This window comes from Cenococcum geophilum, assembly GCF_001692895.1.
Source record: "Cenococcum geophilum 1.58 unplaced genomic scaffold K441scaffold_1, whole genome shotgun sequence".
Taxonomy (NCBI): Eukaryota; Fungi; Ascomycota; class Dothideomycetes; order Gloniales; family Gloniaceae; genus Cenococcum; species Cenococcum geophilum.
In genome coordinates this window covers 2,401,083-2,473,171 of record NW_027137559.1, presented here as the reverse complement: position 1 = coordinate 2,473,171, position 72,089 = coordinate 2,401,083, and the positions used below count along the sequence as shown (strand labels likewise).

At 35.9% G+C, this 72,089-nt stretch overlaps 6 protein-coding genes across 6 annotated transcripts; 3 read left to right on the top strand and 3 right to left on the bottom strand.

The window, feature by feature from the left end:
- Positions 1-25,525: 25,525 nt before the first annotated feature.
- K441DRAFT_650263 (aldehyde dehydrogenase-like protein) lies at positions 25,526-27,565 on the bottom strand. Its single transcript, XM_067647007.1, has 4 exons — positions 27,238-27,565; positions 26,965-27,164; positions 26,742-26,910; positions 25,526-26,686 (listed from the first exon to the last, which is right to left on the bottom strand). The coding sequence occupies exons 1-4, from the start codon at positions 27,363-27,365 to the stop codon at positions 25,678-25,680; spliced, it is 1,506 nt and encodes a 501-aa protein (XP_067510289.1). The 5' UTR covers positions 27,366-27,565; the 3' UTR covers positions 25,526-25,677.
- Positions 27,566-27,714: 149 nt separating this feature from the next.
- K441DRAFT_650261 (uncharacterized protein) lies at positions 27,715-29,200 on the top strand. Its single transcript, XM_067647006.1, has one exon. It carries the CDS (start codon positions 27,968-27,970, stop codon positions 28,778-28,780), a length of 813 nt encoding a protein of 270 aa, XP_067510288.1. The 5' UTR covers positions 27,715-27,967; the 3' UTR covers positions 28,781-29,200.
- A 311-nt stretch (positions 29,201-29,511) lies between these two features.
- On the bottom strand, positions 29,512-30,514 carry K441DRAFT_650260 (uncharacterized protein; the record flags this gene model as incomplete). Its single annotated transcript, XM_067647005.1, has 2 exons — positions 30,333-30,514; positions 29,512-30,027 (listed from the first exon to the last, which is right to left on the bottom strand). Coding segments are annotated over exons 1-2 (624 nt in total), but the record flags the coding sequence as incomplete, so codon positions are not given.
- A 5,840-nt stretch (positions 30,515-36,354) lies between these two features.
- On the top strand, positions 36,355-38,363 carry K441DRAFT_701929 (amino-acid permease; the record flags this gene model as incomplete). Its single annotated transcript, XM_067653377.1, has 4 exons — positions 36,355-36,547; positions 36,640-36,727; positions 36,784-37,896; positions 37,951-38,363. The coding sequence occupies 4 exons, from the start codon at positions 36,355-36,357 to the stop codon at positions 38,111-38,113; spliced, it is 1,557 nt and encodes a 518-aa protein (XP_067510286.1). The 3' UTR covers positions 38,114-38,363.
- Positions 38,364-55,308: 16,945 nt separating this feature from the next.
- Positions 55,309-56,623, bottom strand: K441DRAFT_530836 (uncharacterized protein; the record flags this gene model as incomplete). Its single annotated transcript, XM_067642187.1, has 2 exons — positions 55,309-56,343; positions 56,399-56,623. The coding sequence occupies 2 exons, from the start codon at positions 56,621-56,623 to the stop codon at positions 55,309-55,311; spliced, it is 1,260 nt and encodes a 419-aa protein (XP_067510285.1).
- Positions 56,624-56,938: 315 nt separating this feature from the next.
- Positions 56,939-59,082, top strand: K441DRAFT_599705 (uncharacterized protein). The gene is made up of 8 exons (XM_067645158.1): positions 56,939-57,212; positions 57,285-57,317; positions 57,384-57,600; positions 57,661-57,788; positions 57,875-58,089; positions 58,152-58,401; positions 58,456-58,915; positions 58,985-59,082. Exons 1-8 carry the CDS (start codon positions 57,071-57,073, stop codon positions 59,046-59,048), a joined length of 1,509 nt encoding a protein of 502 aa, XP_067510284.1. The 5' UTR covers positions 56,939-57,070; the 3' UTR covers positions 59,049-59,082.
- The last annotated feature ends 13,007 nt before the right edge of the window (positions 59,083-72,089 follow it).

The window sequence follows — 72,089 nt, the reverse complement described above, 5'->3', positions numbered from 1 at the left end:
ATAATATAACCTCCTATAGTCTTTCTAGTATTTTAATAGGTTATAGCCCTCCATATAGCTTATGCCTTATTAGTTTATTTCTTTAGCAATCTAAACACTCCTTAGTGACCTTCCTAGCTATCCTCCAGATTCTGTTAATAATGTACTCCTCCTAGAGTTTTAATACTAAGCCCATAGCTCCGTTATATCCTTAAGTTAGTCCCTTATAGAAGTCCTCCATAAACTGCTCTGCTATACTTCTTAGGATATACTTTACTTTTTAGTTTTTATATATATCTAACTATAGGTCTTCTAGCTATGCTTCTAGAATTCTTTATACCTAAAAGCTTTCTAGTGTCTTATAGACTTTCCCTAACTTATTTTCTTAAGTTACTATAATTTTTAGATAATTATATCTAATTAGTCTATCTGTATCCTTTTATAGTAAAGCCCTTAATAGCTTATTATTATTTTATAGTTTAGCCCTTTAACTTAACGCATCAGCTTATATATTGTCTATACCCTTAGTATACTAAATCTTAAAATAGTATTCTGTAAGTATCTCTGCCTATCTAACCTATCTTTAGTTAAGTTCCTTTATTATTAGGAATCCTATTAGATTTTTATAATCCATCTTAACTATAAATAGTTTCTTTATACCTTACAAGAATGCTCTTTATTTCTTTAGTACTATAACTATACCTAACAACTCCTTATTATAGATGTTATAGTTCAGTTCTAGTAGTGTTATCTTTCGACTATAATATGCCACTAGATGCTATCTATCTAGATACTTTTATATAAAATATACTCCTAGTGCAAAGTCTAATGCATCTGTTTTTATAACCGTTTCTAGTCCTAGTTAATAGATCTTAAGAACTGGCTCCTGGGTAAACAACTCTTTAACTTTTTTAAAGAGTTCTCGCTGTTCCTCTCCCCATGCCTATAGTTCTTCTTTCTTCGTTAATCGTGTAAATAGTTTAATATCTTTTAACTATTGCGCTATAAACCTTCTGTAGTAGTTGTAAAACCCTAAAAATAATCTTAACTGCGTAACGTTCTCTAGTTCTTGCTAATTTACTATAGCCTTAATCTTCTTTAGGTCTATGCTAAGTTGGCCTAGTTTAATAATAAATCTAACAAAATTGGTCTTCCTGGTAAAGAACTCGTATTTCTTAATTGCTACTAGTATCTGTTCGTCCTATAGTCTCTTTAAGACCTATTTAACGTGTTCTCTATGCTCTTCCTTATTTATTAAGTAGATAATAATATTATTAAGGTATACTATAACAAATTTATCTAAATATTCTCCTAATATATTGTTAATACGCTTCTAAAACGTTGCTAGTGCGTTTATAAGCCTAAATTGCATAACTAATAGTTTATATAGTCCTTCCTTTAACCTAAAGGCTGCCTTCTATTTATCGCCTTTCTTAATCCTAATCTAATGGTACGCCCATCTTAGATCTATCTTCGTAAAGATTTGCGCATTGCCTATCCTATCTTAGATTTCGCTAATAAAGGGTAAAGGATACCTATCCTTCCTAGTAATACTGTTTAACTATCTATAGTTAATGCACAGCCTTAGTTTACCATTCTTCTTTAGTACGAACAGTACTGGATATCCTGCTAATGACTGCGATAGTTGGATATATCCCTTTTATAAGTTTTCTTAGACAAACTTTTTAAGTGCTCTACCTTCTTCTTTGGTAAGCTTATAGATTGGAAAGAACCTTAAACTTATTCCTAGTTCTAATTCTATTTTATAGTCCCATGCTATATACTTTAACAGCTTTTCACTCTCTAGTAACCATAACTTTTTGCCATATTTATGGTATCTCTTTAGTATATAACTTAATCCTTAATTAGTCTCTTTATATGTCGCTCCAACTTAGTACTATACCATCTTAGTTTGTTATTATATCTTACAGCGTTATATATTTCTAATATTAACCCAACCTATAACCTAATCAATCTTTAGATTATATTCCTATAACTAAGGCATTCCTAATACTGCCTTATTATTCCCCAATAGTAATATATCGAAAGACATCTTAACCTATCTTCCTTTAATAGTTAGCTGAATAGGTCCTATTTTAAGATTAATAATACCTCCTCCGTAGGCTATTGGATCTCCTAAAATCGTTACTAATAGGTAAGGATATTCCTTCTGTCTGTGTAGTAATCCTATTCTTTTAACTGCTGCTAGTAAGATGTGGTTCCTTATTGCTCCACTATCTATTAGCGCCTTAAACTGTTAATCCTACCATTTAATTCTTAGATTTAGGTATTGTCCTTAAATTCCTTTAAGGGTTTAAGGCTCTACTACTGGTTCCCTCTAGTTCTATGGGCCTCCACTTTTCCTAACTGCTGGCTACTAGATCCTATTTGTATTTAGTCCGACTTAGGCTAATACTTAGTTTGCTTTTTATCTTTAATATACTATAGATAGGTGTTCTCTGGATATTCCTACTATTATTATCTATCTAGGCATTCTTCTATAAGGAATCTTCCTAGTTAAAGTATTAAGTCCCCTTGTTCTTAAACTTCTACTAGGTGCTAACTATGTATATACTTAGCGTTTCGATACTTTGCCTTATCCGTCATCTAATATATCCTTATTAGATACTTTTAATTTTTGTCCTTTGGTGTTCTATATATGTTGCACATATTATCCACGCATGCTATCTATAATAGTGTATAATATGCTTAGTGTCTTAGGTTAACTCTTAGCTCATCTTCGTTCTTAAGTTTAAACCTTTCTTATATTAATCTGAGCGTTGCGACTTTGTTTATAGGTACTAAGATACGCCTTTTATTTCTCTAGTCCTCTAATTACTCCTTTAGATCTTTTAATATTATAATTAAGGCTCCCTTAATATGGGTTATAGCCTTTTCTATAATTAGGTAGTCTTGGACAACTTTTTCGTCCAGCTATATATAGAAATCTTCTCACTTATTATTGTGTCGTTGCCTATACTACTTTTAGTATAGTTGCTTAAGCGTATATAGTTCGTTTATAAGAAAATATCTTTTTATTACTGCGTTGTGACAGCCTTTAGTATATCATTCTTTAAACCTAGTAGGAATTCCTAGATCCTCTTCTTATTCCAGTTTGGTAAGCCACTTAGCTCTTAGTGTGCCTGTTTTAGGCCTATTAGTAACTCTTTATACTGGCGCTCTATCCCTTATACGTCCCAATATACTAGATCTCTTGTCTAGTTTCTGTTCTTACTATGAGGTAATTCTTGCCCTAAATTCCTCTATGGTTTCTTTTACGTCGCGTCTTATAAGTAGATCCTTAAAGTCTTCGTGCTTCTTGATCTTAATATCGGCTTTTCGATCTTTAGGCTAAACGCTGTGTTCCCCTAGTAAGTCTTCTAGGTCTATGTATCTGTCTCCTAGTCTAATTACTGTTTGCGCTGCAGATTCTCTAATCTATAAAGAAGCTCCTTGCCTCTTACTTATAGGTGTCTTAATTCGTACTCCGAATTCTTAATTCCTTAGATTCTTTAATCCTAAGCTTGCTTCTAACTTAAGCTTAGCTCCAGCCTTAGTCTAACTAGGCTTTATTAGTGTCCTTATCTTATCTTAAGAGTTCTAAATCTTACTCATCTTGTCTTAAAAATCTTGTACTGTTAGGAATTCTTATCCCGAGCTTATTCGTATATCTTTAAACTAAGCTGCTACTCTGCTCTATTGGTTTCTGTCTATTATAGGTCTTTAAGCGTGCCTTATCTTATCTTAAGAATCTTAAGCCTTTGGCCTTTTGCCTTTATTGAGTAGTAAGCTAGCACTAGCAGTTATCTGCTTGCTTAATCGTCTTTAGATATTACTCCTTCCGTCTTATAAAGCGATGGATACCGTATCTAATGGTGTTATAATACCCATTACTAAACCATGCTCTATAGCGGTCTTAGTCTCTACTTCTATTACGTTATTAAGGTTTAGATACCCCCAGTTAGTTCCTTTACTATCCTCGTTGCTGTTAATTAATAAGTACTCTAACTCCATTATTATTGTTACTAATTATTGTCTGTATATTACTATAATATCTTAATCTAGCTTATAAAGTCGATCTTATTCTTCGTCTAACTCTTAAGTCCCTTTAAGTCCTTTTAACTCTAGTTCTTGTGGCCAATAGCTTGCACCGTACTTGGCGTCTTTATAAATTTAGCATACGTTATTATAATAAAACGCGAAACTTCTAATTAAACACTCTTTTGTTCCTCGCAGTATACTGTCGTCCCTTTATATATATATATTATGTGCTGTTAGTCTAGTTCCCTTTATTATATAGTAACTCTAACCATCTTTATAATCCCTTACAAAGTAACCTTGTTTCCCGTAATTTATATAAGCTCTATTTCTAAACTATTAACTCTATTATAGAGTCCGCCTAAACGTCTTCTACTAATAAGATCCCTGGTTTAGCCTCTACTCCCTAGTCCTATAATCACTAGATCCTTAACCTCTAGGTTTTTATAGTTTCTTACTCTATCTCTTATGGGCTTCTTTGGTACTACTTAGGTCTATTAGCTCTGCGCTATACCATAGTTTCTAACTTGGCTTTGGTTGTTGCGTATTTTACGCCTTATACGACTATAGAACTCTATCCTAGCCTCTCTTAGCCTGTTCCCTTTAGAAGATCCTATTATTGATCTTAATTACTTAATTTATTAATTCCTTTAGGGTGTCCGTATCTTCCATTAGAATAATTACGTCTTAGACTTTAGCCTTAAGTCCTTATTTGTACTGTGCTATAAGCGCCTTATTGTTCTATTTAACCTATATCGCAAGTATTTAAAACTACGTCGTGTACTTAATTACTAAAGTTTGCTATATTAGGTTCTAAAGCTTCCTTTTTACTATAGTTGTTGCTTCCGGGTCCCTAAATATCTATATTAATCATTCCGCGAATCCTACCTAGCTAAAAAACACAAATCGTACCTCTTAATTAGTAGTAGTTATTCCGTTAGTCTATATCTCTATTAAGTAGGGTTTAAACCATTTAAGTGCCTAACCCGTTAGGAATAGTCCTGCGTAGGCTATCTAATCTATTATTGTAGCTAACTTGGCCCCTTCTTGCATAACTTTAAAATGCATTTGCGTTAGAAATCCTTTAAGCTTTAATCTCTCTCCTAAGAATCGTTTAATTAATGGTAACTTAACCTTTGCTGCTCCAATTCCATTAAGTCTATTTTTAAGTGTTATATTGTTTTCTATTAATCGATCCACTATTTCTTATAATTGTCCTACTGTTACAGGTTATTGCGAGTCAGTATCCGCTATACTAGTGTCACCCCCTAACCTTAAAGTAGTTGCCGCCATCGATAGCGTTGTGGTGGCTGCTTTTGGTGGCATATTGTTTAACTCCTATATTTGTTACCGTAACTAGGTAGTAATTATATAACGGAACCTTGTAGTAGGAACTACGATGGGCTTATTATTGGGCTAGGTATATAGGTAAAGCAAATTAAGTCAACAACGTAATAATAACTGGTGGAGTAGTTGCCTAATAGATTAACTCTAATTATATTCTAAGAATTACTATAAGGAAGGAACTATCTAGGTAGGGACTAAGGGTCCTTAAATACACAACCGTACTCCTATAAAATCCTTCTTATATGTAATGTACGTCTTATATATAAGGTACGTGAGTTCCCTTCGTTCCTCTCATTCCTCTCGTAGCACCTTATGTGACCTTAGCTACTATTCCTTATTATATGGTTCCACGGGTTCCATCCTGGACCGTGCTTATATTAACCAACTAGCTTCTTCCGACTCCTCTCTAAGTAGTCATAACATTGTACTTAAAGCGTCCGTAACAGTATCCCTACTTTATAAGCTTATCTACTATTACTAAGATTACGTTATAATTTTATCCAGTAATAGGATCTCTTAACTTTAGTAACTTAATAATAAAGTCCTATAATATAACCTCTTATAGTCTCTCTAGTATTTTAATAGGTTATAGCTCTCTATATAGCTTATACCTTATTAGTTTATTCCTTTAATAATCTAGATATTCTTTTATAACTTACCTAGCTAGTCCCTAAATTCTATTAATAATATATTCCTTTTAAAGTCTTAACACTAAGCCTATAGCTCCATTATATCCTTAAGTTAATCCCTTATAAAATAACTTAATAAACTCTTTTATAATAGATCTTGGTATATATATTACTTCTTAATTTTTATACTACTCTAAGTCTAGATCCTCTACCTATACATCTTAGATCTTTTATATTTAATTACTCTCTAATAATTTATAGATCTGTTCTTCTTATATTACTATAATTTTTAGATAATTATACCTAATTAATCTATTTATATCTTTTCGCAATAAAGCCCCTAATAGCTTTTTATTATTTTATAGTTTAGTCTTTCTACTTAAAGCGTCTACTCGTATATTTTCTATACCCTTAGTATACTAAATTTTAAAATAATATTCTGTAAGTATCTCTGCCTACCTAACTTATCTATAATTAAGTTCTTTTGTTATTAGGAACCCTATTAGGTTCTTATAATCCATCTTAACTATAAATAGTTTTTCTATACCTTATAAAAATAACCTTTATTTTTTTAGTACTATAACTATACCTAACAACTCCTTATTATAGATGTTATAGTTTAGTTCTAGTGGTATTATCTTTTAACTATAGTATACTACTAGGTGCTATCTATCTTAATATTTCTATAGGAAGTACACTCCTAGTGTATAGTCTAATGCATCCGTTTTAACCACTATTTCTAACTATAGTTAATAGATTTTAAGAACTGGCTCCTAGGTAAACAACTACTTAATTTTCTTAAACAGTTCCTTTTATTCTTCTCCCTATACCTATAGTTCTTCCTTCTTTATTAATCTTGTAAGTAGCTTAATATTCTTTAACTATTAAGCTATAAACCTTCTATAGTAATTACAGAACCCTAAAAATAACCTTAACTGCGTTATATTTTCTAGTTCTTACCAATTTACTATAGCCTTAATCTTCTTTAGATCTATACTAAGTTAGCCTAGTTTAATAATAAATCTAATAAAATCTATCTTCTTGGTAAAGAATTTATATTTCTTAATTACTACTAGTATTTATTCTTCTTATAGTCTCTTTAAGACCTATTTAACGTGTTCTCTATATTCTTCCTTACTTATTAAGTAGATAATAATATTATTAAGGTATACTATAACAAATTCATCTAAGTATTCTCTTAATATATTATTAATACGCTTCTAAAACGTTGCTAGTGCGTTTATAAGCCTAAATTGCATAACTAGTGGTTTATATAGTCCTTCCTTTAACCTAAAGGCTGCCTTTTATTTATCGCCTTCCTTAATTCTAATTTAGTAGTATGCCCATCTTAGATCTATCTTTATAAAGATTTACGCATTATTAATTCTATCTTAAATTTCGCTAATTAAGGGTAAAGAATACCTATCCTTTCTAGTGATGCTATTTAACTATTTATAGTTAATATATAGCCTAAGTTTTCTATTCTTCTTTAGTACGAATAGTACTAGATATTCTACTAATAACTGCAATAGTCTAATATATCCCTTTTAAAGATTTTTCTAGACAAACTCCTTAAGTGCCTATAACTTTTTTTCTATTAACTTGTAAGTTAGGTAGAACCTTAAACTTATTTCTAGTTCTAGCTCTATTTTATAGTCCTATACTATATAATTTAACAGCTTTTTACTTTCTAGTAACTATAGCTTTTTGCTATATTTATAGTATCTCTTTAGTATATAACTTAATCCTTAATTAGTCTCCTTATATATTACTCCAACCTAGTACTATACTAACTTAGTTTATTATCGCATCTTATATTATTATATATCTCTAATATTAACCTAACCTATAACCTAATTAATCTTTAGATTATATTCCTATAACTAAGGCATTCCTAATACTGCCTTATTATTCCCTAATAGTAATATATTAAAAGATATCTTAACTTATCTCCCTTTAATGGTTATCTAAATTGGTCCTATTTTAAGGTTAATAATACCTTCTCCATAGGCTATTAGATCTCCTAAAATTATTACTAATAGATAAGGGTACTCCTTTTGCCTATATAGTAGTCCTATTCTTTTAACTACTACTAGTAAAATATAGTTTCTTATTACTCTACTATTAACTAATGCTTTAAACTGCTAATCTTACTATTTAATTTTTAGGTTTAGGTATTATCCTTAAATTCCTTTAAGGGTCTAAGGCTCTACTACTAGCTCCCTCTAGTCCTATAGGCCTCTACTTTTCCTAACTATTAGCTGTTTAATCCTATTATACTTAGCTTACTCTTTAGCTAATACCTAGTTTACTTTTTATCTTTAATATACTATAAATAGGTATTCTTTAGATATTTCTACTATTATTATCTATCTAAGCATTTTTCTATAAGGAATCTTCCTAGTTAAAGTATTAAATCTTCTTTCTCTTAGACTTCTGCTAAATGCTATCTATATATATATTTAGCATTTCTATACTATTATTTATCTATTATCTAGTATATCCTTATAGGGTATTTCCGGTTCTTTTCTTTTGGATTCTTATATATTTTATATATATTGTCTATATATGCAATCTATAATAGCATATAGTATACTAGGTGCTTTAGGTTAACCCTTAGCTTATCTTTATCCTTAAGTTTAAACCTTTATCGCACTAATCTAAACGTTATAACTTTATTTATAGGTACTAAGACGCGCCTTTTATTTCTCTAGTCCTCTAATTATTCCTCTAGATTCTTTAATATTATAATTAAGACTTCCTTAATATAATTTATTACTTTTTCCGTAATTAGGTGGTCTTAGATAACTTTCTTATTTAACTATATATAGAAATCTTCCTACTCGTTATTATGTCGTTGCCTATACTACTTTAGTATAGCTGTTAAAGTATATACGGTCTATCCGTAAGGAAGTATCTCCTTATTACTATATTATAATAGCCTTTTATATATTGTTCTTTAAACCTAGTAGGAATCCCTAGATCCTCTTCATTTTCTAATTTAGTAAGCCACTTAGTTCTTAGTGTGCCTATTCTTAGCCTATTAGTAATTCTTTATACTAGTGCTCTGTCCTTTATACATCCTAATATGCTAAATCTCTTATCTAGTTTCTTTTCTTACTATAAGGTAATTCTTGCCCTAAATTTCTCTATAGTTTTTTTCTTTTCGCGTCTTATAAGTAGATCCTTAAAGTCTTTTTACTTTTTAATCTTGGTATTAAACTCTTAATTTTTAGTCTAAATATCTTGTTTAACTAGTAAGTCCTTTAGGTCTATATATCTATCTCCTAATCTAACTGCTGTTTATATTATAGATTCTCTAATCTATAGCGAAGCCGCTTACTTCTTACTTATGGGTGTCCTTATTTATACTCCAAACTCTTAACCCCTTAGATTCTTTAATCCTAAGCTTACTTCTAACTTAAGCTTAGCTCTAGCCTTAGTCCAACTAGGCTTTACTAGTGTTCTTATCTTATCTTAAGAGTTTTAAATCTTACTTATCTTATTTTAAGAATCTTATGCTATTAGGAACACTTATCCTAAGCTTATTTATATATTCTTAAACTAAGCTACTACCCTACTTTATTAGTTTGCGTCTATTATAGGTCCTTAAGTATACCTTATCTTTTCTTAAGAATTTTAGTTGTCCCCTACCTCACCCCAAGAATCCCAAGCCCCCAGCCTTTTACCTTTATTAAGTGGTAAGCTAGCACTAGTAGTTATCTACTTACTTAATTGTCTCTAAATATTACTCCTTTTATCTTATAAAGCGATAGATACTATATCTAACGGTATTATAATACCCATTACTAAACCTTACTCTATAGCGGTCTTAGTCTCTACTTCTATTACATTATTAAGGTTTAGATACCCCTAGTTAGTTTCTTTACTATCCTTATTACTATTAATTAATAAGTACTCTAACTTTATTATTATTATTGCTAATTATTATCTGTATATTACTATAATATTTTAATTTAGCTTATAGAGTCGATCTTATTCTTTATCTAACTCTTTAGTTCCTTTAAATCCTCTTAACTCTGGCTCTTATAGCCAATAGCTTGCACTATACTTAGTATCTTTATAAATTTAGTATATATTATTATAATAAAACGCAAAACTTTTAATTAAATATTTTTTTATTCCTTATAGTATACTATTATCCCTTTATATATATATGTTACATACTACTAGTCTAGTTCCCTTTACTATATAATAACTCTAACTACTTTTATAGTCTCTAGCGAAATAACCCTATTTTCTATAATTTATATAAGCTCTATCTTTAAACTATTACTTTTACTATAAAGTCCGCTTAAATATCTTCTGCTACTAAAATCCTTAGTTTAGCCTATACTCTTTAGTCCTATAATTACTTAATCCTTAACCTCTAGGTTTCTATAGTTTCTTACTCTATCTTTTATAGGTTTCTCTAGTACCACTTAGGTCTATTAGCTTTGCGCTATATTATAATTTCTAATTTAACTTTAGTTATTGCGTACTCTACGTCTTATATAACTATAGAACTCTATTTTAGCCTCTCTTAGCCTATTCCCTTTAGAAGATCCTATTATTAATCTTAATCACTTAATCTATTAATTCCCTTAGGGTGTCCGCATCTTCTATTAGAATAATTACGTTCTAAACTTTAGCCTTAAGTCCCTGTTTATACTGTGCTATAAGCGCCTTATTATTCTATTTAACCTATATAGCAAGTATTTAAAACTATATTATATACTTAATTACTAAAGTTTACTATATTAGGTCCTAAAGCTTTCTCTTTATTATAGTTATTACTTCCAGGTCCCTAAATATCTATATTAATTATTCCGCGAATCCTACCTAGCTAAAAAACATAAATTATACCTCTTAATTAGTAGTAGTTATTCTATTAGTCTATATTTCCGTTAAGTAGGGTTTAAACTATTTAAGTGCCTAACCTAATAGGAATAGTCCTATATAGGCTACCTAATCTATTATTATAGCTAACTTAGCCCCTTCCTATATAACTTTAAAATGTATTTATATTAGGAATCCTTTAAGCTTTAATCTTTTACCTAAGAATTGTTTAATTAAAAGTAACTTAACCTTTACTGCTCCGATCCCATTAAGTCTTTCTTTAAATATTTAGTTATTCTTATTTAACCTATTAATAATTTCCTATAACTATCCAACCGTAACTAGTTATAAGTTAGTATCTTATATACTTATATCTCCACTTAACCTTAAAGTAGTTACTGCCGTTAATAGCATTATGGTAGCTACTTTTAGTGGCATATTATTTAACTTCTTAAAACTGTAACTGTGGTAGTAATTATATAATAGAGCCTTATAGCAAGAACTACGATAGACTTATTAATAGGCTAGGTATATAGGTATTACCGGAAGTTAATAACGTAATAATAACTAGTGGAGTAGTTGCCTAATAGATTAACTCTAATTATATTCTAAGAATTACTATAAGGAAGGAACTATCTAGGTAGGGACTACAGGTCCTTAAATACACAACTATACTCCTATAAAATCCTCCTTATACGTGATATACGTATTATACATATTATACGTATTGTATACCGCATACACTGCGTATACTGCGTATAACATTATATAACTCGCTTACCATTCTTCGTTATATGGTTCCACGGGTTCCATCCTAAACCGTGCTTATATTAACTAACTAGCTTCTTCCAACTCTTCTCCAAGTAGTCGTAACATCGTACTTAAAGCGTTTATAATATCTAAGATTCTAAAGAAAGGATAAGGATAGCTTAAGGACCTATAACGGACGAAAACCGATAGAATAGAGCAATAGCTTAGTTTAAAGATATAAAAATAAGCTTGGGATAAGAGTTCCTAATGGCACAAGACTCTTAAAACGAGATAAGTGAGATTTAAGATTCTTAAGACGAGATAAGAACACCCTAAAAGCCTAGTTAGACTAAGGCTAGAGCGCAGCTTAAGAGAGAAGTAAGCTTAGGATTAAGGATCCTAGGGAACTAAGAATTTAAAAAACAAATAAAGGCACCCATAGGCAGGGAGTAAGAGACTCCGTTATGGATTAGAGAATCCGCAATATAAACAGTAGTTAGGCTAGGAGACAAATATATAGACCTAGAGGACTTACTAGGGGAACGTAGTATTTAGCCTAAAGATTAAAAAGTTAATACTAAGATTAAGAAGTAAGATAACTTTAAGGATCCGCTTATAAGACGCGAACGAAAAGAAACTATAGATAAATTTAAAGCAAGAATTACCGCATAGTAAGAATAGAAACTAGATAAGAGATTTAGTATATTAGGACGTATAAGGGATAGAGCGCTAGTATAAAAAATTACTAATAGGTCAAGAACAGGCACACTAAGGGCTAAGTGGCTTACTAAACTAGAATAAGAAGAGGATCTAGGGATTTTAACTAGATTTAAGGAACGATATATAAAAGGCTATCACAATATAGTAATAAGGAGATACTTTCTTACGGATAGACCGTATATACTTAAAAAACTGTATTAAAAGTGGTATAGGCAAAGACACAATAATAAGTGGGAAGATTTCTATATGTGGCTAGACGAAAAAGTTATCTAAAACCAACTAATTACGGAAAAAGTAATAACTTATATTATAGGAGCTTTAATTATAACATTAAAGGATCTAAAGGAGCAATTAGAGGACTAGAGAAGTAAAAGGTAAATTTTAATACCTGCGAATAAAGTTATAATACTCAGATTAACGCAATATAGGTTTAAACTTAAGGACAAAGACGAGCTAAGAGTTAACCTAAAATACTAGGTATATTATACACTATTATGGATAGTATATATAGATAATACGTGCAATATATATAGAGCACTAAAAGATAAAAACCGGAAGTATCTAGTAAGGATATATTAGGCACCGGATAAGGCAAAATACCAAAATGCTAAGTATATATATAGTTAGCACCTAGTAGAAGTTCAAGAATAAGGGGACTTAATACTTTAGCCAGGAAGATTCCTTACAGAAGAATGCCTAGATAGACGACAATGGTGGGAATATCCAGAAAACACCTGTCTATAGTATATTAAAGAAAAGAAGCAAACTAAGTATTAGCCTAAGTTAGACTAAGTATAAATAAAATCTAGTAGCTAATAGTTAGGAAAAGTGGAGGCCTACGGGACTAGAGGGAATTAGTGGTAAAACCTTAGACCCTTAAAGGAATTTAAGGACAACACCTAAATTTATAAGTTAAATGGTAAGATTAATAGTTTAAGGCACTAATAGATAGTAGGGCGATAAGGAACTATATCTCGCCAATAATAGTTAAAAGGATGGGGCTACTATATAGACAAAAGGAGCATCCTTATCTATTAGTTATAATTTTAGGAGATGCGATAGCCTATAGAGGAGGTATCATCAACCTTAAAATAGGACCTATTTAGTTAACTATTAAAGGGAGATAAATTAAGATGTCTTTTAATATCCTACTATTAGGAAAGGATAAGGCGATACTAGGGATACCTTAGTTACAGGAATACAATCTAAAGATTAATTGGGTTATAGGTTAGGTCGATATTAGAGATACTTAACGCTATAAGATGCAATAACAAACCAAGATAGTATAGTACTAAGTTGGAGCGATATATAAAGAGACCAATTAAGGATTAAGTTATATACTAAAGCAATACCACAAATATGGTAAAAAACTATGGTCACTAGAAAGTAAAAAACTATTAGATTATATAGCATAGGACTATAAGATAGAACTAAAACTAGAAATAAGTCTAAGGTTCTTTCCAATTTATAAGCTTATTAAAGAGGAAGGTAGAGCACTTAAAGAGTTTATCTAGGAAAACTTATAAAAGGGATATATTAGACTATCGCAGTTATTAGTAGAATATCCAGTACTATTCGTACTAAAGAAAAATAGAAAACTAAGACTATGCATTAACTATAGACAGTTAAACAATATCACCAGAAAGGATAGGTATCCTTTACCCTTAATTAGCAAAATCTAAGACAGGATNNGTAATATATAAATCTTTACAAAGATAGATCTAAGGTAGGTATATTATTAGCTTAGAATTAAGGAAGGCAACGAATAAAAGGCAGCCTTTAGGTTAAAGGAAGGACTATATAAGCTATTAGTTATACAATTCGGGCTTATAAACGCACTAGTAATGTTCCAGAAGCGTATTAACAATATATTAAGAGAATACTTGGATGAATTTGTTATAGTATACCTTAACAATATTATTATCTACTTAATAAGCGAGAAAGAATATAGAGAACACGTTAAATGGGTTTTAAAGAGACTATATAAAGAATAGATGCTAGTAATAATTAAGAAATACGAGTTCTTTACTAGGAAGATAGATTTTATTAGATTTATTATTAAACTAGGCTAACTTAGTATAGATCTAAAGAAGATTAAGGCTATAGTGAATTAGTAGGAACTAGAGAATGTAATATAGTTAAGGTTATTCTTAGGGTTTTGCAATTACTGCAGAAGGTTTATAGCTTAATAGTTAGAGAATATTAAGTTATTTATAAGGTTAACTAAGAAAGAGGACCCTTAGATATAGGGAAAGGAGTATAAGAGATTGTTTAAAGAGGTTAAGGAGTTGTTTACTTAGGACCTAATCCTTAAGATCTACTAACTAAAGTTAGAGATAGTGGTTGAAACAAATATATTAGACTTTGCACTAGGAGTATACTTCCTATAAAAATATAAGGATGGATAGTACCTAGTAGCATACTATAGTCGGAAGATAATACTACTAGAACTAAACTATAACATCTATAATAAGGAGTTATTAGGTATAGTTATAGCGCTATAGGAATAGAGAGCATTTTTATAAGGTATAGAGAAACTATTTATAATTAAAACAGATTATAAAAACCTAACGGGGTTCCTAATAATAAAAGAACTTAACTAAAGATAAGTTAGATAGGTAGAAATGCTTATAGAATACCATTTTAAGATTTAGTATACTAAGGGTATAGATAATACACAAGCAGACGCTCTAAGTAGGAAGGCTAAACTATAAAATGATAAAAAGCCATTAGGGGCTTTACTGCGAAAAGATATAGACGGATTAATTAGATATAATTATCCAAAGATTACAGCAATATAAGAAGAAAAGATTTATAAATTACTAGAGAGTAAATAAATATAAAAGATCTAAGAGGTATAGGCAGTATTACGGACGCTTTAAGTACGATATTACGACTACTTAGAGAGGAGTTGGAAGAAGCTAGTTGGTTAATATAAGCACAGTTTAGGATGGAACCCGTAGAACTATATAACAAGGAATAGTAAGCAGAGTCACGTAATATAATCTATATAATCTATATAATCTACAAGATCTATAATAGAGCGAATAGAGCAGATAGAGCAGACAGAGTAACGACTTTCTTAGAAGTACGGTTGTGTATTTAAGGACCCTTAGTCCCTACCTAGATAGTTCCTTCCTCGTAGTAATTCTTAGAATATAATTAGAGTTAATCTATTAGGCAATTACTCTACTAGTTATTATTATATTATTAACTTCTGGTAATACCTATATACCTAGCCTATTAACAAGTCTACCGTAGTTCTTACTATAAGGCTCCGTTATATAATCACTACTACGGTTATAGTTTTAAGAAGTCAAATAATATACCACCAAAAGCAGCTACTATAACGCCGTTAACGGCAGTAACTACTTTAAGGTTAAGTGGAGATATAAGTATATAAGATACTAACTTATAACTAGTTACGGTTAGGCAGTTATAGGAAATTATTAATAGGTTAAATAAGAACAACTAAATACTTAAAGAAAGACTTAATGGGATTAGAGCAGTAAAGGTTAAGTTACCTTTAATTAAATAATTCTTAGGAGAGAGATTAAAGCTTAAAGGATTCCTAACGTAAATATATTTTAAAGTTATATAAAAAGGGGCTAAGTTAGCTATAATAATAGATTAGATAGCCTACGCAGGACTATTTCTATTAGGTTAGGCACTTAAATAGTTTAAACCCTACTTAATAGAAATATAGACTAATAGAATAATAATAATTCATTGCTTGACGTCCGATTCGGATCCCTACTGGGCCCACGCGGACTACTCCTTATTTACATGTGGGGAGAAAACTCTATTTAAGAAAAATGAGAAAACCCCGTGATCCATCTCCCCGCCTTTTGGGACTCGCCTGCTTAGCGCCTGCAAGTCGCCTGTGGTGCTCTACTACCTTACTGTTTGACCTCCTTGGGAACCACTGCTGCCGTAACAAGCCTATGGACGCGCTAGTATTACAAACTTTTAGACTAATAGAATAACTACTACTAATTAAAAGGTACGATATATATTTTTTAGCTAGGTAGGATTTATAAAATAATTAATATAGATATTTAGGGACCTAGAAGTAATAGTTATAGTAAAGAAAAAGCTTTAGAACCTAATATAGTAAACTTTAGTAATTAAGTATATAATATAGTTTTAAATACTTACTATATAGGTTAAATAGAATAATAGGGCGCTTATAGTATAGTATAAATAGGGACTTAAGGTTAAAGTCTAGGACATAATTATTTTAATAGAAGATATAAACACCCTAAGGAAATTAATAGATTAAGTAATTAAGATTAATAATAGGATCTTCTAAAGGGAATAGGCTAAGAGGGGCTAAGATAGAGTTCTATAGTTATATAAGATATAAAGTATATAACAATTAAAGCTAAGTTAGAAACTATAGTATAGCGTAGAGTTAATAGACCTAAGTAGTACTAAAAAAACCTATAAGAGATAAAGTAAGAAACTATAGAAACCTAGAGGTTAAGGATTAAATAATTATAGGACTAAGGAGCATAGGCTAAACTAAGGATCTTAGTAGTAGAAGATATTTAAACAGACTCTATAATAAAAGCAATAGTTTAAAAAAAGAGCTTATATAAATTACGGAAAATAGGGTTATTTTACTAGAGACTATAGAGGTGGTTAGAGTTATTATATAGTAAAGGGAACTAGACTAATAGTATATAATATATATATATAGAGGGATAATAGTATACTGTAAGGAACAAAAGAATATTTAATTAAAAGTTTTGCGTTTTATTATAATAACGTATATTAAATTTATAAAGACGCTAAGTATAGTACAAGCTATTAGCTATAAGAGCTAGAGTTAAAAGGACTTAAAGAAATTAAAGAGTTAGATAAAGAATAGGATTAACTTTATAAGCTAAATTAAGATATTATAGTAACGTACGGATAATAATTAGTAATAATAATAATAGAGTTGGAGTACTTATTAATTAATAGCAATAAGAATAGTAAGGGAACTAACTAGGGGTATCTAAACCTTAATAATGTAATAAAAGTAGAGACTAAGACCGCTATAAAGTAAGGTTTAGTAACAGGTATTATAATACCATTAGATACGGCATCTATTGCTTTATAAAATAGAAGGAGTAATATCTAAAGACAATTAAGTAAGCAGACAACTGCTAGTACTAGCTTACCACTTAATAAAGGTAAAAGGCTAAAGGCTTAAGATTCTTAAGACGAGATAAAAGATAACTAAAATTCTTAAGATAAGATAAGGTAAGCTTAAAGACCTATAACGGACGCAAACTAATAGAGTAGAGTAATAGCTTAGTTTAAATATATATAAATAAGTACGGGATAAGTATTCCTAATGGTATAAAATTCTTAAGACGAGATAAGTAAGATTTAAGATTCTTAAGATAAGATAAGAATACTAGTAAAGCCTAGTTAAACTAAGGCTAGAGCTAAGCTTAAGTTAGAAGTAAGCTTAGAATTAAAGAATCTAAGGGATTAAGAATTTGGAGTGCGAATTAAGACACCTATAAGTAAGAGGTAAGGAGCTTCTTTATAGATTAAAGAATCTATAATATAAATAGCAGTTAGATTAGGAGATAGATATATAGACCTAAAGGACTTACTAGTTAAACAAGACGTTTAGACTAAAGATTAAAAAATTAATATAGCAATTAAGAAGTAAGAGAACTTTAAGGATCTAATTATAAAATATAAATAATAAGAAACTATAGAAGAGTTTAGAGCAAGAATTATTATATAGTAAGAAAAGAAACTAGATATAAGATTTAGTATATTAGGACGTATAAAGGATAGAGCACTAGTATAAAGAATTACTAATAGGCTAAGAATAGGCATACTAAGAACTAAGTAGCTTATTAAATTAGAAAACGAAGAGGATCTAGGGATTCTTACTAGGTTTAAAGAACAATATATAAAGGGCTGTTATAACGTAGTAATAAGAAGATACTTCCTTATAAATAGACTGTATACACTCTAGTAGCTATATTAAAAGTGGTATAAGTAACGACATAATAATAAATAGGAAGATTTCTATATATAGTTAGACAAAAAAGTTATTTAAGACTACCTAATTATGGAAAAAGCAATAAATTATATTAAGGGAGCCTTAATTATAATATTAAAGGATCTAAAGAAACGATTAAAGGACTAAAAAAGTAAAAAGCGCGTCTTAGTACCTATAAATAAAGTTATAACGTTTAGATTAGTACGATAGAGGTTTAAACTTAAAGATAAAGATAAGCTAAGAGTTAACCTAAAGCACCTAGCATACTATACGCTATTATAGATTGCATATATAGATAATATATATAAGATATATAAGAATCTAAAAGAAAAAAAATTAGAAATACCCTATAAGGATATACTAGATAATAGATAAATAATAGTATAGGAATACTAAGTATATACACGGCTGGCATCTAGCAAAAGTCTAAGAGAAAGGAAATTTAATACACTAACCAGGAAGATTCCTTATGGAAGAATGCTTAGATAGATAATAATAGTAGAAATATCTAGAGAATACCTATCTATAGTATATTAAAGACAAAAAGTGAACTAGGTATTAGCTAAAGAATAAGCTAAGTGTAATAGGATTAAGCGGCTAATAGTTAGAAAAAGTAGAGGCCTATAGGACTAGAGGGAGCCAATAGTAGAGCCTTAAACCCTTAAAGAAATTTAAGAATAACACCTAAACCTAAGAGTTAAATGGTAAGATTAGTAGTTTAAAGTATTAGTAGATAGTAGAGTAATAAAGAACTATGTCTTATTAGCAGTAGTTAAACGGATAGGGCTACTATATAGGTAAAAAGAGCACCCTTATCTATTAGTAACAATTTTAGGAGATCTAATAACCTATAAAGGAGGCATTATTAATCTTAAAACAGGACTAATTTAGATAACTATTAAAGGAAGATAAATTAAGATGTCTTTTAATATATTACTATTAGGGAATAATAAGGCAGTACTAGGAATGCCTTAGTTATAGAAATATAATCTAAAGATTAATTAAGTTATAGGTTAGGTTGATATTAGAGATATATAATAACGTAAAATACAATAATAAACTAAGTTAGTATAGTATTAGGTTAGAGCAATATATAAGGAGACTAATTAAGGATTAAGTTATATATTAAAGAGATACTATAAGTATAGTAAGAAGCTATAGTTACTAGAAAGTAAAAAGCTGTTAGAGTATATAGTATAGGACTATAAAATAGAACTAGAACTAGAAATAAGTTTAAGGTTCTACCTAACTTATAAGTTAATAGAAAAAAAGTTATAGGCACTTAAGGAGTTTATCTAGGAAAATCTTTAAAAGGGATATATTAGACTATTATAGTTATTAGCGGGATATCTAGTACTATTTATACTAAAGAAGAATAGAAAACTTAGGCTATATATTAACTATAGACAGTTAAACAGCATTACTAGGAAGGATAGGTATCCTTTACCCTTAATTAGCAAAATTTAAGATAGAATTAGTAATATGTAAATCTTTATAAAGATAGATCTAAGATAAGCGTACTATTAAATTAGAATTAAGGAAGGTAATAAATAAAAGGCAGCCTTTAGGTTAAAGGAAGGACTATATAAACCACTAATTATACAATTTAGGCTTATAAATGCACTAGTAATGTTTTAGAAGCGTATTAATAATATATTAAGAGAATACTTAGACGAATTTATTATAGTATACCTTAATAATATTATTATCTACTTAATAAGTAAGGAAGAATATAGAGAATATATTAAATAGGTTTTAAAGAGACTATAGGAAGAATAAATGCTAGTAGTAATTAAGAAATGCGAATTTTTCACTAGGAAGACAGATTTCGTTAAATTTTATTATTAAACTAGGCTAACTTAGCATAGATCTAAAGAAGATTAAGGCTATAGTAAATTAGCAAGAACTAGAAAATATAATATAATTAAGGTTATTTCTAGGGTTCTATAATTACTATAGAAGGTTTATAGCTTAATAGTTAAAGAATATTAAGCCACTTACAAGATTAATAAAGAAAGAAGAACTATAGGTATAAAGAGAGGAATAAAAGGAACTGTTTAAGAGGATTAAACAGTTATTCACCTAGGAGCCAGTTCTTAAAATCTATTAACTATAGTTAAAGACAATAGTTAAAACGGATGTATTAGACTATATACTAAAAGCGTACTTCCTATAAAAATATAAAGATAGATAATACCTAGTAGCATACTATAGTTAAAAGATAACACTACCAGAACTGAACTATAACATCTATAATAAGGAGTTATTAGGTATAGTTACAGTACTAAAAAAATAGAGATCGTTCTTATAAGGTATAGAAAAACTATTTATAGTTAAGACGGATTATAAGAACCTAATAAGGTTCCTAATAATAAAAGAACTTAATTATAGATAGGTTAGATAGGCGGAGATACTTATAGAATACTATTTTAAGATTTAGTATATTAAGGGTACAGAGAATACACAAGTAGATGCTCTAAGTAAAAAGGCTAAACTATAAAATAAGGAAAAGCTATTAGGGGCTTTATTACAAAAAAATATAGACAGATTAATTAGGTATAATTATCCAAAAATTATAGCAATATAAAAAAAACAGATTTATAAATTATTAAAGAGTAATTAAATATAAAAGATCCTAGATATATAAACGGAGGATCTAAACTTAGAGTAGTATAAAAATTAAGAAGTAATATATATACCGAGATCTATTATAAAGGAGTTTATTAAGTTATTTTATAAGGGACTAACTTAAGGATATAATAGAGCTATAGGCTTAGTATTAAGACTTTAAGAGGAGTATATTATTAATAGAATTTAGGGACTAGCCAGATAAGTTATAAAAGAATATCTAGATTACTAAAGGAATAAACTAATAAGGTATAAGCTATATAAAGAGCTATAACCTATTAAAATACTAGAGAGACTATAGGAGGTTATATTATGGGACTTTATTATTAAGTTACTAAAGTTAAAAGATCCTATTACCGGATAAGATTATAACGCAATCTTAGTAATAGTAGATAAGCTTATAAAGTGGGGATACTTTATAGCATATTTAGAAGAAGTATTAGCAAAAGATGTTACTAGAATCTATATTAAAGAAGTATTTATAAAATATAGAGCATTAAGCAAGATTATATTAAATAGAGATCTAAGATTTATAGCAGTATTCTAGGAAGTGTTCTTAGTAGAGTAAGGAGTTTAAGCAGTAACTTCTACCGTATATTATTTATAGATAGACGGTTAAACGGAAAGATTAAATTAGATACTAGAATAGTATTTAAGGTATTATATTAATTATATATAGAATAATTAGGTATCACTATTACCAGTTATATAGTTTATATATAATATAACACTATAAGAAGGAATAGGTATATTACTATTTAAGGCAAATTATGGATATAAGCTAAGGACCTTATTATCGCTATATTAAGTAAAGAAAATAAATAGTATAGTTAAGTAAAGAATAAAGAGTTTAATAAATCTTTATATAGACCTTACGGAAATAGCTAAGACGGTATAATAAAGAATGAAAAAGTACTATAATGCTAAGAGATCTAAGGGACTAGATCTTAAGGAGGGAGATAAAGTATAGCTACTATATAAAAATTTTAAGAGTTAATAACTAAGTAAGAAGTTAGACTATGTTAGACTAGGACCTTTTAAAATTAAATAGAGAATTTCACTAGTTATATTTAAGTTAAACCTACTAGCTAGAATAAAGATCTACCCTATATAGTATATTACAATACTAGAGCCAGTATATAGAAATATTAAGCTACCGGTTTATAAAGTAGATATATATAAAGGACAAGAGGAAGACAAATAGTAAGTTTTAAAGATCGTTAATTATAAGGACGTAGACGATGAAATATAGTATAAAGTAAAGTAGATAGGCTATAATAAGACTACTTAGGAACTACTAAAAAACCTAAAGAACGCTATAGGAAAGGTATAGGAGTATTAAAAGAGAAAAGGTTAGGTAATATTAATAAAGGGGAATCACTAAAGAATAAGTTACCTAAGGGGGACCTAGGAAGAGCGACTGCCAAACTACTTAGAGTTGTTTCCTTCTCTATTGGAAGAGAATCCATTTTTTTATTACTAAGTTCCTATAAACCTTGTTTTATAAGTTTCCACTCCTTAAAACGGACCTTCTCGCGAACTTTCTTAAAATAAATTAACTAAGTAAATATAGTAAGACGAGAATTAAGAGCCTGCTGTTAAGTATTAGCAGCCTCTTTCTTAGCATTACGTGAATAATAAAGTTCCGCTAAAGAGACGGACAGCTTATTATTAAGCTTTATAGCAGCAAATTAAATACGAGACCCTATAATATATTACTTAGGGAACTTAGAGACTATTAAGAGTTATAGGACATATATACTTAGCGTTAGAAACTAAGCGAATATTATAAAATAACTAAACGTTTGCTTTAGTACACTTTAAATAAAAGGAGGGTTGCTAGGACGAAGGACTCGCTAATATAATATAGACTAACCCCTCTTTCGCATAATAAGAACATGGAGATAGCATTACTTTACCAAGCAATAGTATAGAAGAGACTGTACGCGTACGACGAAGAGTTAAAGAAAAAGAAGGTGCTTTAGGCATTATAAGTAATAATATTAACCAAATTAATTAGACGGACATTATACCTCTAATAAACGACTTAGAGATGCTAGGTATCTTTAAGGATAAAAATAGAGAGGAGGGAGATAGTATTACGGACGCTTTAAGTACGATATTATGACTACTTAGAGAGGAGTTAGAAGAAGCTAGTTAGTTAATACAAGCACGGTCCAGAATGGAACCCGTAGAACTATATAATAAGAAATAGTAAGTAGAGTTACGTAATATAATCTGTGTAATCTATATAATCTATAAGATCTGTAATAGAGTAAATAGAGTAGATAGAGCAACGACTTTCTTAGGAGTACAGTTGTGTATTTAAGGACCCTTAGTCCCTACCTAGATAGTTCCTTCCTTGTAGTAATTCTTAGAATACAATTGGAGTTAATCTATTAGGTAACCACTCCACCAGTTATTATTACATTATTAACTTCCGGTAATACCTATATACCTAGCCTATTAATAAGTCCACCGTAGTTTTTACTATAAGGCTCCGTTATAGGCAGAGGATCTAAACGCGAAGTAATATAAAAACTAAGAAGTAATATACGTACTAAGAAATATTGTAAAAGAGTTTATTAAGTTATTCTATAAGGGACTAACTTAGGGATATAACGGAGCTATGGGCTTAGTATTAAGACTCTAAGAGGAGTATATTATTAATGGAATCTAAGGACTAGTAAGATAAGTTATAAAAGAATATCTAGATTGCTAAAGAAATAAATTAATAAGGTATAAGCTATATAGAGAGCTATAACCTATTAAAATACCAGAAAGACTATAGGAGGTTATATTATAGGACTTTATTATTAAGTTGCCAAAATTAAGAGACCCTATTACTGAACAAGATTACAACGCAATCTTAGTAATAGTAGACAAGCTTATAAAGTGGGGATACTTTATAGCATATACAGAAGAAATCTTAGTAGAGGATGTCGCTAGAATCTATATTAAAGAAGTGTTNGTAAAACATAGAGCACTAAGTAAGATTATATTAGATAGGGATCTAAGATTTATAGCAGTATTCTAAAAGGCCTCCGTAGAAGTGCTATAGCTGCCGTAAGCATTAACAGAGCTTAGGACACTAGTTTAACTATAAGGGAGGGCCTAGTAGTCCAGTTAGCTTTATTAAGTTCCTTAACCTCTTTATTTAATTACTCTAAGGCTTTCTTTTTACCTTTTATAAACTATATATCGCCAGAAAGGCAATTAGGTATTATTGCTTCTCTATTATAATTAAGTGCTATTATAGCTAATATACTATTACAGTAGCCCGGTACGGCTAAAGATATTTTAATAATTATATTACGTATAGTAACCATAGCTTAGTAAACATTAGGTAGAATATATAGAATACTAATAATCTTATAAAGCTTTAAGATTTTAAAGACCTGCTTACTTAGAATATAGGCAATTACTTATCTTTACTTTACGTAATTTGCCTTCTTTCTATCTAATAAAGATAATATCTTATTTCTTATCCTCTTTAAAAAAAATTTCCCCTAACTCCGGAACCTAATAGGCTGACCCTTAGCCTATATTAGATATATCTATTATAATAATAGGTACCTAAAGTAGTGATTAGATTATTAAAGATATAGAAGGGGTAGGTTATATGCTGCTTACTTTAATAAGTAAGTTTTCGCCGGTTTATAGAGGTCTTTAAAGGTCTTAGAGATTTATTTATATATTAATTAGTAAATATAGCTTATAAGTCTTTTATAGATATAGGGGCTTCTAAGTTATTCTATATACTAGGTAAGGCGGTATAGAGTATAGGTTTAACGTAATATAGTATTACTGTAAGGGTTATTTTAACCCTTACTCGAGTGCACGCCTGAGAGCTCTTAGGGACTGCCAAGGCTAGCCTTCGGCTAGCCCTTGGCACCTCCTTATAAGCTCCTCGGGCTTGCAGCCCTCCTGTCCTCCTCATCGGTTCGTCTCTGTACTCAGGCTATTGCCTATCCTCATTACCGTATCGTCCTCTTCCATCGACTCTCCTGTGACTCATGCTCGGCTCGCCTACTCCCTACCGTACACCTGGGCAATATGCTTTACAATTACGTTGTAAGTATAAGCAATAATAATATATAGCAAAGTAGATATTATTAAGCTACGTATATAAACTGTGTAATAAAATTAAGACGTTATATAAGGAAAGAAGGAAGCAAACGGGAAGAAAGGGTATATATTGTTAACTTAGTTGCTTAGTCAATATAAGTACGGGGTAGAATAGGATTTGGGTAGCGGCCCTGGCAGAGCTTGGCAGAATGCGGCAGTATGCTGTTAGATTGCCATAGATTGCGGCAAATTGCGGTCTCGTGGTCGGTCTCTAATTGCTGAGTCGGTGGAAACAGGTGGACGTGTATAAGGTGTTGCGGGGGTGTCCCGTGACATAAACTATTTACTATGTAACTTTAATAGAAGGTGTAGAGTATATATAAAAGCTCAAATCTGAATTATTAGAATTTATTATTAAGTAGTTGTTAAGATATTAAGGTATAAATTTTCTAATTTTTTGATGTGGCCCACTTGCCCGCATTGGGGGGGGGGCAGGGGGGGATATGAAAGATAATAAATAGAGACTTGTTTTGTGCTTAAAATATAGTAGTTAAATGAGGTAAGATTCGCGATCAAATTGATCCAAATGGGACCATAGGGCCCTCAACATTTTCGATATAAATATTAATTTATTAGACGAGGTACAAAAAAACTACACAGCAGCTATCACAGCCAGTTTCCAAGATTGCAGTGGACCGATTTTAGTGAACTGTACGCACTTAAGCCAGCCTCGCCCAGCTCTCTTCCAATACCGCTCATCTTCACGCCGCCGAAAGGAATTCGTATATCCGAGTCGTTGCTTGAGTTGATGAACACCATACCCGATTCGAGCCTCCTCGCAACGCGATGCGCCTTAACAACGTCTTTTGTAAAGAGCGCACTTGCAAGACCATACGTGGTGTCGTTGGCACGATCGATAGCCTCTTCTTCAGTCTTGAAAGACACTATAACGACGAATGGACCGAACACCTCTTCGCGGAAAATCTTCATATTGTCCTTCACATTAGTAAATATCGTGGGCGCAATGAAGAAGCCCTTTCCGCCAACATCTTTGTAGGCTTCTCCACCAGCAACAAGCGTTGCGCCTTCAGACTTGCCAGAGTCGATGTATGATAAAACGCGGTCATATTGCGCTTTTGTGACTTGTGGGCCCTGGAAGGTCGAGTCTTCGAACGGATTGCCGACTTTGCTTGTCTTGGCAACGTGTTCTTTAAAGGCAGAAACGAACTGGTCGTACACGCCTTCTTGGACCATCACTCTGGATGTTGCCGTGCAGATTTGGCCCATGTTCGACATGATACCGATGTGCGCCCACTTAACTGCCTGGTCGAGATCTGCGTCGTCGAAAACCAGTAGGGGGGACTTGCCACCAGTCTCGAGCGTGATATTCTTCATGTTTACGGACGCCATCTTCATAATCTCGCGGCCAGTTGCTGTGGAGCCTGTAAAAGCAATTTTGTCGATTCCCAGATGCTGAGCGATGGCTGCACCGGCTTTGCGACCTTCACCATTCAAGATGTTCACAACACCAGGAGGGAATCCAGCCTCCTTGATTAGATTCGCTAGATAAAGGATGGAAAGGGGTGTCTGCTCGGCTGCTTTAAGAACCACTGTGTTGCCGCAGCAAAGAGCCGGGCCGAGTTTCCAGGCTGCCATTGCGAGTGGGTAGTTCCATCTGGGTAGGGTTAGAAGGTGGATTTACCGTGGTGTAAAATGCTGGCTAGACCTACGGAATGATCTGGCCGCAAACACCAACGGGTTCCCGAATTGTATACGCAAGCTTTGCCGGGGAGGTATCAATGACCTGACCATGAATTTTATCCGCATAACCAGCATAGTATTTAATTGTACCAGCAGCCTCCGCCAAATCTTCATTGAGCGCAACGGAATAGGGTTTGCCTATAACGTGTTAGGTTTTACTTCCAAGAGCATATTCTCCCATTGCTAATATACCATTGTCCCATGTCTCAATCGTTGCCAAAGTCTCTTTGTGTTGTTCTATAAGCTGCGATAGCTTATACAATAAATCACCTCGCTCTGTTGACGAGATGTCCCGCCATGAGGGGTCTTTGAAAGCTTTGCGGGCTGCTGCGACTGCAATATCGACATCTTCAGGACCGGCAGAGTAGACGGATGTGATTTGAGTCTCGTCGCTATAATATAAGTTAGCTTTTGACTAGAATTACAGCGTTCATAAACAAAGGTCAAGCCATATGTATAACTTACGTTGGATTGATAGTTGTGATCTTCTCTCTAGATCTTGATTTCACCCACTCATTGTTGATGAATAGACCTGTTGGTTGGGTATACTTGACACCATTAGGCGCTGTGAGCTCGACGGACAGATCAGACATGATAGTACTGGAGAAACGTCTTCCTATAGCAACAATGGGCAAGGGTATAAACGATTTCGGGAGTGTGCAAGAAGCTTTCCAAGCGGGCTTTGACAAGAGCCTCTCGAGAAATCTAGACATCAAACTCTTCTCTGCTCTTTGCAGACAGCAGTAGATATTCGGCTGGCCTTGTCCTCCCAGCTTAGAAATTCCAATTGGATGTTGGAGCTCGATGGACGGACCCCGCCATGACGACCCGCCGGCCGATAACGGGATACAACTTCCTATCGCGGACGTGTATGCACGAAATCGCATGCATTTGCTTCATTGGAATTTTCCTCCGCCTTCAACATCACAGCTATTGCCGCAGCTATTACCACAGCTATTATACCCCCCATTATGAGTCCTATCTATACTCAATGACCTCCCGCTGAGAAGAGAAGCTGCAGCCGATTTATGGCTAAACAACCGACCACTAGCTTGGGCCTAGCTACTTCCACACTGGCGTCCTCACCCACGACCACAAACAATCCCAAATCGCTCCAGCAGCCCAGCACACCCGCCCTGTCCTCCGTAACCGCTCCTTGACCCCTCTGACATCCTCCACCACCACCAACCTAGCCATGGACATGACGATCGACCCCGACCCCTCCGCCCCCACCACCACGCCCCCCGATGCCGCCATCGACCAGTCCGCCGCGCTAACCTACTGGAACTCGATCCCATCCACCGTGAACGGGATGCTAGGCGGCTTCCCGCACATCTCGCGCATCGACCTGCAAGGCTCGGCCAACTTCCTATCCAAACTGCGCCGCCAGACGCGCTCACCCGCCGCCACGTCGCCGCTGCCCCGCGCGGCCGACTGTGGCGCGGGGATCGGGCGCATCACGCACGGCTTTCTGCGCAGCGTTGCGCGGACCGTCGATGTCGTGGAGCCGGTGGGGAAGTTCACGGAGCAGTTGGTTGTGGAAGGGACGGCGGTGGCGGGGAAGGGCGAGGTGGGCGAGGTGCGGAATTTGGGGTTGCAGGACTGGACGCCGGAGGAGGGCGCGTATAATTTGATCTGGAATCAGTGGTGTTTAGGACATCTTACGGATGTGCAGCTTGTGGCGTATCTGCAACGGTGTAAGGAAGGGCTGGCGGTGCCGCTGAATGCGGGGGATGGTGAAGATGCTGGTGGTAAGGAAAGTAAGGAGGAGAGTAAAGGGGAGAGTAAGGTGTTTGCGGGGGCCTGGATCGTGGTTAAAGAGAATATGAGCACGGATCCCAGCGGCTGGGATATTTTTGACGACGAGGATTCCAGCGTCACGCGCACGGATGCGAAGTTTAGGGTGCTATTCAAGGAGGCGGGGTTGAGAATTGTGGCGACAGAGGTGCAGAAGGGCTTTCCTAAGGACTTGTATCCTGTGAGGATGTATGCACTAAGATCAGAGTGAGAGAAGGTGTCCAAGACGAGTTAGAAGATGGCAGAGTAATGGGAATCAAGAGGTTATGATATCTCAAGAACCGGGATGCTGGGTTATGAAACCTTAGAAAGAGGTTTTACAACGATTAGCGGCGCTATCGAGCCTACCAAGCCTTTTTGGCGCTGCTGGACTACGTTAGAGTCAGGTGAGCCATTTGATAGCATTAAGGCATTTCTCAAATATATCTCAAAAGCAACCAGCAGAAGAGGAGCTGCAGAGAGGTTCGGTGGGTTTTCAACCCGATCAAGGTGTTCCGTCACGGATATCTAGTGGTAGTTTCCTGGAAAAAGTAAGTAGATAAAACGACATAGCACTGGCTGTCGAGAACTGCAGGAAAGATAGCAATCACGACAGGATAGAACCAGGATATAGACTAAAATCAATGAGTGATAGACTTTCATTGCAATAAATGTGATAAAATCGCATAGAAAGCTCCAGTCTTAACGACTTGACTATAGATGCTTGGGTGTATCAATCCAAGTGCCGTAAATCCAAGCCCACATTGAAACCTCACCAACCCCATTTCCCACAAGTTACAGGGGCCAGGTCATCGAACCTGCCCCACAACCCTCTGCCCAGCCGCCGCCCTCTGCTCCGCGGCTTCAGCTTCCCGCTGCGCAGCCATCGCCCGCATAGCTGCTTGCATATCCCGATTGTGCTGCTCGGGATCAATAACTTGCGGCACGTTCCCCGTACTCATGAAGCGCAGCACAGTCGCGAGGGGTAGTTTTGACTGCTCAGGACCAGCCGCAGCCTTCCCAGCCGCATCTGTCATAGCAGTGTCTTTCGCGCCGCTCTCTTCCTCTTCGTCCTCCTCTTCAGACCCGGATCCCGACTCCTCGCCCGCCGTGAGCACCTTCCGCGCGATATCGTTCTCCGCCGGCCCCGCCCAGTCCCACAGCTCGGAAATGTCTTCCTCGCGCATCCCCTTCTTCCCGTCCGCCGCGAAATCAGCGTCCCGCGGTTCAACCCCAAACTCGCTTGGCACGTCGCAGAATTTGGCGGCTTCGTTTAGCCCGTCGATGATCCAGTCCTCGACTTTCGGCTCGTGCTTTTTCCGCAACAGCGCGCCGAGCAGGGCTTCCTGCGTGCGGCCGGGGAAGTTGGGCAGCGGGTAGGCATGTGCGGAGCGTAAGAACTCAGAATGCGTTTCTGTTGTGTTGAGGAGCGAGGAGACAGTGCGGAGAAGAAGCGCAGAGGATTTTTGTAGAGATGGCCTGAATGGCGTGTTAGGTATGGGCGATTAGGATAGAGGGGGGACAGAGAGTGGTTTGTGGGAAATGCGATTGGTAGGGTGTAAATGAAGCGAATGAGAATGGATCTTGCTAGATAGGCAAAATCGTGAAAAGGGAAGAAAAGGGGCTGTATGAAATGATGAGGATAGCCTTGACATGCGTCTTAGATTTCGAGAAGCAACTTCAATGTTAAAATAGAAAAGACATTTTAACCCAAAGATTTATTTTTGTGAAGCAGCGACGTAGGTATGGGAGATTAAAAGAAATAACACAAAAGTATAACATACCAGTTTGGGAGCGGGTCAGTCTGAGCGAGCTGAGCTTGAATCTGGCCGAGGTGCGTGACAACTGCTTGAAGACGTTGACGAGTTTGTTCAAGGGCTTTAATATCTTCTAATGAAGGAGCAGACGCTGTGTTCTGCATCTTGGAAGGAGATTCAATCACGAGCATAGAGCGGCGGGGGTAGCTGAGCGTGGTTACCGATGGAGCGCCGGAAAAAGGTCGGCGGTACTACACTTTTACCTTATCTCATAAATCAGACCTCCGGGGAGAAATTGCGCTACGACGTGGAAGGACTAGCGCTACGCTTATGGACCTTACCCTAGTCCTGTGGACTCCTGGACCAATCAGATCACACTAAGAGGAATTTCTCCCCGAGGGTCTAAGAGCTTATGGGCGCCCTTTATATGAGAACTTAATGTTTCTTATTAGGCGATAACTCTTCCACCATAACGCGTATCTTAACCTTTTTATAACGTCTAGTTATTATAAAAATACTATAAGGTAGGAGCTCTTTAATTTCTCTATCTATTGCATTAGATAACGACGTCGTAGCTATATTATATAGTTGGTTGCGTCAGTCGCATTTTGTTAGTCGCATTTTCTTGTCGCAATCTTACCTCACTGCTATGCCTTACATACTTCTCTACGTCTAATTATCTCTAAAATAATACGAGCTAAAAGCTCTTTTTCTTCTCTATCGCCTCTATATTGTGGCAATATCGTAGCTCTATTCTACAAGAAGTTAGATATAGGTAGTCGGTCAGTTTTAGTCCAGTTTTGTTATAATTTTGCCTTACTGCCAAAACTTATGTACTTCTCTAGGTCTAATTATCTCTAAAATACTACGAGGTAAAAGCTCTTTGTCTTCTTTACCGTCTCTATATTATAGCAATATCGTAGCTCTATTTTACGAGAAGTTAGACATAGGTAGTTGGTCGGTTTTAGTTAAAATCTATAAAACATTTAAATTGAAAATCTAACTTACATTCTGCGACGATGTATCTCGTCCCCTAGTATTCTTAGTAGGGGGTTATAATTTATAAATATATAGATATAATTACCTAAAGAATCTATTGCATCAATAAAATATATAATAACTCTTATAGTAAGGACGTCGCTCGTAGAAATACATAAAATTTGATTTTTAAAACATTCAAATCTCACCAAAGCGACGCCCATAAGCTCTCAGACGCTCCGCAGAGGATTTTGTCAGGTGACAGGGGTGCGCAGGGGGCTGAAATTAGTGCGCTGTTCTAATTGGTCCAGAATAGGGTCTGTGCGTTATCCCATGTCACGGAACAAATCTTCTGCGGAGCGTCTGATTCATGAGATAACTTTTACCACTGCTGTTAGTTGGAAATCACGTGTTTCACCCCCTATTTACTACTACTCCAGAGCCTTCTCAGTGTACTTGGACTCAGCTCTCCCAGCTTCTCAGCTGGTTCTTCAATCGATTATTCTTGCAGCAGTCAACTGACAACCGTCTCGTGCTTGCTCGCAGACGCTGTACATCTATCCGCTCTCAGAGCAGAGTTTTCTTCTCTCAACCCTTCGTAGATTAATAAAACGCTTTCGCAACTACAGAACGTCTGCCTTGTGCTCGAGAAGCAGCTGCACTATTGCCTTGTACCCGTCCTCGGCCGTCTAGTACAGCACCATCAATCGTCTCGTTAGACTGCGACAACCCCGTCGGCACCTTTCTCCACCAGCAGCTCCGCCACCGCCCTGCCAGCGCCCACTGGTGGTACATGGCCTCCGCCTCCCCGAGCTTCTCTTGGCCATGGCAGAGGGTATGCCCAGTACCGCAAGCCGTCAAAACATGCCCGGACGTGGCCACCAATTATGGCGGGCGCTTTCCATTCATTGCATTAATGAGTCGACATGTCGAACGCTCTTATCCCTTGCACCGACTTAAAACTGTGGTCCGTGCGCACCAATCAATGAGGTGCGCACGAACCACAGTTCTAAGGACGGTGCAAGGGATATACACCCCAGGCCGTCTTCCACGTTGCTCCCATGCCCAGATCATGGATAGATCCCAGCTCCACCTTCACGTTCCCCCTGCCCTTTTCCGATTTGTCAGCGGAGTCATCCGCCGAGTTATTGACGTCGGCTTCCTCAGCCCTGCGTTCAATTCACCTGCCGGCAACTCATATACGGGCGCCTTCGAGACTTGTCGCGACCACGTGGGTGACTCAGTTGCATCCAATTCTGCCATCTTGAAAGCTGGCTCGACTGCACCAAATTCAAAGGTTGGTCCTGACCCAGAGCCTCGTTGGAGCTGCCAGTGCGGGGGAGCCTCTGGCACCACCTTATCCAACAGCAGTTGCGCCACCACTCCGTGCTGGTTTGAGACTGCCCCCTGCAGCGCCGTTCGTCCAATGCTATCCCTCGCCATGATATTGGCCCCATGCTGCAGCAGGTGCCGCACCACCGCCTCGTGCCCTTTTTCGGCTGCCAGCTGCAGCGCTGTCCGTCCAGTGTCACTCCGTGCTTCGAGGTCTGCCCCCATCTCGACCAGCAGCCGGACTACTGCCGATTGCCCGTTGAAGGCCGCGACATGCAGCGCTGTAAATCCAGAAGGCCCCCTTAGCTCAACGAAGGGATATCTCTCTAGCAGAATCTGGACCACTGACTCTTGTCCATTGTAGGCTGCTATATGAAGCGCAGTAGAGCCAGAAGGATCCTCCGCTTTGACGTCAACGCCTTTCTCTAATAGCAGCCGGACCACTCCCGTGTGACCGGTGCGGGCCGCACTGTGCAGCGGAGTTCGTCCCTCACTAGACTTTGCCCTAGGATCCGCCCCATTGTCCAGAAGCACCCGGACCACCGCTTCGTGACCGCAGTCGGTTGCCAGGTGCAGCGCTGTGCATCCAGAAGAACCCTCGTAGTTTATGTCCACTCCCAAATCTAGTAGCGCCTTTATCTTCTTCGCATCTCCTTTCTTTGCGGCACGGTGCAACTCGGTGTTGGACTTGAAAAGTTTGAAGAATATGGACCCCATTTGCGCACGTGGTACCTTCTTGGTCTTGCCAGATTGTGGTGGTGCCAAGTGTGACTTGGGTACCATCGTATCGGCCTCACCGTCACCGTCAAGTAGACTGTAGGTTTCACTCTGCCCCGAGCGGAAGCTAAAGCCGGATACATCGGTGGAGCTTTGAGTACAAATGGACTTCGAATCGGGGTCGAATTGTTCCCAGAGAGCTTGACTGTATCCACAGGGCTTACTAGGGGTCGGGGTATCTATTGGATCCCTTATGTCGATTAAGTCGCCGATAAAGGTGTCATTCTTGAGAAGTTGTCGAATTTCCGAACTAGAGTTTCTAAATATTATTAGCATGCTTCAGGCGTGCGAAGTACGAGACTCGAGGTTTCGATTACCTTTGTGCTGCCGCAATCAGCAAGTTGATATCCGTTAGCTGCCTCTGAATTTGCTGCAGAAGTACCTTTATCAGTACTTCGTCGCACAGATACGTCATGCTCCAGGTGCGAGGGCTCTCTCCCGTGGTTGTTTGATTTCCCATACATTTTCCTGCTTCTTCCTCCAGCCTAGAAACCGCGAAATTGCAGCCATTCTGTGCATTTTTTAAAGCTTCTTCAAGCTGAATCTGTGAGATGACACGCGATGAGAGGGTGTGAGGTTGGCTTAGCAGCGACTGGATGTCCATCAAAGTCGCGCTGATGGCTGAGCATTCGGCACTAATGGATGATGTCGTCGGGGCCGCATTATATTTTTCAGTGACATTCTTTATCGCTTTTGCAGTGTTTGCGTAGAAGAAGACGAGGGATGATGCCGCCGGGGCCATCGATCGCGGATCCATAGTTCGTCGTGAGGATCAAACAGAGTGGTGCAATCATGTTACGAAGTCTGGGTACGGAGGGATAGAAAGCTTGCGTGCGTCTGAGAAATTCAAGTCATGTGATTATTTGAGGCTTTGAAGCAAACACACCTGGAATTAACAGGTGTGGCTTATGGCTTAAGTGCAGTCGCTCAATTAGGGTAATTAGGGTTTCAACAGATCAGCTACCTCCTCCGTAAAAATAAAAAACAAAGCAAAGCGCCAGAGCTAGACTGAAATAAGAATCCGATATAACGAATCCCGACTTAATCGGGTCACACGTAGCAGCCAGTCACCACCACCAAAATTTCAAAAGACCTAGGTTGCCGCGTACTTGTTTCTAGTAAAATTGGAGGGCAAAGAATTTATATACTGTGCGCTGTATCCAAGGGTCTACAATATGGAGAGGAGAAAGCAAAAATGAGAGATTTTGAGGCCTGACGGCTGCAGAGGCCCATCGACACTCAGACATAAAAACCATTGAATCTAATAATCACGTAGGATCCGGGGCGTTTATGGGATTCACCGAGTGCCCCAGCCAGTAACGGCGGGCTGCTGCATGCTCTGCACTTTCTTCTGTGCTCCGAGTGCAGCACAACACAGCTTGTTCCAGCACCTTGAACGCCTGCCATCGTGCCAGCGCCCAGAGCGGTTCGCCGTCACATCTGGCGAAGTGTCTCCGAAAATGCCCCTCGCCTCTAGTTGTACTAGTACCTGGCCAGGGTCTTGATCTGATTACCCCCCTCATCCTGGTCACCACGTGCAATTTTGCGGGAGCGACCAGGGTGATTAAACCAAGATGGGGATAGCAGGTAGATTTTGTCCTTAGCCTCTTTCTTGCCTGGTACCCCTAAATCCACTCTCTGCCACTTAAACCAAGAGCTTTTACAGTCGAGCTCGAGTTCGCCCTCCACGACTGGGCTACGAAAGAGAGATGTTGCAATACATTTTGCAAGGGGGAGCGCGTGTTGAGGAGTAGCTGAACATGGGGGGGCAGTGCTTTGGTGGCTTTGACTCTGCTGAATCTCGCAGCTTCCTCGCGGCACCCAACGCATTGCTGTAGTTCCCACATCCAATGGATTCGGATGCCTCCGTGTTGCTGAGATACAAGTGGTTCGATGACAGCAACTATTGCGCAGAGGCATGGCGGTCTGCAGACACTCAGCAGCCTGCTGCTGGGCTGGCGGACAGCCACTCTTGAACTGGCTTCATTGATTTTGCTGTATTGGCCCTCAGGCTCTAATAGAGAAGGCGCCGTCTGCCGCGAGCCTCAGACGAGAGGCGGCTAGTCGTGTAGCAGGGCCGCACCAAATCCAATATATGAACTAATAATAAGGATAAAAGCAATATTTTGCTCGGGCTAGTGGGAAAAGTGAAAAGTCTGTGCACACACTCGCTATGTGGTCCATAAGGAACCATTGAACGACAATCCGATAACATTTCCGGCGTCTTGGGAGGCGCCCGACGGAGCTTGAGATGGATCTAGAATTCCAGCCCTCACTTCACCCGGAGTTTGCCGCCATAATCCTTTTGCGCTGCAACGCGAGGTCGGATAATTCATAATTTAATCCTTCGTGCCTCGAGGTTACGAAAATGCTCTCCGCAATTGATAGATAGCATACATGTAAATACGAAGTAGATCCTCACAAGCCTCTGGGGTGTTATGTTCGTAATCCTAGGCCCAGCGTCCACCTCCCGAACTAGTAGGGCTGAAACTCCCTTGCTTGTCGCCCGCAACAGTAAGAAATTGCTTCTTTGGCTTAAAGGGATTTCTTAGGCTTGCTAGGTTTAAACTCTGTCACGCCATCTTTGGATGTTGTGGCTTGAGCTAATTTCCTACAAGGGACAGGGCTGATGAAGCGACAGATCTCTTCCCCTGCCCTCTCCCCTTGAAGATTGGCCGTGCGGCTCTTCAGTATGTGATAGCTACTAATAAGTAGGCACTCTGATTTCTACTATCCCTAGATCCGCTATATACCATAACCTTCAGCAACCCCTTGTCCGTTATTGGGTTATTATCGCGTGCTCTTCACATTCATTACGGGGTACTCAGTACTAACAACAAGCCTTCAAATAGCCATTATTCCATGCGTTGAAAGGGAGAATTAGCATCTCATCAGCCGACCACGAGTTGCGAAAACCGAGTGTCAACAAGCCGAGTTCATATGATCCACAATAGCAACAACCATGCTACAGCCCATTGAAGACGAGTTGCCGGTCGACCATGACGAGAAGGTCCTCTTGTCTTTAGGTTACAAGCAAGAGTTCAAACGAGAATTCAGTCTTTGGACCTCCTTCTGTGTCAGCTTCGCCGTGTTGGGGTTGCTTCCGAGTTTCGCATCGACGTTATTCTATGGCATGGGTTACGCTGGAACTGCGGGTGTGTTACTCTTTTTTTCTTTTCTTTTTTCTTCAAATAATATCGTGGACGGGTGTTACAGAATATTGGGCTGATATCAATCTCCTTTCCAGGGATGGTCTGGGGATGGATAATTGCCATGGCCTTTATCCAATGTGTCGCCCTGAGCTTGGCTGAACTCTGTTCATCAATGCCAACAAGGTCAGAATTGCATTCACAGTCCATCGTATGGCATATTCTGACGTTCCTTTATGCAGCGGTGGTCTCTATTATGCGTCGGCTGTTCTTGCACCCCCAGGCTGGGGCCCTATTGCATCTTGGGCGACTGGCTGGTCCAGTTGGATTGGACAAGTCACAGGTGCACCATCGGTCAACTATTCAGTGGCGGCAATGATTCTTGCTGCTCGGTCGATAACCGACTCGGATTACGTACCAACGAACTACGAGTTGTTCCTCCTCACCACTTTCCTCATGATCATCCAAAGTTGCATTAGCAGCATGCCAACCAAGTGGATCGCTGTCTTCAATTCTTTGGGGTCTAGCTTCAACATGGTAGCAGTAATCATTGTCATCATTCTCATACCTGTAGCTACTGTAACGGATCCTAAGTTCACACCAACTTATCGAGTATGGAGCAACATCGACAATGGTACAGATTTCCCCAATGGTATCGCCATATTAATGAGTTTCATCAGCGTTATGTGGGCAATGTCAGGCTTTGATGCGCCTTTTCATCTGAGCGAGGAATGCGCCATTGCTGACGTCGCCTCTCCGCGCGCCATTGTTTTGACGTCTGCAATTGGTGGCATATTTGGTTGGGTCTTGCAGATTGTTGTTGCGTACACAGTCGTCGACATTGGGGCAGTCCTCAACTCTGACCTTGGCCAACCGTGGGCGACCTACTTGCTCCAGGTTCTGCCGATGAAGACTGCGCTTGCCACTCTCGCATTGACTATAATAGCTGGCTTCTCCATGGGTCAAGGTTGCATGGTTGCAGCTTCTCGAGTCACCTATGCCTACGCCCGTGACGGTTGCTTCCCCATGTCAAAATACTGGCGGAAAGTGAACAGCCACACCAAGACACCGGTCAATGCGGTATGGTTCAACTGTACCGTTGGCATCCTGCTTTGCCTCCTTATATTTGCTGGGGAGGTGGCTATCCTAGCCATCTTCTCTGTCGGCGCCATTGCTTGCTTTATTGCATTCACGATCCCCATCTCTTTGAGGGTCTTCTTTGTCGGCAATAGGTTTCGAAGGGGACCTTGGCATCTTGGAAAGTTTGGCAAGCCGATCGGAGCGGCCGCTGTTGCATTCGTCGTTCTAATGGTTCCGGTATTGTGTTTACCTAGCACGATAGGAAGTGACCTCAAGTAAGTCCTTCAAAGCCCTATCATAAGCAGAAAAGTTATTGACTGAATTATTAGCTCTTCCAATATGAACTGGACCTGTCTTGTGTACGGGGCTCCCATGCTATTTGCTTTACTCTGGTTTGCCATTGACGCCCGCAAGTGGTTCAAAGGACCAAGGGTTAATGCCAAGCATGCCATGATCGGCCAAGTTATTAAAGAACTCGGGGGGCAGGCTTGAATATAATGCGGGTTTGATTGATTAATCCATAGTCCGTTCAAGTTGTCAGATGGCGGCGCTTGCTGCGGATCCTAATTTCCTGTTGAGCTTCGGGAGGTCAGGGCGTTGCTAATAATAGCTTCAAAGGAAGTGAATTGATTGATTGAACAAAGTGATTGAATTCATCTGTTTCTAAAATACTAAAGAATCAAGGGGAGTATAATACAGATTAATCCACCAAAACTAGCCTAATTACACAGTTAGAACGTCCCGTATAGATGATACACCTAAGCCTTAGCGTGTTCGATCCTGTTGAACGTAGAATAAGGATAAGGACTCTGTCTATTAAAGAGGGCTCTAGAAGCTCTCTATATACATCAGATATGTGACAAATAGAATGACGACGACGTCATTCAGTAGGTCATAGTTAATGGAAACAGGTGGTGGGACGTTTGATGAGACATTCAATGAGACATAGTTCGTATAGACGATCTAGGTCGTTAGACAGTAGTACAATAGTGGTAAGGAACTCCAATTCAGGTCGACACACCCCCCCAGCTAATCGACCAGTCGGTGATCAGCTAAATATATCAATATACCCAAATAGGAAATATCCATGGTATTAAACTAATAAGTAAGGAGATAATGCAAATAAGCCAAACAGTCTGTAAAGCGCCAATCGATCTTATTAATATAGGAATTCTAGTTAAGCCAAAGCTTCTTTTAAGGTCTAGTAATCTGGTACTTCTTAATTAGCTTATCCTTAAATAGTTAAAGCTTTAGTACGTTCTCTCTGCGGCAAATCGCCACAATATCGTCAACATAGACGCGGTAGGTCTCACGCGTCTGTTCTTCAGGAACTGCTTCTAGACGCGCCGTTCTTCGTATCAACGGCTCGGAAGGTCCTGCTGGGGTCTCGTCTGGGGTAGGAGGCTCTGGGGTCTGTTCTGGGGTAAGATCTAGGGTAGAATCTAGGGTAAGAAGCTCTGGTAAGAAGTTGTCTTTTGAGGCTTGTGGGCTAATAACGTCATCGTCTTAACGGCTAAGCTCCTCTCAATCGGTCGCTTAATCTTAATTTCCATTAAAATCCACCTGTCGACTTCCACTAATATCCTCTCGAATTTTATCTATAATCTCGTTAAGTTCGTCTAACGTCTCGTTAAGCTCTTCCTAAAGTCCTTCCTGATTAGGAATATGGTTAAATAAGGCCTTGCTTAAGGTCTTCGGTCGTAGTTCGTTATACTTAAGCGTCGATTGATCGCAATGGCGCTCGCAATAGGCAAATATCTTATTGTCTTTATACAGTAGGTTCCTTCTATTGTCCCACCATACGTCCTTATTATTGAACTTCTTTAAGCAGGCCAAATTCGTATGGAAATCCGGTATGTACGCTGCCTTAGCTAGTAAAATCTCCCTGGGACCTAATGGCGTCTAGATCGTAACTACTGCCGTCCCTATACCCTTAATCGGGTCTATACCCGTTCTGGTATATACAAAGCCATTACCTAGTTAGAGCTCGCTAACGAACCTTAATCAATCGTTAATAACGTATATACTAGTTGCATTATTAAGAATCACGCTGTTACGCAGTGGGTAGTTAGTACCCGCATTTTGGGTATCTACTTACTATACAGCAAATATACTATCTAGTCCCTTTTTAACTTCCTTTTTAACTTCCTTTTCTAAAGCCTACTGCCTTAGCTTCTCTATTTTTAACTTAATCCAATTTAGGGTGCTAGCAATCCTTTCCTTAACCTTCTTAGCTGTGGCTTTATCTGGTTTCTAATCCTTTAGCTAAGCTAGTTTATTAATATAAGGACAATCTTAGAACTAATAAACCTCTCTATAGTAGCACGTTGGGGTATCTTTCTTCTGTGCCGTTAAGGTAGGGGTAGTAGAAGCTTCGCCCTTTGGAGCTCCGTTAATTAACTTACCCTTAAAGTTTACTGTATTAGCACTAAGCTGATCTCTACTATCCTAAGTAGTTTTTAGTCGTTAATAGTTACGGTATATTTCGACTAGTCGATCTATAGATATTATGTCGTCACTAGCCTAGTCGTATTTGTTAAATTCGACCCTCCACGTTAAAGCCTAATTTAGTAATACTAGCTCTACGGCCATTAAAAAGTCTCTAATCGCTTAATCGCCTTTTACGTCTAGCAGGTCAATCTTTTTATAATCGGTGTACGTCTTCTCTTAGTTCTGTAGCTAGACCTTAACGTTCTAGTTCTTTAGGCCCTTCTTAACCGTAGCGTACTACGTATATAGGTAGAGCTAACGTACACTATCCGTAGGGGTAACTCTCCCCTTAAAAGCCACCAGGGTATTATATACTAAGTTAATACCCAGTATATAGGTGTTAATATTTCTGGCCACTACACCGGTAATATAGCTTCGTAGATAGGTTAAAGCCGCCTTCTACTTCTTATATTCCTTCTCTACTAATCTATACCTTTCGCGGAGAATTTAAAGCTCGTCCTTCTCGTCCTTAAAAAGGGCCGCATATAACGTTGTTCCTGACTTCACATTTAAAGGCTTAGGAAAGACTGGTTTAAGCAGTTAAGGCAATTTATCCTACTTAGTAGAGGGGTCAACGTATTCCTATACGTCTTCTATTCTGGCTTAAAGCCTAATAAGGTTAATCCATTCGTCCTAATCAGCTTAGCTTAATAATATCACCGTCGTGGTAATAGCTTAGGTAAACGGTTAAGAAGTTATATTAAAGGTGCTTGCAAAGACGAATAAAGGATTTAATAATAAACAACGACTTAATAAGGGATATAATCAATCAAATTAGTAGGGGCAATACGGCAAGCAACCTGGGCTTATAACTATTAAATATAGAATAAGGATGAGGACTCTGTCTATTAAAGAGGGCTCTAAAAGCTCTCTATATATATTAGATATGTAACAAATAGAATGACGACGACGTTATTTAGTAGGTCATAGTTAATGGAAACAGGTAATGAGACGTTTGATAAGATATTCGATAAGACATAGTTTATATAGACGATCTAGGTCGTCAGACAGTAATACAATAGTAGTAAGGAACTCCGATTCAGGTCGACAGATCCTAAGGTAGCTTAAATCGTAGGTTATATAAGCCTACTATTAGTTACAGGCTTAAAGCACCCTAAGTTACAGCCAAGACTACTATATTCCCGTTTTGACTTACATTTCCTATTACCCCTATTCTTGATTATATATAGAGCAGTGATCTATTTAGACTAGAGTGGCGTAGATCTAAGGTCAAATCCACTCCATCTACTAAAAAGACAATTTGGCTCTAGGAGCGCTATGGAGCTCCAGTGTAGATATATACTATTTATAGTAAGTCTTAGCACGACTGTAGTGTTATATTTAGGGGGTAGGAGGCGTTTAAACTTACTAAAAAAGATCGTTAGATTTGCTTAGTTTCCTTATTACTCTCCTCTATAGTCTTATTGTCCTTAATAACTACCACTCTATTACTAAGCTTAGGCTCTTTCTTAGAGCCAATCTCTTCTTTCTTAATTATATTAAACTACTCCTTAAAGTTAAAGCCCTAAGTGTCCTTAGGTTTAGTAAGTAAGTAATATATTAGCTACAGAATCTAGGACGCCCGCTTACTCTCCTACTACTACCATTACTTTTACTACTATTTATCTATATCTATACTTACCATTATAGTATTATATTTAGCTCCCTCTAAAATAAAATAATATCTATTAGTTTAGCCGGCTCTATACTTTAATAAAGTTATCCTTATTCCTATATTATAGCACTAAGCTTAGACTCCTAGAACTCGGTTACCTCCTAAACTTAGTTACTCTACCAAATCGGCCACACTACTTTAGAAGCTATTTACACTTAACAAAATTTAATTAATTATTTGCCCTTATATGCTATTTAGTATATCGGCTTCGGGCTTTCTATCTAGCGTATTTTAAAGCTTTAATTTTGGCCCCTTTACCCTTATTTTGGCCTTTTCCCCCTCTACCTTTACTATAGCTTTGTTTATTATATCTATATATTTTAGTATTATATTTAGATCTACTATTATCCATTTATATAATTTTGGACTTTTAAGGTCTTTAAGTTATAATTATAAGTTATATATTTAGGCGCCTATATATATAGCCTTTAGAATAACTCTCTAAAGTTATTAACTTATTTTTTATAAAAGTAACCAAGTCTCTTAATTAATTATATACTTATTAAAAGGCCTTAAGCTATATAATATATATTATAAGGCTTCTTTAGGGTCATTATATTATTAAATTAATTACTATTAGCTTTTTTAAAGCTTAGCCCCTTTATTAAAGCCCTATTTTTTATCTAAAAATATTTAGAGCCTTTATGTTATGGAAGTGGGCACGAGCTGGAATATAATATACTAAACAGGGTAGTAATTGAAGAAGGCTACGTACGCGTAACTATGCGTGGTTGATATAAAGATATTTAGATGCAGAAACAGAATAGGTTAGGTATGGGTATAAATAGGGGTTGTAGGGGAACGTGCGTAGGTGTCTTGGGACGAACGTGAGCACGGGTTAAGAACGTCAAAACGCGCAGAGACGTGAGAACGTGTGAGTCCCGTGACACTTTATGTAGACTTTATAAATAAATACTAAAGATATACTGCCTAAAATTAGTTATTTTTATTATAAAGCCTTTTTTTAGGTCTTATAGTAATACTTAGTAAAATAGTACTTCTGAATTAGAGCTATATTATTAAGATATATATACTTTATAATTTACTTAAAATATTTTAACTTAATAGAGGAGATTTAAAATAGATTTAAGGGTTATTGTATTAAATGAAGTAGCAAAAAAGAATCTATATATTGTATATTTTATATTTTATTAAAAACTTAACTATATAATGGCTTATATAGCTATTAAAGGAATATAATTAAACTTTATTACTAAAAAAATTAGTTTTAAATATAATTTTTTATTATTAAATTGCCTAAATATAATATATTTAACTATTTAACTATTCTTTTAGGCTATATATATTTAATAAAATACTTTACCTTAGTATACTTATATTAATTAAGGGTATTTTCCTTTAAAATAAATTATCTAGCGAAGGGCAAATATTATCTTTATAATAAATACCTATTTATAATTATTAAACAACTTTATAGAAAACTTTTTTTAAAAGATATATCTTATTGTAATTAAATTTATATATATGCTTAATATAACTCTAAATTTGTCTGTATTTTAGGTATTTTTTACCTATATATTAACCTTTTTTTACACCCATTTATAAAGGCTATAAAACTTTTAAATTTACTCTAGTTATACTTTATTAATTTATATACCTTCTACTAATTAGGTATATATAATTTTTATATAAAGATTTTATTTAGAGTAGCTAATTACCTATATTTTACTAAGGGGCTTAGTATTACTACCTTAACCAAAGTGTCGGTATACTCGCTTTATCAACGTGCACGAATATCACTTATAGTGGTACGTATGCGGTGTTGAAGTTGGTAGTTGATTGTTGTCTAGAAGAAAGGGGTTACTCTAAGGTTAGATAGTTAGTCTCGCTTTATAGTCCTATAACTATATTACATAATTAATATTCCGACACTAGAGCAACTCTAAAAAGAAGGCTAATCTATACTCTAAAGTTAAGTCTTCTAGACTACTCGTAACGTATACGCAATAGCAACTTTCTGCTAAATTCTACCATATTACCAAATTCTGCCAAATTCTGCTATATTACTGAATTCTGCCAAATTCTACCATAATACCGAATTCTGCCAAATTCTGCTATGTTACCGAATTCTGCTAAATTCTACTAAACCTAACTTCTGCTAACTAATTAGGATTTTCTATCCCTGGGATGGAAAATCGCTATTAGCTCGCTTAGTACTAGCGCTAACGCTAAACTAAAGTTAAATCCGTTCGCTTAACCTACCCTATAGCCCGTAATTTAACTTAATTTATATTAATAAGCTATAATAGTGCCGTATAGGGCTTACCCTTTGTTATAGCGTCTGTAGGGTTAGTATCTCCATTGATCTACTTAACTTTAGTAATCTGTCTTCGTTTATAAGCTTAGCGAAGGCACATTATATTAATTATTAAGCGTTTCTCTTACGTAGTTCCTAGTCGGATAAGACAGTTATATAAAGACTTTAAATTAGTATAGAGAATAAGTGGTAAGTTGACCTGTAAGACCTTGTCTAGCGTAGATTTAATTATAGCGCCTATGTCGAAACCATGCGCTATGCTGTATAACTCTGAGGCTAATACACTCCTAGTGACTCTTTTGCACTTAATTGAGGACCAGTAGACAATATTTGCCTTATTTAAGGCGTCTGCTAGTATAAGTACGTAGCCAATTTGCGAAGATAAGTCCTTATTATTGGCGAAGGAAGCGTCCGTAAATACTAGGAGTTATAAGGTATTAACGTCTAGCTTAATAAACTTTAGGCCTCTATTTGCGTTCTCAATCTACCAGCTTAATTAAGTTGCTTCGTCGACTACGTATAGTAGGGGGGAGCCGTTAATATACATAATGTCGACAATGATATTATAATTAAAATTAACGTTGTCTTGTAAGGTGAAGCGAAATCTACCTAGAGATCTACTAAACTTCTAGCAATAGTGGCAGAGTCTAGTTAGCTCTTCAATAGCAGATCTATTAGTGTTATAGCCGTAGCTAGTCTTATTAAGAAGCTTTTATAGTTTATTAACTAATGGGTAACCAAATTAACGGTATAGGCGTCGTAGTTCTACGTCGGTTAAATAGTAAGGGTTCGTATTAAAAGACTTAACGAGATAGGACTGTAAGGAAAAGCTCCATAAAAGAAATGGGTGGCCAAATCGTCTAACCACTAGCACCTTTTTAGTGCGAGTAATAATGACGTTCTTTAGGTTATTGTATTTAATATAAAGTCTATCTATATCTGCCAAGCAAAGTAGAAAGGGAGTATCTGCTTTAATAATATGGAATTATATCTTACCTATAGGGCTGTTAATGACTATAGTTCCGATAGACGTAGAGGCTCCAATCCCAAATTAGATAGTTACTTAGCCCTTAGTTAACGTATTAAGACTTACGGACTTATCTACGGCCTATAGAGCTTAGAATTAACTATAGCCAGCTATAGACTTGCGCAAAGCACCTATATTAATTATAATTCCTATAAAAACCGTTAAGGTATACCGTGACGCTATAGCTATAGCCGTACTATAGGCAAATGGGTCGGTCTCCGTATGAGGCTCCGTAGTAGACTCCGTAGTGAGTATTAAAGCCATAAGTAGGTGCGTATAAGCCTTATTAGCTAGCTCTATGCTTATAGAGGTTGCTTTCTCTATAGTAAGCGTTCTAAAGGTAGTGATGTAGGTAGAACTATTGTTAGGTTCTCCGGCATCGCTTCTAGAGTCGTTAGCGTCGTATATATAGGCTTTAAAGTCTAAGTTATCCTCTTTATCTCTTTCGTAGGCGGCGACGTATTATTTAAAGTAGTTATTAAAGTTGCCCTTATTGCGGCCCTTAATATCAATAAAATGTCTCTTATAGTTGTCTCTAGACCGATTACGCTCCTCCTCTATATATTTCTATAAACGGCAGTTCTCCCTCTTACAGACGTAGTACTTAGCCTTTAGTCTGCTGTTAGTTTTATAGGGGCGATTGCTGCTATAGCGATTGGTATTTTGGTCTTAATTCTGGTTATTTCGGTAGTAACATTAATCCGTAAAAAAGGCTTAGTAAGACGATCTTATTAAGGCCTATAGGGGGTGTTCTTTTTCCCACGCAATAATAGAGGATTATAGCTTACTAATTAATTAAGAGAGGTCTTCTAAAGGGTTAGAGACAGTAATACGGCATACTAGTACTCCCTAGCAAGCGGTAACTAGCTTATTTATAAGAATACGGTTTATATAGAAGTCTAGATATAGTCTATAACGTTGCTTTAGCAGCTTATCTATAAGTAGTTAGAAGTTCTAATAGATTAACCTATTAGGGTTCTCGTCTATAACTCCTTAAAGGGTTATACTGTTCCACTCTATAAGGTTCTTGTAGTAGTATTCTAGCCCTTTAAAGAATTGTTGTATATAGTTACAGGCTTCTATAAAAGGTCTTAACTTAAGGTTACTATTATAGTAGTAGTCCTAAGCAAGCCCTTTTAGTATGCTAGGGAATACTACTATATAGCCTTCTAGTGGTAAGCTAGATCTCTTACAGATATTATAGAAGATAGTTAGCTTAAAGTTAAAGCTGTTATTAACTCTATCGTACTTTTGGTTGTCTATATAGATCTTTATAATTATAGCCACCTCCTTACTATATCTAGGTCCTTGCTCCACACTAGGTATAGCTAGTTTAGGTAGTATATATATATATAGCTGCTGCGGTTACTATAGCTGCTGCAGTTGCTGCTCTTTTAACTATAGCAGTTAGTTAATAAAAGCGTAGATTTAGTTATAATTAGAGGATTAAGGACCGGGAGGGGTAGCGGGGGTAGCGGGGGTAGCAATTAGAGTAGCTGGCGGTGCCGTAACTGGAGTAGCTAGTAGTACAGTAGCTGGAATAGCTAGTGGAGTTGGTAGAGTAGCTAGTGGTAGTAGTAGGGCTGGAGGTGTAGCAAGCTTATCTAAGGTTAAATTAAGTTAGTCTTGTAGAGTTATTATAATTATTAGCTTTACCTCTATAAGGGCCGTAATAAGCTCCTTATCTGTCCATTTATAAAACTCTTCTTTATTAGCAACGTCCGTTAGCACCTTACTAAGGGAGTATCTTTTATCTTACTTAATAATATATACTCCTCTCTTAACTAGGTATTAATGGATTCCCATTTTAGTATTAGATTATACTTGTTTAAAGGTCTCCGGTATAAAGTTCTTAAAGTCTTCCTAAAACACTATCTATAATGCAAAGTCTATAAGGTTAAATCGTGTGTATAGGTGCATCTTGGTCTCCATATACTCCGTTAGGTCGTTATCTATAGCCGTTTCCAAGTTAATTCCGTAGCTATATTTAGTAATTCTTTCCTTCCAGTCAGTTTCTATACTGTCGTGTCTTAGTATATAAGGGTAGGTGTAAGGGTAGTTGTTAGGTTTAAGGTAAGGGTGTAAAGGTATATATATGTCCTATTAACGAATCTACAGTTCTTGGATACTATAGACGATTCTTAGTAAAGATACAGTCCTCTAGGCGATCTGACGCGTTAACAGTTAAGTTAATACGTGGTTTTAAGCTTTAAGGGTCCTCTAGGCGATCTAACGCATTAGCAAGCTGATACGTAGTTTTAAGCTTTAAGGATAACGTAGCTCTCTCTAAGTAAAGATATGGTTCTCTAGGCGATCTAACGCGTTAACAGTTAAGCTAATACGTGGTTTCGAGCTTTAAGGGTAACGTAGTTTTCTCCTTTAACTAAAATAGGGCGATAGCTCTGCGATTTAACGCGTTAGCAGTTAAGCTAATGCGTGGTTTTAAGCTTTGCTATTACGTATTTCCTAATCTATACGTCTACTAATCAGTATCGGTATACTCGCTTTATTAACGTGCATAAATATTACTTGTAGTGGTACGTATGCGGTGTTGAAGTTAGTAGTTAATTATTGTCTAGAAGAAAGGGGTTGCTCCAAGGTCAGACAGTTAGTCTCGCTTCGTAGTCCCGTGACTACGTCACGTGATTAATGTTCCGATACAAAGACTTAAGCTATTTTTTTTTATAATTACGTATATAATAAAGAAATTTTTTATAAATCCTATTTAAGTACCTAATTGGCAAGGAAGGCCTACTATATAGGAGTTAATTGCTATTTGCATTGGTGTACAAATTGCCCCAGTAGTCCGCCATTTAATTATCGCATAAAATTACCAAAGGGACACTATATGCAAGCACTGCTTTTTGTATAGGGTTATAAACATTAGATTTAGAATGTATAGTAGTTATTTATAAGTTCTACTTATTTTGGTCTATATTGATTAATTCGTTGTAAAGAAAATAGGTTAACAAGTTAGTGATTTAATTTTAGTTTAGTGGCCGAGTTCGGGGGCTAACCGAGTTCTAGGGGTTCGAGCTTAATAGAATTTAGCAGAACCTCGCACCGGCAAGTTGCTACAGATTGCTGTATATTACGGTTACGTGACGCGAAGATCTTATAAAATATTAAACGGCGCTGCTCTTCTTCTCCTTTCCTTTCCCTAGCTTTAGATTCTCGTTTATAAACAATCCAATTTTATAGGCTTGCGCGTCCCTTTTGCCGTACCTATACCTTAATTAACTAAGTCGCTAATATTATCTAAAGCTTACTCTACTCTTTTTTCCTAAGAAGGAACTTAAATATATTTATAAGAATATAGAATAGGACCTTAAGGACATTACTAGGACTATAAGGATAGGACCTAAAAGAAAAGAATAAAACCCTAAGAAAAGGACCTATAAGATACACACAGACTAGAACCCCTAAAGAAATTATCTAGAATTACCTAATACCCCTACTACTATGCCATAAAACATAGTAGTAGGTAAAGCAGCTATAGGACCCTTAAATACCTTAAATAAAGAAATAATTAACATTTTAACCCCCTAGGCGGAGCTTATGGCTACTAATGCTAAAATTAAACGACTGCGAGAGCTACTTAAAGCTAGAGATACCCCTATATCTAATAATAAGTTATTATTAGATAACTAAAGACTTACTATAGTTTTTTAGGCCCTATTTTAGCGCCTTAGTGGATTAAATAAGGCCTATATAGTACTAAAGCGGTTAATAAAGGTTATAAATCCCCTACTACTTATAGACGGAACTAACCCTATATTTAATAATTAGAAGCTTTAATTACGGAATAAGCTTAAAGTTAATGCAGACTACTTCCCTAACGCCCGAGCTAGAATAGTTTATATCTTCGGCCGTACTAGCGGAGATACCTAGATGTATTTACGCCTATAATACACTAAAGACTTAATAAACCCCTTTATCTCTAAAGAAGAAATAATTAAATACTTGTTTTTTATTTATAAAGACCTTTTTAAAGTATAAAACGCCTACTTTAGCTATAAAAGCCTAAATGTAAAAATAACGGAGACCTTTTTAGCCTTTTAAACCCGATTTTTATACCTAGCTAGACAGGCCTAGATCCCCTAAAAAGACCTACTACTAGACCTCTTTAATAAGCTTACCCTAGACCTATAGCGGGCCGTATTACTAGCTTATACTACGGTATAGATATTAAAGGAACTTATGGACTATTACCTAGCTATTAACTAAGGCCTCCGTTAAATTAAGGCATGCGCTAATTAGCTAAAAACTAGAAACCTTATAAACTAGGCCGTAAGTACTATAAGTACGGTCTATAGTGCCCTAGTATAATTAGTAACTCCTATAGTTAACCTAGTAGCTAGCTATATAGCTACCCCTATTACGGGCCTAGTGTATACCCGGCCTATATATAGTAACCCCTATATATAGACCCTTAGCGATTAAGGAGCTTACTTCTTATACGGTTAAATAGGCTACCCTATAAGGAACTACTTAATAAAGGTAAAGATAAATAAGGTCTTATTAATTTAGAAGGATAGTATAGAGCTAGAAAAAGAGGAACTTTAGAAAAAGACTCCTCTTTAGGGTTAAAAGGAATTAATATATTATATATTAATCTAGGTTAGCTAGTTAGCAGAAGAAGCTATACTATCCCTTATACTTTATTTTATAATAGATATTAAGTTTTAACCTCTGCTTTAGCTAACTTAGGAGTAAATACCTTTACCTTAATTAATATAAAGTGCGCTGTAAAACTAGCTGACTTTTTAAATACACCCCTTAAAGAACTGCCTAAATTAATCCCTATTTGCGGTTATAACGGACGGATAAAACCGCCTATTATAACTATTTTATAAATTTACCTCCGCGTTAACAGATAAAGGTAATATAATATCCCCTTCCTTATTACGGACCTTAGAAGCTATAATATAATCTTAGGGAGAAAATAGCTAGCCTATTTAGGCTTATAGCTTAATATATAAAATAGGCAGCTTATCTAGCCTAAAACTATACCCCTAACGCCTTTCTTTATAAAAGAGATTAGTATTATAATAGAAAACCTTATACGGCTATAGATAAACACCGTTTACTAGGCTAATATAACGTATAGGGACTAGGCTTTTAAGAAGGATATATAGCTTAATCCGCAACAGATCTATATACTACGCCGCCCCTAAACTACCTATATTATACTACCCGCACTAAAGACTTAGGAAGTTAGTAGTAGCCTAGCTAAGTCCCTAATAGAGAACTTAGGCCCTACGCAGCTATAAAGAAAGGCTAGGGATATTAGATAATATACTAAACTAATAGACTAGAAGAATAACTTACGGAAAATAAAATATAAGCTAAGGAAGACTATAAACCCTATGCCGTAAAATACGGCCTAATAAATATCTATAAAGAAACCCACGGACCTCCTACTAGTTAATATCTGCTATATTAGCGCTATAGGATTCTACTAGAACCTAGTTTAGCTTAATACTATTACCTTTATAACTAGCTTATACGAAATTAATTAAATAATTAAAGAAAAAAAAGCCCTAGCCTAAAAGAAAGGCAAGCTTATAGATAAGGAGCTAGTAAAATAAAAACTGCCCTATTAATACTAGAAATTTAAAGATACCTTTTCTAAAGTAGTGTTTAATATACTCCCGCCTTACCAACCATATAACTATAAGATTAAAATTAAGCCGGATAAGGTAGTTACCCTTAGCTATAGCCCCCTCTAATAGTAATTTATTGCTAAATTATAGGCTACAAAGCAGTATCTTATTAATAACCTAGATAAGGGCTTTATTAAGCCTAGTTAAGCCCCTTTTAACTTACCTATTTTCTTTACTAAAAAGCTAAATANAGNACTTTGTTTNTNTATTNACTACTATAAGCTTAATAATTTAACCCTTAAAGACCGCTACCTACTACCTTTATTTAATAAGACTTTAGCCTAAATAAGTAGAGCTAAGATCTTTATAAAGTTTAATATCTGCTAGGCTTTTTACTAAATTAGGATAAACCCTAAATTAGGATAAACCCTAAATTAGAAAACCTTATTATATTTTAAACCTATTATAGAACGTATAAATATAAAGTACTACCTTTTAGACTAACTAACGGACCGGCTATATACTAACAATATATAAATAACATACTATTTAACTACCTTAATAACTTCTATACAGTATACCTAGAAAATATTATAATCTACTCTAAAAATAAACTAGAATATAAAGAGCATATCTATAAAGTCCTATAATGGCTTTAGGAAGCTAGCCTCTAAGCTAATATTAAGAAGTTAGAATTTAGTATTAAGCATATAAAGTATTTAGGGTTTATTATTAGTATAAACGGGATTAAGGCAGACCTAGAAAAGACGGCTATAATTAACTAATAGGTACCCCTAAGGACTATAAAGGGGGTATAGTTATTCTTAGGATTCTATAACTTCTACTAACGCTTTATTAAGAACTATAGCAGAATTACCTAGCTACTAAGCCTACTTACCTATAAGGACCGGCCCTTTTACTTTAACACCGTATATAGGCAGGCCTTTAATAAGCTTAAGAAACGACTAGTCTCTACTCCTTTACTTACCTACTTTAACCTAAAACGGCCCTTAATGCTAGAAACCAATGCCTTAGATAGTGTTATAGCTAGCGTTTACTCCTAAGGGCAGATAGACGGAGAATGGTATTCTATTACTTACTATTTAAAGACTATAGTAGATACTGAGCTAAACTACCTAATTTACGACAAAAAAATGCTAGCTATTATCTCTAGCTTTTAGCACTAGCGAGCCTAACTAAAAGGCACCCTTAAGTCTATCTAGGTAGTTTCCGATTATAAGGTCTTAGAATATTTTATAATAATAAAGGCCCTTATAGCCTAATAGGCGCGCTAGGCAGATACCCTATCTTAGTTTAACTTCCTAATTATATATAGGCTAGGCGCCACTAATCGTGTAGATGTTTTTATAAGGTATAAATAGGATATAAATAACTAGATAGCCGTAAAGATCTTATTATAGACTTAAGCGCTATTATAACTAAAGTACCTTAACTTTTAAATACGGGCAGAACTAAATATAGACTCTTTAGATGCCGAGATATACCCTATTAACTCTATAGAACTAAGCCTTATTAATAAACTACTATAGGTAAACTATACGTCCCCTTCTCTACAGGAGTACTATAAAAAGGTAAAGAACGTTTCTAGCCTATAGTCCTTTAAAAGTAGACTATTTAAGCACCACGAATAGCTAGTGGTAGTAGAGGAATAGAACTTACGGACTTAGCTTATTGCCGAAGCATATACCTAAGTCTCTACGGCTTGCCTAAAAAAAACCCCCCCATAGGATTATTAGCGACCGCTACTACTAGCCTAGAATAATTATAAATATTAACCGCTATATACGGAACTGTAATAACTACTATAGGTTTATAACTCTATAAGATAAAACCTTAGGACTATTAAAACCCCTTCTAATACCTAACTACCCCTAGTAATATATCTCTATAAACTTTTATAAGCTACCTTTAGACTATAATAGATATAATATAGTTATAATCCTAGTTAACTACTTTAGCAAGCGCCTGTTTTTAATTCCCTATTATAAAAATATTAATGCTAAAGAGGCGGCCTAATTATATATCTATTACGTCTACCAAATTTATGGACTACTAGATACTATTATATCTAACTATAGGCCGTAGTTTATATCAGCCTTTTAAAATAAGTTTACCTAGATTTTAGGTATTAAGCTAAAGCTTTCTATAGTATATTACCCCTAAATAGACGGTTAAACGGAGATTATAAATTAATACTTGGACTAGAGACTCCGGCCTTTTATTAACTACTTTTAGAATAACTAGGCTAAACTATTGCCCTTAATAGACTACGCCTAAGCAACCCTACCCTATAACTCTACTAAACCCGCCCCTATTTAACTAGAAATAGGTTACCTACCCTATATAAGCTTTAACTAGAAAAGACTTAAAGGGCCCTAGATTATACGCGAAAAACTATCTTATAAGGAAGCCTAGCAGTACGCTAAGCGCTTAAAAGAAGCCTAGAAAGTAGCCTATATAAACCTAAAAAAGGCCTAGAAATTAATAAAATAGTAGGCAAATAAGTATAGACGTAAGCCTAACCCTACTATAGGTAATATAATTTAGGTTATAATAAAGAACTAAAAGATAGAATAGCCTAGCCGTAAGCTAGACTATAAGATAGTAGGACTATATAAGATTCTTAATAAAGTAGGCAACTTGTATAAGGTTAAGCTCCTAGACTTAATTAAAGTTTACCCTATCTTTTTACCGGATAAGCTATAGAAAGCTATAAATAACCTACTACCTAAATAAAAGAATAAACCTCCCCTACTAATTTAAGTTAATGGTAATAATAAATAGGAAATTAAAGAAATACTAGCCTATAAACTTATAAAGGGAACGCTAAAGTATTATATTAGTTAAAAAGGATATAACCTAGACCCTACTTAGTACCCTATATAGAACTTTATAGGTAGTCCCTATAAGCTTTAGGAGTTTTATAGCTATTACCCTAATAAACTTAGACTACTAAAGTACCTAAATAAGTAGATAGAATGCTAGTATAATAAAGATAATAAGCTACTAGAAGAATATAAGGATAAAAATACTTTAGAAATTTCTTAGTTATATAAGGTCTTAAGATATCTAGAAACTTTAACTAGCGGTTAAAGTTATCTAATTAGTTAGATTCTCTTACTAAGACTTTTAGTAATAAAGCCTAAGGGTAGGCTTTTTTAGAGGGGGGGGTAATATTATAGTACTAATAAAACTTAGCAGAACCTTATACTGGCAAGTTGCCACAAATTGCCGTATATTGCGGTCACGTGACGCGAAGATCTTATAAAACATTAAATGGCGCTGCTTTTCTTCTTCTTTTCTTTTCTTAGCTTTAAATTCTCGTTTATAGACAATCCAATCGTATAGGCTTGCGCGTCCCTTTTGCCGTGCCCACGCCTCGATTAACTAAGTTGCTAATATCCTAAATTAATTAATCCAAACGCCAATAATATAAAGGAGGTACTTAAGCTTAAGCTATAGGGCCAAAATTATATTTACTATATCGCCTTAATAAAGAAATATACGTTACTAATATAGCTTTAGGGTGAGGATCTATAGCAAAAGAAAAGCGACGGCTTAGCGATATACTACTACTATTACCTTTATAAGAAGTTAAAGAAGTTATAGGAGCTTCCTATTATGTTAACTAGAAGATCTCCTATATTAGCTTACCACTATTAATATTACTAAAGAAGGCTTTAAAGGCACGAGTTGCCGCGTATAAAAAGGCTATAGAGGATACTATAAAGGCAACGGTAGTAGTGGAGGACACCCTAGCGGAGCTAAGTAAGCTAATTAAGCTAAATTTAGATAATAGGAATAATAGCGACGACGACGCCTACGCTGCCTTTAAGCATATTAATAATATTAAGGCAATTAGGGTAGAAGAGAAGGAAGATTTTATTTTAGACTAAGCAATTTAGGCTCCATTTAATAAGCTTAATTAAATCTTCCTTTCTTACCTAAACACCCACCTAATGCTAAGACTTACTATTTATAGTATATATTTGATCTGGAGCTGCATTGGAGTCCTGGAGCTCCACCAGCTTTTTGGCGTATGGAGTGGATTTGGGGGTCAAATCCACTCCACTCCAATCCAATAAGATCACTGCGAGGAGCTAGAGCGCAATTGTCTCCACAGAGGCTCAAGACTTTAATTTTGTCACTGGAGCGCCTAAGAACCCCCTGACACCTGAACGCCCGCGGACCCTGTTGGCTCCGCTGCTGCGGCCCCAGTTCTTGTACAAGTATGTACTAACTTAACGATAGAGCTTGAGCTCCTCCTCCTTCCTCCTTCCTCCTCATTCAACGTCTTTGAATCTGCACGCATAGCTAGCAGACGTAGCAATAGTCCAATCTTTAATTACTATTCAATTTACCTTTGCCAGCTCCGTGACAAATCTGGTCCTTCGCTTTACACAATACCTTCCGGTGCGACAGGGAGAGATAGGCTGGAAATCGGCGAAGAATCTCCTTGCGGAATCTCTTTCAGCAGCTCATCAGACAACACCTGAATATTGACCAAATGTGAAGGAGATCGAAGACACGATATGTAAAATCAGCCGTAACCGTGCAGAGAAGGATCAGACGAGGCTGTCATAGGTAGTGTCAATTCTCTATCCCAAACAGTCTCAGCATGATTCTGCTATCTTCTTGAAGTAACTGCTCTACGTTCGTAGCGTCTAACATCTCCTCGATATCATCACCCGCTCTTTCTATGTACCAAGCGCCCTTCCGCACTATTTCTTGAATGAGGACGCTGCTTTCCTTTTGAGGCGAATCCGGCCACTCTCTCTCAACGGCATTATTTATCAGCTCCCGGCCATGCAGGATCAGCGCCGATCGAAAAACCTGGAGGCTCTCTGAAGGCACCTCGGGGTCCCGCTGAGTTACACTCAACCCTGTTGGCAGTTTCAGATGCGGCTGTGGGAGCCATTTTGAACTGTGCTGCCGGTATGCCGAGCAGACACCTTGGATCAGCAAATTTATGGCGCTCTGGCGTGGGCTGTGGGGTGAAGCGGCCAGCAAGAGCAAGTGCAAGGACGCCAGAAATTGCGGCATGTCTCCATTTGGACCTCGGCCGACGCCGGAGAACTCCCAATCAATAATACCCAGAGGTTGGTCCCCGTCAGATACCGCGAGGAGGACTGCACCGGGAGTGAAATCACCTAGAGCGAAGCATCGCTCCATTGGCAGATCATCTCGTTGATAGTCTGTGAGTACTCGAGAGGAAAGGCTGTGAACGCCAGGAATGTTGAATCGAGTAAGGTAGTCCTTAATAGTCATTACCGCTGCTTGAAGGACTAGATCTTTGCCGAGAGGGTTTTGGACGTCACCAGACATCCATATGCTGACTTGTTCCAGTGAATTCGGTGAGTGCAGCCTGGCAAAGAATTCTCCTATTCTTGAGCCAATTTTTGGACAAGCTTCCTGAGCACTTATTGATGTAAAGGTGGTTTCATTTGGGATGGCTGCGAGATATTCATAGAGAGTGAGCAAAGGTCCTAGGTCTTGAAAGACGAGAACATGTTCTTCTGGACTGTGATAGAGTAGCTCCGGGACTGAGACTGAACTAGGCCGTCCGAGGTCGGAAAGAGGTCCTTGAGGAGAGGTAAACTGGGCCAGAGCTCGAGCCTCCATCAGCTACACAAATCAGTATCTTGTAATGCATGTTTGATTTGAATGTAGGCGGTCATACTTGGCGGTCCTGAGAGAAAGGAGCTGCTTCTCCAATCATGGCAACAAAAGGCGGAGCGTATTTCAGAATTAGGGTGTCATGTTTTGGGAAGATACTGCCGTCAACAAAAGGCGAAAGCTTCGTCGCACGGACTGTTAGATTGACGAGTCCACCGGTAAGGGACTGATATTTGTATTTCTGAGAGGGGTCAACCTTGGAGAGAAAAGCCTCGAAGTTGAATGCCATTGAGAAGAGCTATGATTTGACAATACTTTAGCAATTTTGCTGCAGGAGATAAAAAGTGAGGGTCCCGGTGGAGGAAAATGTCGCTGAGTGTAGTGGTGTGTCGCTTAGACTAGCGGCGTGCCCTTGCAGGGTACATTGAGGGGTGAATCGAGAGCAATCTGCATACAGGCACGATAAGCGATAGGTGGCATTCCTCTTTCGTGAACTAACTATTCGGCTGCGATAAACCAGAGTGGCGTGATAGGTGAACCAAGATGCAATTCCTCATGTTATAAACGGCCAACTGCCCTGCAGGATCTGGACCACGCCGGCCTAGACTCGTCTAAATAATGCACAGTGCTCAAATAAATTAGTGCGGGCACCTTGTTGAAATCAACTTACTCGTTTTTCCCTTCCCAATTTAATGTCTCAAGTCCAAGAGTTTATGGCTGTTTCTTCCGAGACACAATGACGAACCAGCTTTCCAACACGACTTCAAACGCGGTAATTTATACGACATATGTGGCTTTCTTCGTTTTTGGATTATTTGCCAGCTGGAAATGGGCAAGATCAAAAGCAGATTTCATTGCTTCTTTGCGTACGCAAAGCAGTATGTTTACTTACTCTGCAGCACGCTCGCTGCTGCTTCTCCATCGACCAGTGATGGCTAATTGCTTTACAGCAATACCGGTTGCTCTAAACTTTACCGCTGCTTGTAAGAGATCCAAATAGACAAGTAATAAGCAACATATCTGGAATGCTAAGCTCATTCGCTCGGCAGCATTAGGAGCCTCTGTCTTCTATACCTACCCACAACTTGGAACTGTTGCCGGCATTGCTGGCATTACTATCTACGCAGTTGCTTCATCAGTCCCTATTCTTTCATTCGCGTATTTCCCTCCTATTGTGAGGGAGAGCCTCCCAGAAGCCGAGTTATTTACCCAATGGGTGCAGTGGAGGTATGGAACGGCAGTCCATGTGTGGGTCAGCGCATTAACGTACGTTTATTGCGATCTATACACAACAAAATTACGCTTACCAGGAATATTAAAATTCAGATTGGTCACCTTATTCGTATTCGCCATTGCGGAGCTTGCGTCAATTTCACAGGTCATTACTGCCCTGACTGGCCTCGACGGTCTTCCTGCTCTGATCTTAGAGTGCCTTTTCACTTCAATATATACAGGTAATTCATGCAAGCATTTCGTTATCCGATTTCTCCAAATCAGTGAGTTCTCAATGTGGAAAAATATCCGCTAACTTACCTGTTAGCTTACGGAGGTCTACGGACTTCAATCATTACCGACAATGTTCAGGGAGCAATGATTGTAATGCTCATGGTATTATGTACTATCGCTATTGGAACAACCGTCAAAATCGATCGCTCCACAATACACAGCTCTGGACTTGTACAGCCAACGCAATTGTCATGGCAATTGCTCTTCATATTTTTCGTTGCCATTTTCTTTAATCTACTCATTATCGCCGTACGTATTACATTTTTCTATTTTATGCCATTATAGCCATGCAATGCTTACGGTTTTATCAGGCATTGTGGCAGAGAGCATTTGCGTCAAAAGATGACCGTTCCCTTCGCAGAGGCGTAGGAATCGCAGCCATCGCTATTTTCCTTCTGATCTACCTACTGGGTTGGGCGGGAGTCATCGCCGCGTGGGCAAATGTTTGGCCTGGGAATCCGCCGCAGCCAGGCGCGGTAGCTTTCTTCCTTATCCTAGATACCCTGCCCTCGTGGATTGTGGCATTCGTAATCATCTTTGCCGTCTCACTCAGTATGGCAGGTAAGAATCGTTATGTCCAATGTCTATAGGCCGCTCAGTTGATATCATTCTTAGCCTACGATTCCCTCCAGGTCGCTATGGTTATGACTGTCGCTCATGACATCTTTCGGAATAAGCTCCCATTGCGCTATGTCCGAGTTCTCGTCTTACTGATAAACGCGCCTATCATCGCCTTAGCCATCCGAAACGTCAATATAGTTGTTGTCTACCTCGTAGCTCAGCTCATTAGCGTTGCTGCAATGCCCCCACTGCTCTTAGGCATGTTCAAGCCATTCAATTTTATTCAAGGACCTGATGTTCTCCTTGGAGGCATTGGCGGTTATTTTTCTGTTTTCATATTCGGCACCATATATTTTGGAACGGCTCGAGAGGGTATCAAGCTTCTGGTTCTGCCTGAAGGGCTTCAGGCTGGCGACTGGTCTACTTTTGGTGCATTTGCTGTGGCGCCCATCGTTGCTCTTATCATTTGCTTTCTATTTTCGTTTTTGCGATCTTTGTTCGCCAAATGTCTCAAGTGAGTTCACCCTTATCACGTTATTGGAAATTTGCACACGCATGGGAGGCAGAGGCTAACGATGGTTAGTCAAGCCAGAATCTATCTCGGGGCCCAGTCCAATTCCTCATCTGAACAATCGCAACGAAGTTAGGTGATGTGAAGTGGCTAGGAAGACACTAGTTGGCAACCACACATGGATTGGCCTAGGTGTTTCTTAAGCTCTTGCGTCTTTCCCGGACCAAGTGACATCCAGCGTGGTCAATTAAGCGGCCAGTCCGTAGACTGACCGTCGCCCGATTGATCGCCCAAATTTTAGCTGCCCAATCCAGTCAGTCCATGAGGTTATCCGTCTTAATCCGGACTAGATCCGATTGATAGAGCTCTTAGTACCTCTCGATACGCGTAAAAGAGGGGAAGGACGCGTTTGCGTTGTTTTGCGTCCGTGCATGGTCCGTGCATTCACTATTTCCCCCTAATTTACCCCTAAACTATACCTAAAAAGGCTTAAAGCTAAGCTATAAGCCCTATCCGCCGTCTACAGACGTTTGCAACCGGGCCTTATTAATCAGGCCAATCCGACGGCTCTAATTAAGAGGCCAATCTAGCTGTCTAAACCTTAACGATCCAGACGTCGGGCAACTAACCACGCTAATAACAACCTATGTTAGGTCTGTCCAAAATGCAGATATATGGACTTTAGTTCCTAAAAAGGCTTCCTAAACCTTTCCGGGCCATATCTATAGTTTATACTATTTAGTTAATCTCTTCTTAGTTTTCTTCCTCCCTACCTTTAAGCTTTTTACTCCCTAAACTAAGTCTTAGAAAGCTTTTATAACGTAATTAAATAGGTACTAGGCGACGTCTAAGTAGTTATAGATAAAGCGCCTATAGAAGTTGGTAAAGCCTAGGAATATTTAAATATCTTAATAGTTCTATAGCTCCGGCTACTCTTAAACCGTCTATACCTATAGGCGTTATAATATAACCTAGGAACTTAACCTACTTAGTATTATAGATATACTTTAACGCCTTAGCGTAGAGGCCTAATTGTCTAGATATTCTAGAACTTTGCAGACGTACTATTTAAGCTAATTCTTATCTTCTAAGTAGATTAGGATATTATCTAAATATATAATATATATACGATTAACTAGTCCCCCTAAGGCCCTATAAATATATAATTAGAATATTATAGGCATATTAGCTAGCCTAAAATGTATTACTAAATACTTAAAGTAGCTGTATTAGGTTTTAAAAGCGGTTTTTTACTTATTCCCTTCTTTAATATAGAGCCTATAATAGGCGTCTTATAAATCTAGCTTTATAAAGATCTTCGCCCTCAATAGTTAATTTAGTATTTTACTAACTAGTAGTAATAGACAACGGTTTTTAATTATAATTTTATTAAGACTACGATAGTCTATATATAGCCTTAGAGTTCTATTTAGTTTTAGGATAAAAAAATTAATAGGCCTACTAGTAATATACTAAGCTAAATTTACCCCTTTTCTAAGCAACTATTAAGGTATTTCTATAGGATTTTAAGCTCTTTATAAGAAAGGTTATAAATAGAAAAGTTTAGCGGTTACTTACCTTTTTCTAAATTAATTATATAATTATATTCTAAGTTCTATAGAAGGATTTTAGCTTACCTACCTAAAAACACCCTTAGTAAATTCCTTAGGCCTAATAGAACATATAATAGATTAGGGTTACGTTTATCCTCTATATTATAATTAGGTAGATTCTAAAGCTCCCTTAGAATACTTATAGGCAGCGTCGCGCGCTATAGTAGTTATTTATATATAGTCGCTACTATCCATTAAATAGTTATATCTAGTAGCTAGTAAAGGGTAGGGAATTCTTTAACACAGCGTTTAAGGTACTATAGTATACTCTCTATATATTACTTAAGCTAAAGTAATATATAACAATAGAAGTATCTTATAAGATCTTTAAGATCGCTGCCTCTTTATAGTATCTCTACGACCTATTTAGTAGTTTCCTATAGGGTATTTATTATAAAAAGGCTATCACCCATACTAGGCTTTATATTTATTGTTACAGCTTATATAAATGCCTTTAAAAGCTTATAGAATGCTATATTACGAAGATACTAAGCTAAAGAGAAGGAAAAAGGGGTCGCTAGGACCGAAGTAAATAAATATATAGGGTATTCGCCAAGGCGCTAATAATAGGCGAGCCAATTGTAGGTCGGTAGAATATAGCAGAATTTGGCAGGTGGCGTACTATAGCGCCGTTACATTACCCCCCTTTTGAAAGAAAGCCTGCCCTTAGACTTAGTTAGGAATAAGATAGTACTAGGCTTATAAAAACGCGAGATTATAAAATATAAGATAAGGAGAAGAAGACGCGAGTGCGTCTGGACTAAGTATAAAAGACGACTATAGTTTATGTGGAAAGCAATAGGCTAGAAGAGCCGCTAAAAATCTTAGTAAAGATCTGCCTAATTAGATAACTTTAACCGGCGGTTGAAGTTCTTAGATATCTAAAGTTTTATAGTACTGGCAGAAAATAGTATAACTTAGTAGAATTTAGTAGGATGCTGTATTAGGGCTTTAGGGCGTTTTTGTCCCTATATTCTTCTAGTAGCTTATTATCTTTACTATACTAGCATTCTATCTACTTATTTAAGTACTTTAGGGGTCCGGGTATATTAGGGTATTAGTTATAGAACTCTTTAAGCTTTTAGGGGTAGCCTATAAAGTTCTATATAGGGTACTAGGTTAGGTCTAAGTCGTAGCCCTTTTATTAAATATAGTGTTTTAGTATTCCCTATGCTATCTTATAGGCTAGTATTTCGTTAACTTCCCATTTATTATTACCGTTTATTTAAGTTAGTAGTGGAGGCTCGTTCTTTTATCTAGGTAATAGGTTATTTATAGCCTTCCGTAACTTATCTAGTAAAAAATAGGGTAAATACTAATTAAATCTAGGAGTTTTGCCTTATATAAATTACCTATCTTTTTAAGGACCTTATACGGTCCTACTATCTAGTAGTCTAGCTTACGGCTAGGTTATTCGGTTTTTTAATTCCTTATTATAACCTAGACTATATCGCTAGGGGTAAAGTTAGGCTCTTAATAGTATTTATTTACCTTTAGGCTATTTTTAAGTTTTTATAGGCTACTATATAGGCTTCCTCTAAGCGCTTAGTGTACTATTAGGCCTTACTATAGAATAGCTTCTCTTATATAGTCTAGGGTTCTTCTAGCCTTTTCTAGTTAAAGTTTATATAGGGTAAGTATCCTATTTCTAGCTAAATTAGGGCAAACCCTATAGAGTTATAGGGTAGGGTTGCTTAGGTATAGTCTATTAAGGGTAGTAGTTTAGACCAGTTATTCTAGAAATAGCTAATAAAGGGCCTAAGCCTAAGAGACACTAAACCGACTAAGTAAGGCTCGTTACTACACGAAGCTCAATATTATCTCTGCATTTAACCGTCTCTATATTACAAAAGGAGATAAATAGCTTATTGCATTTTGTACCCGATATGGACTATTTAAGTACTTAGTAACACCCTTTGGCCTCGCAAACGCTCTAAGCTTGTTTTAACATTATATAAATAATACCTTGCGTCCCTACTTAGACATCTTCTATACTGCTTATATTAACAACATCCTAATATATAGTAATAACCTAACCGAATATTAGAAATACGTTGACCTTATCCTATAAGCCCTATATAGAGCTAGTCTATAATTAGATATAGATAAGTGCGAGTTTTATAAAACGGAAGTCCTATACCTTAGACTTCTTATTTCTATAAACGGTATACAAATGGACCTAAAGAAAGTCGAAGTAATTGTGAATTGGCAAGAACCTGAGAACGTTAAGGACGTAAGAGCTTTTATAGGATTTGCTAATTTCTACTAATGGTTTATTAATAACTTCTCCGCCCTAGTTTTACCCCTTATAGCTCTAACCTAAAAGGATAAAGTCTTTGTCTTTAATAAGGAATGTAAGAAGGCCTTTGCCTATCTAAAGGTTATATTTACTACTACACCCGTACTCTAATACTTTAACCTAAACTAAATAAGTGTTATCATGATAGAAGCCGACTTATCTAACTATGTTATTAAAGGCATTCTGTCTTAATATAACGAGGATAGAGTATTATACCCCGTAGTATACTTCTTAAAATAACTAAGCCTAGCTAAATATAACTACAAGATCTACGATAAGGAATTGTTTGCTATTATTAGATGTTTTAAATAATAGCGACCCGAACTAGAAGGCGCTAGATTTCTAATTAAGGTTCTTAGCAACTATAAGAACCTATAGTACTTTACGACTATAAAACAGCTAACTTATTATTAGGCCTGTTGGTTAAAATATCTATCTTATTTCCAATTTTTAATTATATACCGCCTGGGCGTTTAAGGTTAGAAGCCTAACGCCCTAACCCAACACTCGCAAGACGTGCCAGCCCTAGAAAAAGCGCGCTCTTACTAAAATTAGACCCTGCTTCGCCCTAAACTATTTAACCCTCCTACTAAAGACCTTACGGTACACGTCCTTAAAATAACTAATTGATTAATTAAACAGATTATAGTTAATAAATACCTAAATAACGAGTTTATTTAAGAGACGCTTAAGCTAATATATAATAGCATCAGACGCTTTAAAAAGATTTCTCTAAGTAAATACAAAGCCTACGGAAACCGCTTATATTACCGGAACCGCCTAGTTATACCTAACTATAATGAACTTAAGCTTAAGCTCCTTAAACATATATATAATCTACTAGTAGCTGGCTACCTAGGCTAAGGAAAAACCCTAGAACTGCTTTAATAAGAATACTATTAGCTGAATATATATAATATAATATAAAGGTACGTCTCTAGCTGCCATATCTGCTGATAAGCTAAAGCTTTGTATAAGACGTATAACGGCCTCTTAAAGCAACTACCTATTCTAGACCGAAGATGGAAGGACATCTTAATTAACTTTATTGTTGATCTCCCTATAAGTAAAGGCTGTACGAATATTATAGTAGTTGTAGACTAACTATCTAAGATGAGGTATTTAATCGCCTGCCCTAATATATTAACGCCTACCGTTGCTTAACTGTTCCTAGATTACGTATAGAAACTCTATAGACTCCCCGAAATAATTATCTCTAATAGAGGCAGCCAGTTTATCTTTATATTCTGGAAAGAACTAACTACCTAACTCCGCATTAAAGCACTACTATTTACTACATATTACCTAAAAATAGATAGTTAAATAGAACGTGTAAACGCTATAATAGAATAGTATATCTAGATATACACGTCATATCTATAAAATGACTAGATTAACTGGCTTATATTCGCCGAGTTTACTGCAAATAATTCTATCTTAGAAACTATAAAGGTTTCCCTATTCCTAGCCAATTATGGCTAGTACCTATAAATGGGTTTTAAACCTTTTAGTAATATTTCTTACCCCACTCATTACGCCTTATAAGTTGCAGAAGTAAATAAATTTATAGAGAAGATAGAGGAACTATAATAGTTCCTTACTAATAAAATAACATAGGCCTAATCTGTCTATAAAGCCGCAGCGAATAAAAAACGAACCCTAGCACCGGCCTACTAAATTAGTAACTTTGTTTAGCTAGATATAAGAAACCTAAACACAAAATAACCTGCTAAGAAACTTAATTAGAAGAACGCTGGCCCTTATAAGATTAAGAAGGTTGTTTTCTCTTACGCCTACTAACTAAAGCTCCCTAATACGGTTAAAATCCACCCCGTATTCTATACGTTAGTCCTCTACCTTACTGCCCCCGTATTAGACGCCCTGCCTAAATAAATATAAGACCCTCCCCCACCAGTCAAAGTGGATAGTAAGAATAACTACTTTATTAAAAGAATTAATAACATTAAGTACGATAAACGGAAACGCTAGTATATATACCCTATAAAATAGAGAGGCTTTACTAAGCCCTTATGGAAACCTGTTAACTCTATAGGACTTATATAAGCCGTAAAAGACTTTTATAAACTCTACCTAGAACTACTATAGCCCTATCTCGCAGAAGCTTAAGTTTAAAAGGGGGGTACTATTACGGGATACCCCCGTAACACCTTGCATACATCTACCTGTTTCTACTAACTTAGCAATTAAAGACTAACCGCGAAATGGTAATCTAACGGCAATCTGATGGCAATTTAACGGCAATCTATGGCATTCTACTATATTCTGCCAAGTTCCACTAAATTCTACTAAGTTCTGCTAGGACTATAACCTAAACCCTGTTCTGCCCTATATATATATTAACTAAGCAACCAAGTTAACAATATATGCCCTTTCTTCCCATTCTCCTACCTTCTTTCCTTATATAACGTCTTGATCTTATTATATAGTTTATATACATAGCTTAATAATATCTACTTTGCTATATATTATCGTCGCTTATACTTACTCCGTGATAGATACATTAGACTATTATAGTTATTAGTAGGATATCTAGTATTGTTTATACTAAAGAAGAACGGAAAACTTAGGCTATGCATTAACTATAGATAGTTAAATAGTATTACTTAAAAGGATAGGTATTCTTTACCCTTAATTAGCGAAATTTAGGATTAGATAGGTAATGCGCAAATCTTTATAAAGATAGATCTAAAATGGGCGTACCATTAAATTTAAATTAAGAAAGGCAATAAATAGAAGGCAGCTTTTAGGTTAAAAGAAGGGGTATATAAACTATTAGTTATACAATTCGGATTAATAAATATACTAGCAACGTTTTAAAAATAAATTAATAGTGTATTAAGAGAACACCTTAATAAGTTTGTTATAGTATACTTTAATATTATTATTATCTACTTAATAACTAAGGAAGAATATAGGGAACACGTTAAATGGGTTTTAAAGAGACTATAAGAAGAACAGATACTAGTAGTAATTAAAAAATACGAGTTCTTTACTAGGAAAATAGATTTTATTAAATTTATCATTAAACTAGGTTATATTAGTATAGACCTAAAAAAAATTAAAGCTATAGTAAGTTAGCAAAAACTAGAGAATATAACGCAGTTAAGGTTATTTTTAGGGGTTTGCAACTACTATAGAAGGTTTATAGTATAGTAGTTAAAGAATATTAAACTATTTACTAGGCTTATAAAGAAAGAAAAACTATAGGTATAGGGAGACGAATAAAAGAAGTTATTTAAGGAATTTAAGGAGTTATTTACCTAAGAGCTAATTTTTAAAATCTATTAACTAGGACTAAATACAGTTATAAAAATAGATATATTAGACTTTATACTAGGAGTATACTTACTATAGAGGTATAGGAATATATAGCATTTAGTGGCATACTATAGTTGGAAGATAATACTACTAGAGTTAAACTATAACATCTATAACAAGGAGTTGTTAGGTATAGTTATAATACTTAAAAAATAAAAAGCATTCTTATAAGGCGTAAAAAAAACTATTTATAGTTAAGATAAATTATAAAAACCTAACGGGGTTTTTAATAATAAAAGAACTTAATTGCAAATAGGTTAAATAGGCAGAGATACTTATAGAATACTATTTTAAGATTTAGTATACTAAAGGAACTAAAAATATAAAAGCAGACATACTTAGTAGAAAGGCTAAACTATAAAACAATAAGAAATTATTAGGAGTAATACTATATAAAGATAAGGACAGATTAATTAGATATAATTACCCTAAGCTAGTAGTAACTTAAGAAAATAATAAACTAGAAAAAGTTTATAAGATACTAAAAAGCTTTTAGGTATAAAGAATTCTAAAAATATAGCTAAAAGATCTATAGATGGATATATATAAAAATTAAAAAGTAAAGTATATCCTAAAAAGTATAGCAAAGCATTTTATAGAAGATTTCTATAAGGGAATAACTTAAGGGCATAATAGAGCAATAGGCTTAGTGTTAAGACTTTAAGAAGAATATATTATTAATAGAATTAAGGCATAGCTAGAAAAGTAATAAAAAAGTGTTTAAATTACTAAAGAAATAAACTAATAAGGTATAAGCTATATAGAGGGCTATAACCTATTAAAATACTAAAGAGACTATAGGAGGTTATATTATGGGACTTTATTATTAAGTTACTAAAGTTAAGAGATCCTATTACCGGATAGGAGTACGACGTAATCCTAGTAATAGTAGATAAGTTAACTAAATAGGGCTACTTTATAGCATATATAGAAGAAATCTTAGCGGAAAATATTACTAGAATCTATATTAAGGAAGTATTTATAAAATATAGAGTATTAAGCAAGATTATATTAGATAGAGATCTAAGATTTATAGTAGTATTTTAAGAGGTATTCTTAGCGGAATAAGGAGTTAGAGTAGTAACTTTTACTATATATTATTCGCAGACGGATAAATAAATAGAAAAATTAAATTAGACGCTAGAATAGTATCTAAGGCATTATATTAATTATGCATAAAATAATTAGGTATTATTATTACTAGTTATACAGTTTATATATAATATAACACCATAAAAAGGAATAGGCATATTACTATTTAAGGCAAATTATGGATATAAGCTAAGAATATCGTTATTACTATAATAAGTAAAGAAAATAAGTAGCACAGCTAAAGAAAGGATAAAGAAATTAATAAATCTTTATGTAGACCTTATAAAATTAGTAAAGGTAGTACAAAAAAGAATAAAAAGGTACTACGACGCTAAGAGATCTAAGAGACTAGATCTTAAGGAGGGGGATAAAGTATAGCTACCATATAAAATTTTTAAGAGTTAACAACTAAGTAAGAAATTAGACTACGTTAGACTAGGACCTTTTAAAATTATATAGAGNATTTTACCGGTTATATTTAAGTTAAACCTATTAGCTAAGATAAAGATCTACCCTATATAGTATATTGCAATACTAGAGCTAGTATATAGGAATATTAAGCTACTAATTCATAAAGTAAATATATATAGAGGATAAGAGGAAGACAAATAGCAAGTTTTAAGGATTATTAGTTATAAGGATATTAACAATAAAATATAGTATAAAGTTAAGTAGATAGGCTATAATAAGACTACCTAGAAACTACTATAGAATTTAAAAAATGCTATAGAAAAGGTATAGGAGTATTAGAAGAAAATGGGTTTGGTAATATTAAGAAGGAGCTAAAGATAAAGGGATTAGTTAAAGGTAATAAATAAGCCGGATTATTTAAGGGATCTACTACTAGCGTATAAACTATTTCCACCTCTTCTTAATTAGAATCCTTTTTAGCCTTCTTAGCCTTAAGTTTAGATAGACCTTACTTTACTAAGTAAAGCTCTTTTAAGCGCACCTTTTTATAAACCTTTACTAGATGGCTTAGGTAAGTATAAGTATTTAGTTAAGCTTTTAGAGCTTAAGACGCCTTATTAAAATAATACTATACTTTAGCAAGGGCCTCAGCTAGCTTACTTTTTAGGTTTTTAGTTGCTACTAATATACGTAACCCTAAAGGAGATTAGATAAGGAATTAGACGGTTATAAAGAATAATAAGACGCGTATACTTAGCGTTAGAGACGGATTAAACATTATAGGACGATCGCATATTCGCTTACGTATACTTAGTATAAAAAAAGGTTAGTAACTAGACGGAGCTGCGATTATAATATACAGTCATGGGACAAAAGTCTCCGGTCGGAAGCGATTTCCTACCAAAACTCAGCTTCTTCGCAGCGCATCTTTATAATAAAAAACATTAAAATTTTATGCTACAAAAATTAATAATTATAAAAATTTACTTTCTAAGTAAAATTATCTATTTAGATTTAACTAATAAATTATTATTATAAAGATAAATATACTCTAAAGTTTAGATACTTAAATTTAAGCGATTTTTAAGCGATTTTATATGGAGAATTAGGATTTTTAATCCTTACCTAACTTTATAGCTTTATAATAATTTTCCACATTATTATTATAAAATACTACTAATAAAAAGCTTTAATTTTAACTTAATAAAATATTGTGGTGGGTATAAAATCCAAAGGTGTTTTAGGTGAGTTTTGGTGTAAAAAGGCTCCCAGCCGGAGACTTTTGTCCTAGTACTGTATACTAACTTCTTCTTCGTATAACGAGAATAGGACGGCATAACTTTACTAAGAGAGAGAATAAACGTCACTAGCTAGTTATAACGATTAGACGTAGAGGATCTAATAGGAGGTATTAAAAATAATAAAGGTTATTAAATTAAAGATGGGAATGCTATACCTTTAATAAACAACTTAGAGATAGGAGATATATTTAAAAATAAAGATAAAGAGGAAGGGGATAGTATTACGGACCTTATATTAGCAGTAGTGCGACTACTAAGAATAGATATAAATGGGTTAGTTAAGATAGTATAGGAGGCGCTAGAACCGATTAAGCTATAAAATAAGGGGTAGCTAAGTTATATGGCTAGTTACGTTATAAGTTTAAAACGTAGAAATATAGGAATATAGGAACGTAACGTACCGATATACTAATGTACTAATATACTAAACCCTTTACTATGGGGAGGAGTTATATATTTAAGGATATACGGTCTCTATTAGGCTATAGAGACGTACTAGCCGTACTTAGCTTAGCGCAGGTGAGGCGTAAGCGAGGCGCCTACAAAATATAGTCGCCCCGCATTAGAGAATAGTAGAATTTAGTTCTATAGTTCTACTTTATTAAAAACTAGATACTTCTTACATTCCGCTACTGTTGTTACGTTGCTATATACCCTTAGGGCCTTAGCGTCCTAACAGTTCTAAATTCTCCTCCCTTTTTAGGGGTAGCGGCTTGGCAATATAGTGGTTTGCTAAAGCTGCGACTATATAGCGACAGCCTTCTATTAAAAAGACAACCTATATTCCTTAACTGCATTACAGTCTATTAACCTAATAGCGAGACACGGGCGTAACGTTAGCGTAATGCGTAGTACTAAGTTTAGGGATTAGCTCTAGGACGACGTGGGTAGACCTACGTCCTAGATAGAACTAGAAGCTATAGGCGAGGATACTATATAGAAAGAAATACGACGGCTAGAGAATAAGAAGCTATAACTCTTAGAGTAAGGAAAACTATAGTTGCTTAGGAAAGAGGTGGAAATACTAAGACGGCGTTAACGTGGTAAGGTAACGTTAACTTTTATTCCTAACCTAAATCTGCTACCTTAGAGCATCCTATTAGAGTACTTAGAGGGTAGCTTAAGGCATTTAAACCTTAAGCGGAAGGCTACTAATATAATAGGCGCTTTATTAAAACGGGCCGTTAAAGTAGAGAAGATTGCTCCGTATTACGGTAAGAGCATATAAGAGCACTAAGACTTCCGTAATAGCTTAAAGCTAGCATTCTGCCTAGAGCTTAACGCTTTTATAGGTAAGGATACTAAAGTTGCGTTTACTATGTAATATATAAAGGGGACTAACTGAACCCTTTAGCTATAGTACGAAGATGACTATTTAGATATGTAGTTTACCTAGGAGGAGCTAATGGAATTCCTACTTAACTAGATTAAAAGTCCTATTAATTAAGAACTCTATATAGCCCTAATATATATAAGGGCAATGCAATGAACCAATTAACTTATAAATAAGTTTACTACTTACCTAACCTTCTTAAAAGCATAAATTAACCCTCTTTATAAGGTAAAGCATCTAATAATATATCTATTCGCAAAGCTACGGCTAGAGCTACGGCTTACGGTTATTAACTATTAGGAATTTCTATAAACTTAAGATTAGCTAGTTTCCCTAGCTGCCCTATTAGAGGAAAACTAGAAGAGCGCGAGCGCCCTATAGGCTAGAAGTAATAGGCGCGCCGCGAACTTAAATATAAAAACTACCCCGTTGGGTAACTTAGGGAAAGCGGACTCTAAAACTACTACTAGCGACGTAATGGTGGGGCGAAGTAGTACCGCTAGGGGTTTAACCTAACCTAAGGGGAACTGTAAAAATTATAGCAAGCTAGGATATTAGTGGCAATAGTGCCCGGAGCTATAATAGTACTAGCCGCCGCTAAGTAGCGTAAACGCTATCTCTATACTAGGAAAAGGTAGGCGCCCTTAAAGTTCCTTATACCCATAGGGTATAAGCTACTACTAGATTATAAGGAGGCTATTACTGTCTTAAAAGAAGTCCTATTTAAGTAAACCTAGAAGGAGACCTTAGTAATGCTTAATCTCGGCGCCGAAGTAAATATAATTAATTAGCGATTTGTAATGAAGTATAACTTTAAAATACTAGATATAGAATTGCCTACCTACTCCTAGTTAAATAAAACTTAGGTATATTGCTATAAAGCCTATAAGGTACTATTACGAATAAAGGACAGCTAGGGTAGGATTAGAGAAGTAACCCTTATCTACTATAGAATGGCTAACGCATCCCCTACTGTTACCCTAGATATGCTAGGGTTAAAGAAGGCCTAACTTCTTATTAACTGTGAGGCGAAGGCGTGGCAATAAAACCTAGATAGCTCGTCCCTGTTGCTATAAACCCCTAAGGGTTTTATAGAGTCTCTCTAGAGGGAATCTAGGGTCTTCACCCTAGTAATTGCTAGATTAATGCCTAGTAAATAAGATAATAGTAGCTTACTAGTTTTTCCCCCATAGTTAAAAGAAGCTAGCGATATCTTCTTATATAAGGAAGTAAGGAAGCTACCCTAATACTATTAGGGCGACCATGCTATTAACCTAGAAGAGGGATAGGAGGTTCTATATAGACTGCTTTATAACCTTTTAGTTAAGAAGCTAGAGGTATTAAGGGAGTACTTAGATAACACCTTAGCTAAAGGCTAGATCTAACTAAGTACTAGTCCCGTAGGGGTACCTATCCTATTTATATTTAAAAAAGAAAAAAAGCTACGGCTTTATGTAGACTATAGAGGCCTTAATAAGGTGATAATTAAGAATTATCTTATACTACTATTAATTAGTAAGACCTTGGACCGCTTAGTAGGTTTTAAGATCTTTACTAAGTTAGACCTAACAAATGCGTACTACCGCCTTTATATCCGTTAGGGCAATAAGTAAAAGACGGCGTTCCACACGCGTTACGGCCACTTTAAGTATTTAGTTTTACCTTCTGGGCTAACTAACGGACTAGTAACCATTTAGGGCTATATTAATCGGGCCTTATTAGGACTAGTAGACGTCTTCTATATAGTCTACCTTAATAATATTTTAATTTTCTTGGAAAATCTAGAGGA

Coding starts and splice junctions, on each gene's coding strand:
- K441DRAFT_650263 (XM_067647007.1), bottom strand. CDS start 27,365: ATGTCTGATCTGTCCGTCGAGCTCACAGCGCCTAATGGTGTCAAGTAT. Junction 27,165..27,237: donor ATCACAACTATCAATCCAAC/GTAAGTTATACA, acceptor CTTATATTATAG/CGACGAGACTCAAATCACAT. Junction 26,687..26,741: donor GTTTGCGGCCAGATCATTCC/GTAGGTCTAGCC, acceptor AACCCTACCCAG/ATGGAACTACCCACTCGCAA.
- K441DRAFT_650261 (XM_067647006.1), top strand. CDS start 27,968: ATGGACATGACGATCGACCCCGACCCCTCCGCCCCCACCACCACGCCC.
- K441DRAFT_599705 (XM_067645158.1), top strand. CDS start 57,071: ATGACGAACCAGCTTTCCAACACGACTTCAAACGCGGTAATTTATACG. Junction 57,789..57,874: donor TTTCACTTCAATATATACAG/GTAATTCATGCA, acceptor CTTACCTGTTAG/CTTACGGAGGTCTACGGACT. Junction 58,916..58,984: donor TTGTTCGCCAAATGTCTCAA/GTGAGTTCACCC, acceptor AACGATGGTTAG/TCAAGCCAGAATCTATCTCG.